This window comes from Melanostigma gelatinosum, assembly GCF_949748355.1.
Source record: "Melanostigma gelatinosum genome assembly, chromosome: 3".
Lineage (NCBI taxonomy): Eukaryota > Metazoa > Chordata > Actinopteri > Perciformes > Zoarcidae > Melanostigma > Melanostigma gelatinosum.
Window position 1 is genome coordinate 19,936,205 of NC_136636.1, and position 61,835 is coordinate 19,998,039.

A 61,835-nucleotide genomic window follows, 5' to 3' on the forward strand; every position below is an offset into this window, starting at 1 on the left:
TTTACAACAAACAACTAAATTGCTGGAGGTTAAGCACAGCTACAATACCCAAGAGAACTTAGAATCCAGCTTTATAAGTAATCTAAATATAGATTAATATAGATTCAGGGCACCCCATTGCTCAAGTTGGCAGTTATTGGTAATTGTACCAGAAAATACAGCAGTTCAGAAAAAAACGATGAGCAAAGTATTCAACGAGTCAGCTCCTTCAGCATAGGATAAGAGTAATTGTAATGCTATCTTTCTCAACCTGTAACCAGCTATCGGGTTTGCCACACTCAAAAAACACAGAACATCATGACATAATTGTCACGCTTGGCCACAGACCAAGTCATATATCCAGGAAAGAAATCTCTATTATTGCTGTCTATGAGGAGAGTCCATGAGGAGGCCATGCACTAAAAGCAGAGTGCACAGTGACCAACCAAGTCCTGTTACTCACTCCCCCTCCACCCCTCTCCCTCCCATTTGGATGATACCATTAGGAATTAGCATACAGTACCTATGGCAACCGGCAACCTTTGTCAGATTCTTTCATAATATTTGAACAACCGTCTGCTGCTGGCTTTATTTAGCTCAGGCTTGATGGCGCTATGTGATAACTTCTTGCTCTTTCCATCTCACACAGGTGAAAGAACCAACTAAAAACACCCGGAGACATTTTAAAAAAGCGACATATGAGTAACTGTTTTGAGTAATGAGCGCCGGTCCTTTAGGTGTCAGCTGCTTTAAGTAACTGTAATAAGGTCGCATACACTTCCATACTTAGGAATCAGTGTCTCTGTGATCCCGTTGATATGTCTTTGCTTCTAAATTAGCCGTAGTATCAGTTTGATTGGACTTCCACTGATGTGCAATACTGAATTTGCTTCTGTGTTTTCTGGTGACTTGCTGCTTCATTAGTTAGGACAGAGCACTCAGCTCTAATGGAAATCCAGTCAATGCTCTGAGGATAAGGAGTGGCAGATGAAAGTGCGCCGGATTCAAAATAAAATCAAGAAATACAGTGAATTATTTATATTTTTGCTGAAAATGAATGTAATGCGACGCATTTCTTCCACAAGAATAAGGTGAATTGGTATGTAACGTACTGTCACAACTTCAGAAAACAAAGTGTCACAAATCAATCAGTTTAAAAATGGGAATTTAAAAATAGATTCATGTACATCTGATAGAGCGTGAGTGACCCTTTTCTGTTTCTACTCTGACGAGGCCGACGGTGCCTTCCCCCGGTGAACTCTCTGCGTGTCTCCTTCTTGTTTATATTAAACATGGTGTGGCTCAGATTAAAGGGTGACAATTTTGCCTGGAGGCTGTTGCTATGGAAATGCGTCTGCTACAGCTATGATAGGCCATTCATGTTTGATTAATTGGTTTTTCAATGCTTCTTGGTTTGTGAGGACCCTTAAAGAGCAAGTCCATGGCAAATGGAAAATTAATGGATTTCTATTTCCTCCGCTTTCCCCTTTCTTCCTCTTTTCTCCCCCAGCCTGTCTCGCTACTTATTTTGCTGAAGCTGTTTCCTCATGTTTTAAGAAGTGTAGTGATGGTGTTTAGAATTATGATTGGAAGTTGGAGATTGCCATGGATGGGGGGAGGTTGGAGCTCGGTTATTTGAAATGCAAAAAGGAATGTCTTTGTTCATGGCTGGCTTTTGTGTGCAGCTGCTGAGGCAAACACAGAATCTAATGTCGTGTGAATATTATGAGTTTTCAAAGCAGGCCAGAGTCTCGTACAACATTACTTTGTTGTGCATTTGTATTCTCGCAATCTACTGGGACCAATTATGATTCGAGAGCCGAGCCTTCATCTTTGAACCTCTACTCGTGTTTATCAGGACCTCATATGCACGGGCCTTTTCAATTTGATCTTTTTAGCACTTCACTAATGTGTAATGTATTATTTAACTCGTAAATATTTAAAAGAGCTACCAAATGCTCGTTCATCACTTTCTGATCTGTAAATTGCCAAACATTCCCATTCATGCCGACATTAAAAGCATCCTTTGGTTGCGTGCTCATGTTCTGTCCTGATGAATCTTGAAGAAAAGCTTTTCATGTCGTTATTATTGAAGATCTTTTAAGATGGCTAAGAGCAGAACTTTGTGAGTGTCTGATTCTGTGATCGCTCTGAAGGGTGTTCTCCACATGGGGGTCATTCTACAGCAGCGAGCACCGTTTTTGTTTCTATTCGTGGGCCCCAAGTGTTGAGAAAGGTGTTGTTAAACATGGCAGTAAATCATATTTTTCTCTTTCATAACACACAGTGAGCATAATACATCTGCAGGGGGTTGATAGGGTTGTTATCAATGCCATTGACGCAATGATTGCTGAGCAAGGTAATGAGGTTTCTGGCTTCTTAATACTTCATTTTCAGAAGCAGGAACTGAAGTCTTCCACCAAACACCGACCAGGTCACTGTGTCTTAAGGACCCCGGTGGGCCTGCACTTATTGGACTTCCTAGTGATTGCCTAGATGTAAAAATAAGTCAATATGAAATTACTGATTGTACCTTTGATTGTTCGTGAGAGGTCCTATATCATTTTGAGTGTTGAATGCAACATTTGGCTTGAGGTACCGTTCCATCTCTTGTAGGCGTGGAAAACACTGACTTCAATTGAATGGTGGAAAAAAACGTCTCTATTAGATTGTTACGTCGTGATTTCCATCGATAAACCTGCAATAACTGATTTGTTTTGGCTACTTATACAGCAGAACACAACACTGACATACTATCACCTTCAATAATGAGCTTGTTAGCAAACAGTTGCTCATCTTTCACATATTAGCAATATTAGCATTCATTTTTAGAAGCTTATCTCTGACCGTCTGATGAATTTAAATCTCATATTCACTCTCATTTTAGCTCCTTTTTTTGGTCTCCGCCAACTCCTGGGAAAAGTATCTGGGTCTTTAGCTGATAAATGCTCCACTATGTTCACCAGCTAGTTGCTAACTGGCTACTATTTGGTGTTAAGCAGGTAGTGTACAGTAAACCTTTGCCTTCTGTGGACTGTGAGAGTCTCACACTATGAAAGCACGAAGAATTAACCAAAATAGTAAAATTCTTAGTCAGAGAAAAACAAATAGAGTTTAAAGGACTTTAAAACACTTGTACAGCTGAGGGGAGTCTCTGTAGCTTCAACTCTACAAGCTGTCATGTGATCTACATACAAATACTGCTTATAGTAGCTGCTCTCAATAGTTGTCTCTTCTTCTAGTTTGTGTTTTGACAATGATTTTTAAATAATTTTTACTTCAAAAATGGCATCTCTAAAAGGGTATGTTTGGGTCACATTGATTGACAGCTGTCTTCACCCATCACAGCGAGCCCGATTGACTGCTGCTCTCATCAGATTCCATCCAGCTCCAACTCACTGGAAATTTAGATTTTCTGGCTCCCTACTTTTAATAGGTATACGTACCAACAGTGAACGAGAAGAGTCTGAGAGATTTCATGTTCTTAGTTTTTTAGGGGGATATTTAGCTTATTAACCGCCTTGCTCCCAATATTCTAATGTGCCCCCCTGTATAAAGGTCAGTTGTGCCAAAAAGCAATCAATAAAATTGGCCACAGACCTGCAAGTGGGAAAATAGTGCCTGTTACTGTTGCAAATGAAAAGAGAAGCTTTCTGACCACCAGCCTCAGTTTAACAATGAGACCTTTTTTGTCTGTCTAGCTTTTTTCTTTTGCGTCCCTCATTACAACACATCTAAAAAGTAGTTTTTGGTCTTACTTTAGATTTTCTCCAACAATTATTTTTCTCAAATTTGAAAATGTCATCTCCACTCCTCCAAGTCTTTGCATATTTGGCTAATTGGCAAACTTTTATTACTTTGAGTAGAGGAGGAGATGGTAAAGCTGGTGTTCTTCTCTCACCCCAGATGCAGGAGATGGCTTTGCACCACCACCAACAGCAACACCATCACCAGCACCCAGATGGCTCTCATTATGACCCCGCCCGTAACCACCCCCTGATAAACCGCTCACCTCCGATACTCCCCAACCCCATGAGTGCACTGACCCAGCTAAACCCTCAGGTCAGCAGGAGTGCACTGCCTCATGGTTCCCCTTCACCTCCGGGAAGTAAATCGGCCACACCCTCCCCCTCAAGCTCCAATCAGGAGGAGGAGACTGATCCTCATTCGAAGGTACTGATGTAGTGACGCTTGACTGGCTTGTAGTAGTGCAGTAGGAGGCGAGGGGCTTGGCAGTGCTTCTCAGAGATGGTTTGCATGCAGAGTGTTGAGCCTAAACGGGAATTCAGGGGTGCTTTTGCTTTTTATTGGGTTGGGTAGAAATCTGGCATGGTTGCAAAATGTTGCCGCTGAGAGGAACTGAAGCCATTTTTTCTGTATGTCGGTAATGGTGTGGTGGAGTGTGGTGTCACATTTGAAAAGAAAATTGACTTGAAATATTGACTTCTTGATTGAATGTTGTCAGTCATATCTTATTTGGTCAATGGAGTTACATACAATCTGGTTTGAAAACTACTACTCTTTCATTTCAATCACTCATTCGTTGAAATAAGAAGAGAAGGACACTTGTTTCGATTTGTTTGATTTATGTAAATCGGCTTTCATAAATTGCCCACCGACCAATGCCTCTGTGGAATTGCTTCGTTTCTATCAGGGGAATGTGAATGAGTGTATAATTGAATGGGCCATATCCACAGTGTTTCAGATTCATCGGTGTATTTAAATGCTAGCTTTTTCGTTCGAAAAAAATAAAAACATATCCCTGCATATACATCTGTGCTGTGCCTCTCACTGTTTGTGTGAATAAAAAGGATGACTATCACTCCTATCAATAAGGAATTCCATTTGCTCTCTCCAGTTCACTCTGAGACCACTTCAAAGCCGGAGCATTTACAGCAGGCAGTTTAAAATTCCTTTCACCCCCATAGCATGAAAAGTCAGAATTTATGACTTGCTCAACAACTGAAAAATAACGAACAGATGTTATTTTTGACGAAGTAAGGCAGAAAATAACCGTCAATCAGTGTCGGTGTCAAAGTGTTACTGTCAGCGTTGCTGCAATGTTCAAACGCTGACTAACTGTCTAACAGAGAGCTTGAGTTATGCATTTAACGAGGTTTACATGCTTCACTTGGACCCAATGTTACAAGCATTCATCAGAGATGCAATTATTCACTCCAGTTGAATTGGTAGCCCTCGTTTCTGCAGTGTCAATAAGTCGTTTTGTTTTTTGTGTGCTTCTGATGGTCTTCCAGATCACGGGCGAGAAGCGGCCGTCTTCAGAGATGATGAAGCCCAAGCCCAAACCCCAAAAAAAGAAGAAGAAGAAGGATCCCAATGAGCCCACAAAGCCCGTGTCAGCTTATGCCTTGTTCTTCAGAGACACCCAGGCAGCCATTAAAGGACAGAATCCCAACGCCACCTTTGGAGACGTATCCAAGATAGTGGCCTCCATGTGGGACGGATTGGGAGAGGAGCAGAAACAGGTAGATTGATATTGTGTACATGTACACTCAGATTACGGGAAGTTGACTGTTGATTGATCTTTGTACTTCAAGCAGGACTGTTTAACGTATGAAAGAAGGGTTTGGCAACGTGTGCTCAGCTTAACAAAACGCTGTGAATACAACACTGATATTACATTACATTTCATGACCTAATTATCATCTTTTAAGTTGAAATAGGGAACTTGGCAGCAAATGTATCCAGAAAATTACTGAGCAAGATTAACGTTCATTTGGAGTTGTGTATTTGGCCACCTGGCCAATACAAGCCCAACATTCATTGTCCTCTTATCTCTGTTTTTGGACTCTACCAACTCCTCAAGGGAAATATTTAGCTGCTCCGCTACATTCACCAGCTAGTTGCTAACTTTGTCTGAAGATAGAAAACAGTGGGTTTTTAGAACAACTGCCTGCTGCAGCTGAAAACAACGCTGTGAGTCCAGCCTCGTTGTGGGGCCCATTCACATGGAAGGAGGAAATAACTCTGGATTTGGCTAATAGTGTATTTTGCTAATAGTGCATTTTGCTAACAGTGCATTTTACAACTTTGAGGTCCGACCGAATTAAATAAGGGCTTCAGGACTTTATATGGGGAAGTTGATTCACCTCAAAAATGATCTGTTGATTTAGAGACGTTTCTTCCCAATGCAAGTCTTTGGGGAAAAGGCTTTTTTGGCCCCATGGCATCACGTGACGAACCCGGAAGTTGTAATTCCACCGTTTGGCCACTATTTCAAATTTGCTTTAAAGCCTAGCACTCTTTCAGGGAGCTTGCTGTAAGAGGAAAAAGAGTGAACCAAAACAGGAACACCACAACGTGGAGCCCTGACACGCTGTAAAGCGTCGTAGAGCTTCATAGAGGAGGGGAACTGCGAAGTACTCTGTGACTGCATCCCTAAGACTTACCCATTGTATCATGTGATCTGTAGTTAATGACACGTTTTGCCAGTCAAATGTAAGTTACTAGCATGAAATTAGTGTAAACCCGCTCCACTACCAAATGTTTAGGTTGTGGTCATGCAACTTCACAGGTCAGGTTCACCACGAGCACTGTGAACTCCGCAGAGAATCCACAGTTTGTTGAGTCTCGCTGTAGTAACACACAGGGCAAACTGATCTATGTATCTGTCATGCGGCAACAAACATTTAACGACATGGCTTGCAGCTCTGGTATTGCTTGTCACAATATTATGTCCTTCTGACTAGTTAATATGGCTACCTGGCAGGTAGCCAGTTAGAAAGTTGTAACAGAAAGTGCAGTCCTGTTAAATGGTTTGTACAAGCATTGGAGCGTCCTTCATATAACATGATCTAGCGCATACATTTTACCCAGAAAACATGGGTATGATCACGCTATCGATGTCAAAAGTGTATTACCAGGCTTATTTGTTCATTGTATGCTAAAACGGGATAATAATATGTATTTAAGAAGAAAAAGAACGATGATGCAGTACCTGAAAATTAAGATTTTCTTTTAAAATGAGATAGTTGTCCTGAACTCTCTATAATGACAACAAGAAGTTGGTTATTATGCAGCGATAATCATATATTGAAAGAAGTGAACAGTGTGTTGCCATCAGCAGTGTAGACATATTTCCCTGAACATTTTTCAAGAGTCTATTTTATTTTATGACCTGACGTGTGCAAATGGAACTGCATTAACGTTTACTGCACTTTAGAGCATTTCCACCCGGCGCATTTTCTATTTCATTTTAGCATTTCTAAACCAACAGACAGACTCAAAGAAATAGACCAGATGTGTTTTTTTGGTAACAAATGATGGTTGTGAAATGAATGGAAAACGAGACAGTCTGATGACCATGCGCAGGCTCATATTTTTAGAATATCCAGTCAGGGCGCAGCCTATTGGGTGTCAAATAAAAGCACCTGTCTCCATGACAAAGTGCAGCCCATTCTCCCCAGCCCCAGCCACCGTCGACGAGACCCCCATCTAGCATGCATGTGTGTTTTTCTCCCACCAAACCTACCTCATATGCTGGACTTTGGAGGCCGTCTGTCCCTTTTATTTGCAGTTAATTTTTGCCGCCTTCACCGGGGCTCTTCACCATGAATCTTCATTTCGCCGCTGACACCCTTGAATGTGAATTCCTCATTTCCTGTCCTTTTATTTATATCTGTTGCCTGGTGATTTGATCATGCTGCGAATACAAGATTAGCAATTGCCTTGTCCTTGGTTTTGCCTCAAGGACATCTGCTCCTGAAATGTTATTGTTTGTGCGTCTTAACCCTTTGTGTCCTGGCTTCCTTTCCACCTTAGAGTTTGCACTGTAGATGCAATGCTCTCTCTCTCTGCGTCAGAGTCTCTCTCTCTCTCTCTCTCTCTCTCTCTCTCTCTCTCTCTCTCTCTCTCTCTCTCTGCGTCAGAGTCTCTCTCTCTCTCTCTCTCTCTCTCTCTCTCTCTCTCTCTCTCTCTGCGTCAGAGTCTCTCTCTCTCTCTCTCTCTCTCTCTCTCTCTCTCTCTCTCTCTCTCTCTCTCTCTCTCTCTCTCCTAAATGCATTTGTCCTTCTCAGTATTACCTGGGAACAGAGATGAAACTAACAAAAGGGCAGTTCCACCATTTAAAAACATCCATTTAGTGTGCCATTCCGCCGCTCATTTTTTTTCATTTGTTTGTGCATTTATGTGTTTAATCAAACGTGTCACCTCGCAAGACACATAATTAACGCGAGGTAATGATGTCATTATGGAATGAAATGTAGGACCCTGTCTGGGCAATAACACTGTGATTGCTCTAATTATTCTCTGTGACTAACACTGTCACTTATTCCTGCACAACAAATGCATCAACTTGATGAACTTGATAACCGTGTACTTTACAGAGTGTAACCATGTTAATAGTCATTAAAGATATTAAAATGTCTGTCTTCGGTCTGACCAACACATTAAAGCATGCAGTAGCCACACCTGCTGACCAGTAATGTTCAGGTGAAACACATCGAGGAGGAAAAGTCTTCGTGCCAGGGTCTCATACCTAAAACATTTTCTATTTCTGCCTGCTCTGGGCCTGTTGATGTATGTGCTGTTGTGTCTTTTCTCTTCGTTCTTTTTCCAACATCGGCTGTCACGTCATCTCTATAGGACCGATGAGGTGTGTTCTATAATGTCACAGTCAGACCCTCTGGAGCCATGCAAGAGCACAAGAATGTAAACACAAGCCTTCCCCTACACACAGCTTTGTTTTAACTGGAACGTGGCCCCTGTTTCCAATTACCTATAGTACTTCTCAGACGCACCATGCGGCAGAATTCACATGAATGGATTGGAGGCGGCATGTTTTATTGCTGTATTGTATTGACCAAACGATCAGAAGTGTCATTGTTTTGATTTGTGTTCCTTTTGCGATTCTTGTTTGTTTGTTTTAGCTTCAGTGTGCATTTCCCCCACTTTGATGGCGTTGTTGTGTATTCTCCAGTGTCACCCTTGAGTTTGGGAGAACAAAGTTTTTTTTTGTTTTTTTATTCATGTTTATGTTTATAGTTTCCTTTTTATTAATATGTTTTCGGATGCCTGCATGCTTTACAGCGTTTTTTAATTCCCGGAGGCCTTTGTTTTATAGCGCAAGATCAATGCGTTGGTGTGGCTGCGTTATTCCTCAAGGTGACTACATGTTAAAGCTGCCCCAGAAACACAAAAGGACATTTTTCTTGTTTTTGTTGTTAAAGATTAAGATCAATGTTTCCGGCGTTTTTTTTTTTGTTGTTTTTTTTTACAGCAGTGTGGAGTAACTGTGATAATGGAGTTGGGTAGGAGGGAGGAGATGCCTTAGTTAGTAGAAATAGGAGGAAAAGAACAGTCGCTTTGTTTAAACTGCATACTTTGCTATCAAACTCCTATTGGCTGAGTTTTAGCATCTATCAATAATTTGTATCGATTTTTTATTCAGTTTTCTGCCGCTTCGACATACACTTATATGCTTTTTTGTGTCTTTTTTCAATGTTTAACTTTCCTTTCCTCACCTCTCCTCTTCTCTCCTCTCCCCACTTCCTCCTCCTCCTCCTCTCACCGGTCGCTCGGCTTTTCGGTCGTCGTGGTAATCACTCCCTTCAGTGTCAGCAGGGTGCGGAGTTATTGTCTTCTGTAATTAACTGGTTATCAAACAAGAACATTTCATTAAGGTACAATTAGGGGCTAATTCAGGCGGGACACCTCTGTGTCAGGATTACGATGGAGGCATATGCTCTCCCCTTGCAGCTTTGTTATTTTTAATTCATACTGACCTGCAGCCTCTGACGGCTTCAATTGCTAATGAATCCACTCACTTTGGAATAATTAGACATCCTTAGGCATGGTAATTTATTTAAAAGTATCCGTCGTTGCGCGAATCATTAGCTGTGTTAAATTGATTTGAAATTAAAGCTGCTGGGAGAAGTTTGGGGTTCATTAAAGAGGCAGCCATGGCTCTATCAATATTTAAAGGGGTGAGGGGTAAGGTTGTCAGGGGTTTTTTGTTTGTTTTTTTACAAGAACTGTATTTTATTTCTTAATGGGGATTATCTGTTTGTATTATGAAAGTCTTCGGTGTATTCCTGTATTTTGTACTCCCTAAGTCAATGCAGTCTTGTTCCAAAATACTTGAATGTATATGATGGAAGGGAAATAACAACAACATTGTAAAAAGGAACGAGTGAGAGGATAAACATCATCTCTTTAAAAGCAAGAGATTGTATCCGTCTTCATCCCAGTGTGTTTGCTGTTCTGTCTGTTTGTTTATTGACTGTATGTGTTAGCAGCTGCCAGCCTTTGTGCATTTGGCAACCCATGAATGCTTAATGGTTATTCTACCCCACCTCTGTGAAAGAAATGACCCCGTCCATGGAGCCACAGACTGTCTCACACTGAGGATCAGTAATTACCCGCCGCATTCAAACACACATTCTCCTTCATATTAAAATGCTCCACAGAGGAGCTGAGATCTGAGTCTTCCTCATCGATTGCAGGGTGGACTTTTTGCGACTTGTTTTTCCCCGCATCAAAAAGGCGGTGGCAGCTATAAAAAAAACCCGTGAGTGACATGTGATGACATTAACTTGAATTCCCTGTCTTAACGCATCATTTGAGGTTCATTCAGAAGGCTTGAGATTGCCTCTTTACTAACGCTGTTTTGAATTATTTTACCCCCCCCCCCCCCCTCCTCGCCTGAATGATTTGCTGGGACATCAGCTCTGATTAAGAGATGAGCAACAGCCTTAATAGTGGAAGAGGCTGGAAAGCAACGCACAAAATGACAAACAGCTTCTCGTTGCTCCTTCAGTGTCGTAATATTTCAAACTCCATTTTCACATTGTTTGTGCGCACGCTCTCTCTCTCTGCATTTCATTCTGGACATTTTGAAGGAATAAATGATTCAAATGCAGCAACACCATGCAGATGGCCAAATCTCCTTCACTTGATAAATGTGCGGAATGAGTTTTCCGTCACAGAGCTCACTGCTGGGTCACACTATCACACCATGACTCCCAAAATCTCATCCACATCAGTCACTGTGGGCCACTGGGTCACTTTAGCCTTTGGCATCACCTCGTAATCAATCGTTGTTGTTGTTGTGTTTGCTCCTGCAGAACTACAAGAGGAAAACAGAGGCTGCTAAGAAGGAGTACCTGAAAGCCCTGGCCGCCTACAGAGCCAGTCTGGTTTCCAAGGTAACCACGGGGGTCACATCTTTGATATACATGGGTCAGCGGCGATATAAGGGATGATAAATGAGACAGAGGATTCCTCTCACTCTTATTCCAAGGAAAGGGTCCACTTGCAGCACAGAAGGGTCAGTATGTTTGTGCGCGTGTGTCTGTGTGTGTGAGAGAGAGGAAGAGAGAGAGAGAGTGTGTGTGTGTTTGTGTGTGTGCTCAGAGGAGAACAGTGAAAATTAGGTCTCAAACACACCCAATTTGCAACCTGGGGAGAAATGAAATCAGTCACCGTACACGTCTGTGTGTGTGCGCGCTCATCATTGGGCACATGTAAGAACAGAAGTGGGCATTACGTATCATTTGCTGTCCTCCTGGTGTTTCTGTCCTCCCTGATGGGCCACTAATGTGCTAGCTGAGGTTCGCTCACACCTACTGCTCACTCTTTGCTGCAGTTTACTCCTGTTTAGACCAGAACGTAAACACCTTTCGAGCCGCGTTTGTCCAAAAAAAACCGTGCCTGAAAGTTCAATATTTATAAAAAAAGATGATGTCATATGTTCCCCATACTCTGCGTACATCTGCAAGGCTTACACAATAGTTATCTCGAGCGCACAGGGGTGTTTCAATCTGTTGGTGCACTGCGTTTCATTTCAGTGTTTCGGCATTGTTTTCGTAACACAACTCTAAATTGCATTAGCATATACCAAGCTCCTCCTCTTCCCCCTCGCTCTTCCCAGTCCTCCTTCCTCCCCTCCGCGCAGCGCCGCACTTCCTCTCATGCTCATGGGCCGAAAACAAGCACCTTGATTAAGGCATGAATGGTTAATTCATCAGCCTCTTCACTGTGGCATACTTTCAACTAAAAAGACTATTCTCATCTCTTGTCTTTGCTGCAATTAGACATTCATGGCAGGGCTCCATACAGAGGCCTGATTGATATTATATGTCGCTAGATTGCCAGTCAAAAAAGTGACAGCCAATCTGAATGCAGGGCTGAATCTCATGATTCAACGCGACTTTCTTTTTTTAATTACCAATGAAGGAGTCTTTACAAAGTGAATTGGGACGGGTGGAATTGGAGGTAATTGGAGTGTCATTTGGAGGATTCACATCTTCAGAGTGCACCTGTTGCCTTTTTGTTTTGTGACGCATGTCGGTTTGTTTGGGAGGAGAGGAAAAAACAAAAGTGTGATTGCTTCCCACTGTACGTCATGGCACTTCTCTTGTGTGCATTTGAATCCAAGAGCCCCCATGTGCAGAAAAGTCTAAATGAAATTTTTTTTTAAGATTACACAAATGTTTTAATCCTCGCAAACTTTAATTTAAACACATACACTCTTTATATGTTTCCTCGGATGGATATAAAATCATGCAATACGTCACCCTACCCTAAGATGATCCCTTAGAATAAAATATGATGAAACAAATCACACATGCTCTCGTGCTTTTCCTTCTCCCTTCACACCATTTCTTCAGTTTTTCATTTTCCACTTGACCCTGCAAATATATCTGACCCTCTCTTTTATCCATCCCTCCGTCCCGTTCCATTGATTATTTCATGGGTTCACAGGAATGGATGTGAGCCACTAGTAAATAGCAGACCACCACACATCACTCCAGACCGTTTGACAGCTAATGAGAAACTCTGGATGTATTCCATACATACACCACCTCATAAAAGAAAGGGAGACAAAAAGACCTGCAGAATAAATGGCTACACATACTTTCATTTCTTTAGATCACGAATAGTATAGATTAGTGCACTCTGTTACAAAACTACCATTTAAAACCACATGTTCACGACAAATGTAAGTTTCTTGGAAGAGGAGCCATGACACTTTTCAATTTATTTCATGAAGTTTGGACAATTGCCTTTGAATTTGCCGATGCCAGCTGCTCTTTTGCTTCATTGACATTGTTTTGAAGATTTGAGGAATTATGGGACATTTAGTCACTATCAGCTATTGTATGCGTGTTCATATCGATCTCAAAATATATTTGCATACTAATTTCTATGTATCGTTTTCACACTATTCGTACATAGTATAAGCAAATTAGAGACTGCATAACAATGCTGCTTGCAGTGCAAAACTACAAAACACCAAAACAGGAAATGAGACAAATTTTAGATCTGCATTTAAACATGTTGAGTATTCAATTCATATGTAGTGGTTAAGATAACATTGTACTCATCGAAGAAGTTGCTGAGATCTGGGAACATGGCAATATCAATATCAAGTCACACAGGATAACAAATATAAACTCTCCACATTCAGGTTGTAAACACTTCAGCCAGTTTATCGAAATCATTTTATTTGGAGGTAAGCACGCAAAATGTCATTGCACAATGATAACGATGCAAAACAAGAACAATATCCACGTTGCAATGAACTGTTATGTATTGTAACAGTGAGTGTAACCATTTTCCTTCTCCTCCGTCCACTCCAGACGTATAATGATCCCGTGGAGACGAAAACAAGCCAGGCTTCTCCACACATGATGCCAGCGAACCCGCCCCTGTATAGCGTGCCACCTCCCCCCCAGTCGTCGTCGCCCTACCTGGGGCACGGGGCCTTCCCTCTCACCGACCTGCAGAGCTACGCAGGACACGCCCCTCGCCACGCCCTGTCGCAGACGCTCAGCCAATCGCAGATGCTGCCAAGCATTAGTGCCTCTCCCCCTTCCTCCTTCCAGATCAGCCCACCCCTGCACCCCCACCAGCAGCTCTCCCTGCACCAGAGCTCGCTCCTCAACCAGCCTATCCGCATGCAGCAGGTCCAGTCCCAGCCAATCATCTCTCACCAGATGGGGCTGCAGGCCTCTCTTCACTCCCCACCTCCTGGGCAGCAGGTACAGCAACAAACAGAAGACACGCTGCATTCTAAGGAATAGTTTATACTTGAAGATGTTGACTGAGCTTTCTTTCTTTCTCCAGGGGTTTTCCCACCTCCAGTCAGAATATCAGAAGAGTATTGGGGGTTCCCAGTCTCCAGGAGCCTCTGGCCCTGGCCCAGGTCCTGGAGGGGCTCAGAGCCATGACTGGGACAGTGAATACTGCAATCGGGAGTGTGGCAACCACTGCAGGTCAGTTGAGACAGAGGAGACCGTTTTTATTTGCTTCCCTGGGTCTGTTTTCCGCAATAACCTATGTCACTGCATCACATCTAATCTCGTAGTCTTGAAGGACATTTTGAATGGAGACAAATTCACTGAATTCAACCAAATGGACATTTTCCTTTGCTGTTTGATGCGTTTACTCAAACTAAATAAATATATATATATAAATATATATATACGAAGTAAATGCCAAGAGTTTTCCAGGTTTGTCAGATAGATATCGTCCAATTCAAGTCTTGGACCAGAGCTGAGAAACAAGCATATATCTTGTCAGACGTCTTTCCCACTGCTTTCACAATATAAGTGTTGAAAATTGTCAGCTCGGTTCCAGTGAGACAGGCGAGACAGCTGGAGAGGTAATGGTGAGATAATAGAGCTTGTCATGTGTTTGTCAGACAGCAGTAAAAAAACAGATGTTCCTTACACAAGTTTTCACTGTTATTGTGCTAAACGGTTTGGCAGGCGGCGGAGTCCTGCAGCACGGGAAGATATTCAGAGGTCGTGCCAAAGTACGAGGACATGTTTCGTTTAATTTGCAGGCTTTAGTTCGAGGCAGGTAGAAGTAACAGGAATGGGCTTAAATTGTGGGCATTAAAAGTATCTGCAATTTGAGAAAAATATACCTCCTTTTGTGCTTGAAGCCTTCTTCTCTTCACCGTTGTGTCTTTTGTTCGTCATCTAACCTGGGCTTCTGGTTTTTTTTTGTTTTTTGTTTCTCTCCAGCGGCAGCATGATTGGCAGGGACAAGCCACTCTACCTCACCTGAAACTGAAGATCATGCTCCGTCGACAAATACGACACAGAGAAGTCTCCTCTCACCCCACATCCCCCTCTCGCCCCTCAACCCTCTTCTGACGCACGCACACTTACACACAGTCTCAACATACAATAAGATGCATTCATATACAAACACTCTCACACACACACACACACACACACGCACACGCCGCCTCCCAAACCAACACCACCACCAACACCTTTTTTTTGTCAATGTAATGATTATTTCTTTCAGTTTCTAGAAGAATTTGTGACCAGAGTTGTTTGACTAGATGACTGCTGTCTGTACCACTTAATGTATTAGCAGTCCTCCTGCTGTTTAAAATTTGCCAAGCACTTATCAGGCCCCCCCCCCCCCCCTCCCTCCGGCTCCCACCCTCCTCTCTGAGTTGTGTGTCTATGGCAGCTCGGATACAGCCCGGGCTGTAGAGCACTCCTCTTCTGTGTCACCATCAAAGTCCCCTCAGGGACCCCATCCAGCTTTAATTAGAATAAGAAGAAGCAGAAATATGTACTCTCCGACTTCTTTAATCATTTTTATTTCCTTTTGTGTTTTATTTTTATTTTCCTTTTTGTCGTTATTGTTGTTTTATTTATTTCTGGCTTACAAAACTGTTTTTGTTTTTTTGCCAATAAGCGTCGGGCCCTGTACTGTAGAAAAATGTTAACTTCTAGTAGGTTCAGCGCAGGCTTTGATGTTAGCTTTGCTTAAGGGCCCGCAAATTGATACAAAAAGCTTGGGTGGGGAAAAGAAACAAAACAAAAATAATCTTTTTTTTAATATTAAAGACCTGTTGAGGTCTACTGAGCGGTCACAGTGTGATTGTAAATATCACTTTTATGGGATCAAATTGGGAATTGGAAGTCCAGATAGATTTGTTTCTTCTTTAATATTACATGTAAGTCATTGTGTGTGTGTGTGTGTGTGTGTGTGTGTGTGTGTGTGTGTGTGTCTGGACGTTAGAATGTACCCCATTCATGACGTGTGAAGTTGAGTGTGTTTGTGCACGGACACGCACTCCTGCGCAAGAGTGTGTCAGCGTTCGAGTCTTTCTCGTGCATTTTAACAGCCGTGTGCAGCTGGATTTCAGAGGAGTATTTCACACTCTCGTTCTTGCATTAAATCTGTGCTCACTGGTGTGTTTTTTTTTCCAATAAAGTTCAATCTAAAACTGAATACACAATATGTGTCCTGCAGATCATTAAATGGAAAGAGCCAGGTGAGCGACAGAGAGAGGGAAGAGATAGAAAGAGAGAAAGAAACGCCATGAGATAGAATGAGATATAATGTTGCGGTTGGAGGAAAAATAAAAGATATTGCTTTAAAATGCCCCCCCACCTCCCTTTTCTTATTTTCTCTGACCATAATGTCAATTGTGTCTCCTCGACATGCACAAGTGAAGTAATGAAATATGTGAATGGAGCCATCACATCCACATTACAGTGATTTTTATAAGTTTCTACTTGGTGTTTGGTTGTGTTTATCTCATCTTTTTTAACTTTTTGTGTGATTAACAGAAATGCATTTTGCTGACAGACATCTGTATTTATCTCTTTACTGTTGCATAATTTCAGTTTTAGTTGTTACAGAACTATAACATTTTAAGTTGTGTAAAAAAAAATAAAAAAAACTGCCAATTGTAGTTATTTTATTTGTAAAGCCAGTAATGATAAATATTTTAAATGGTTATCAATATATTGTTTTTCCGCTAGTTATCCATCAGCCATTTATTTGACAGGTTTTCTTATTTATGAAAGAAATTAGATCACTTTTGCTTCTTACAATGGAGGTGTATTTTTATTCTTATTTTATTGTTCCATTTCTTTTGGTTTGATAAAAAATTATGATGATCACAACAACGATTTCTTTTTTTACATTTTGGGTGCTGCTCCCCCCCCCCCTTGCCAGCAGCACCTGTTTGTGTCACAATGCTTCTTTAATTTCAAACCTGCATAATAAAAAAAAGTTTAAAAGTGATCATTCCTTGACTCCTTTTTGTCTCTTTTTTTCTAATGAGATGATCACACATTTGTTTTTCAAGACACGACAATCGTTTCAAAGATCCACGAACACCCCCAACGTACCGAACCGTACAGTGTGTTTGCACTTAAGAGGGTCACATTTGTATCCTAGATTTATTTTTAGCTCAGGACTCCAATGGCATTAGCTAATTAGCCGTGGATACAGAGTACGCCAGCCAGCGTGGATATTGCCAGTAAACTATCTTAACAAACAAGAGAGCAGATGCGAGAAGACGTTTGCTTTGCTTGTGAAAGTGGTGCATCGTAGGCGTCTCGTGTGAGATAAAGAGAACAGAGAAATGCAATGTGCACACAAACTCAGGCAAGCGTCCAAGTACTGATTTTACCCCAAATGCACACAAGTCTTCTTCGAGACTTTCTGAGAGAGAGAGACGGAGAGATTGAAATGGAACTGTCACGATCCCTCTATGCAATGTTTTATTCATTTTACGTCTGCCCGCCGTCTCTTCCTCAATAGTATTGAATTGGCAAATAGATCATTATTGGACAATTGGAGAACCTGCCACTTTGTGATATGACACACATTATATGAAAACCACAGTCGTACATTCTTAATACAATGCAATATAAAAGAGGCTTTGGGTGCTGCCACACAGCACTGGCTGTGCCTTTTGTGTGCGCAGTCATGTGTTTGTATGAATAGCTGTGTGTTTTTCTGTGTTTGGGTGTTGTCTCCCCTCTCTAGCTGCATGTTGTGGTGGAGCAATGCAAGATCGCAGTTCGAGTGAGCGTGAATATAAATATGGTTGATCTGAGAACATGAGACAACTCGGGAGCTGGAGCTTCTCTGCCCTTTGGAAGTGGTGCAGGCCATGAAGGTCAGTGCTGTGGGTGAACTAAAGGCAGAGAGCACCAAACACAGACCAGCTAATGTAGCATACGGGCAAAACGTTTCAGTTGCAACCTCTGCGCTGCGGTGGAGCATCAAGCAGCAGGAAATGTGGGCGGTTTTAACAAGAAATGGGTTTCGCTTTGTTCAGAATCAGTTGGGGTTTCTTTGCTTTTTTGTGCTGACTCTACTGCACATCATGAACTAGTACATTAACAAAAACACAACACAGCTGATCTTTGCATTAAATATTACAATCGTTAATTCCGCATTACTTTGAATTGAACAATTTAGCAAATGTTTATATTTGTTGAAGATCTCTTTGTGGAACAAAGTGGGTTATCATTATTTTTTACCTTCGAGCTGCAGCTTGCACACTTATAACTGCAAACAAACCAGAAGGAAACAAGAGGTGACAAAATATAACACATAGGACATAAAACGTGAGGCACAAAGCACGCTTGTGGTTTCACACCTGTCGATGTTTACGTAATCCAGCGTTGTTATGCTATATATGTCAGTTGTGACAGCCACCAGGTAGGCCTACTGCCTGCTAAAGTCAAATTGTGTCCATTTCCTGTTTTTCTGATAATACAAATAATAAAAATGTTTGGTTAAAAGTAGTTGCATTGTCTTTTAAAGAACAAGGGCTGCACTTCTTCTTTTTTTACACAGAAAGTTCCCCTGGGACTCATTGTGAAACATCAGGTGATGAAGACTTTTTCTTTATGACTGGATTAAACCAAATTTGAATGTCTAAATAATCAATTTGGTTTCTTCACACACTGCAGGAGTCATAAAAAAAGTGACGCAAATACCAACACGTTCTCACTCCCAACTCATCACAGACAGCAGACGCTTGGTCGGCACCCCGTGCCATCACTTTGTAACACACCGGGGAACCCTTCAGCATCACTTTTCAACGTGCAGGGTAGTCTGGTCGACTTCAACACGTGGTGAACGTTGTATGTGACGTAGGTTATTTACGTTACTCAACTTAACATTGGTTTGTCTTCGCAATCAAAACTTGGTTAGGTTAAGGGAAAGATCATGGTTTAAGTTAAGATAAGTGTGACGTAACTTGAAGGGAAACTTTGTCGATTTACAAGCAGCTTCATGTCGTTGCAATACAGGTGAGCGGGGAGCTGTGGGTGCCGGTAACACGGAGGGATGCCCAACGTTCATTTGCACATATCCACCCACATTGCAACAATGCCAAATCGTCAGTTTCCCTTCAAGATGATGACTCCCAAAATGATATAAATGCTAGAGAGTAGGCCTACCATTGCCGAACATTGAAGGCAAATATGAGTAGTAATGAACTGCTTGACAACCAGCAAAAACATGAACATGTGGCCTTACAAATTCCATACCCAACTGCAGATAATACTATTGCTTTACATGCTTTAAATACATAACAACAGCAAACACAGAAATGTTAAATGATAAGCAAAAACGACATATTTCCTTTTCTTTCTAAGCTCTCTTTCAGCAGATTTTCTTTTGCCTTACTTGGAATAGAAAGTGATGTGAACAGGCTGATATTGCACTTTTGATCTTTATGGACACGTGGAAATTGGGGTTGAGAGAGAACATTAAGCAAATGGTGGCTGGAAGAGAGACTTGTTTGATAAGAAGTCTCCCTCTCCCGCTCTTAATGGCCTGGATCACCTCAAGACTGGAGCCACAAAAACGGGACCAGCCGTGTTCAGTCATTTCAGATGTTTGTCAAACGCCACAGCTGCTCTATTTGAGCAATATCGCCCACACATGCTGCACCTTAGATCCTCCAATAATTGCACGTCGGAGAGAGTGTTAGAGAGAAATGATTGTGTTAGTGTAACAAGGTTCTGGTCCAGATGTTTGGGATTAAAGGCTTGTTATGAAAATACAAAATAGTTACACAGGCGGTAAGGTATTCGGCTCTGTCATGCACATGGCATGTCACACTATTTAAACAGGCTTGAAGATGAGATTGGGAAAGGATTCAGTTGAATACAGTGCAACATGCTGGCATGTTGTATAATAGACAGTGCTAGCATTTGGTTGGTGAAAAAGGTCCATGTTCTTAAAACCGGCACCATAGCAACCAAGCTGTGACACATGCTTTGCCAACATACAGTAAATGTAACTTCACAATGCATTTTTACACTCGCACTCATTGCTCAGACACCCTGTGAAACAGCATTGCTCCATTTAGTCATTTAATTATCAGACACGATATTTAGGAAACATTTATGGAAAATAAAAGCATTTAATGGTTATTTGAAAGTGTTCTTGCCTGTTTACCCCCAGATTGAATTATGAGATGTTCCTCTTTTGTGTATTCACTCATAGCAGCAAAGTGCAACGAATTACTTCCAGTGCAGGAAAAGATGTTCCAGCTATTTCATTTGTGCAGAGAAACCAATCAATTTCTCCAATGCAGTGGCAAATATGGTTATAAAAATGATACATATTGCTTGAGAGGAAATCTTTCTATTGACAGCATACAAACAAAAGACCATTCAAAAATGGTTCAGACGCGCCAACACCAAAAATGAAACAGAATGTTTGCCAAGGAAACAGGAAGACCCGAGGGCTCGGTACAGGCTGTTAGCAAGCTAACATTAGCGCTCATAATACGAAATATTTCCCAGAATCTCTCGAGTCGTCTGCCTCAATAGAGCAGAAACTGCTGCACTGAGTTAGAACAAAGGAAGCACGCGGCACAGCTTTTTGACATGGGCTTAAAGGAGATATCTCTTCATGAGGGTTGGCTTATGCTACTCCGCTTGTAAAAATACTCCTCTTGAAGAAAAAAACTGAAAAATGAGAAAGCTGGCAGTGGCTAGTTGATACAACGGCCTGACCCTGAACACGTTTAGCCATTGCATGTTCTACTTTGACTATAAGTGAAGAGTTTATCCAGGAGGAACTTCAAATTAATTTGATGCAAAATGCAATGCACCATTTTTCACGCCAAATAAATTGTAAATTGTGCTAACTGTATTGTCATATGCACATGGGGTCAGTTCAAATAGCTCTACAATTGTGTAAAGCTGAGCTGTCTGAGATGCTAGCTGCTGCTAAACGCTATAAAAGCGTTCTAGCTTTTTTGGCTTTTCACTGTAAAGCTCCTGTTTCACTTGTTTCCCAAGATAAACTTTATATCCCTTTGAATTTACTCGGCAAAAATGAATCAATAAGTTATTTCCACCTAAGTACTATAAAAATGCAAACGTTTGTTCGGCAGCTGTGCAGTAGAATCCGTTTCCTGAGGTTTTTACACAACCTGCGCCACACGTAAGTGGAATGAGCTCCATATGACGTCGCAAACTTGCTGAGACTAATGGCTGATTTCTTTTCTGTTTAAACAATATTGTCACATTCTTGGCATATTTAATATAAGAGTTCATTTGAGTGCTCACTCAAAGTAGAGTGGAAACATTCTTTTCTTTCGTCACTGTGAGCTCCATTGTGTTTGACACACGGTGTATCAAGTATTTCTCCTTTTACGAATCATTGTGCTTATTTACCTGCAGATCCTGAATGCTTTGTGCTCGTCTGCAATTTCCACATTTCAAATCCGACATGTCATTCCATCTTTAAGCCCTATCACTCTTCATGTATGTCCGTGAGATCAACTTTCTTTCTACCCAAGGGATATTTCTTTTTGTCAGGTGCTTTCTGCATTCATTAACAAATACACCAGAATCTCGACCTGGCATTTCTTGAGCGTTCTCTCTTTTTGTCTCTCATCCAAGTCATGATACTTTCTGTCACTCCAAAGGGTTTTCAATCAGTCTCCCTGGTTTTAAAGAGACTGAAAAGGTTTGGAGGAGTTGAAAATGTGAGTTGAATTCTAACTCGGGACTCGATTCAAAGGATCATCCCGGGCTAAATCATCATCGGCAGAGTTCCCGGTGCTGACACGCGAACCCGCATGGTAACAACGTGTGGCTTTTTACGAATAAATAGTACTGCTCAGTTAAAAGCCTTTCACTATTTTCTCAATGTTACGCATATATTCTTTAAATATTGTCAGCAGAAAACATCTTTGGCATCACCAAAGTTAGTAGGATCCATCCTCTGGACCTCCACCGACAAGACCGAGATCATAAGAGACACGATACTAACATCACTAAAAAGACGATGTTCTTCAGTTTCATGAAACCCTCATTTGGACAACCTTGAATCAATCCCGAAGATGAAGACGCGGAGACGCGGTGATGCATAAACCTCAGCTTCACTCACAGCCTCCAAAACCCTATTGATTGTTCTCTTCTCTCTCATATCAACGGTAATATGCTAACATATGAACAGACCAATACTCCTTTACTGTGAACCATAAATTCATATTACACACACTGCAATTGTATCATTCATTCGTAACTTTAATTGCATTTGTTAACCGTGAGCCAGCAATGACTGGAATCCTGTTTTCTTCTCACACCCACAGACATACAGCTCGCGGCCTCTTCTTTCTCCGCTTGTCAACCACAGATAATAAACACGAGAGAACATTCTGGAAAAAAAACACACTTTAATATGTTTCCCTTTTTTTTTTTTCTTCTTTAAATGGATCATCAAATTAATGGAAACTGCTCAATAACTGCTTCGGCGAGGAATGCTTCCCACCTAATTGAATTAGGGTTTTCATTTCTGTGATTTCTGTGTTTGTTTTTGGCAGCTGCCATCTGTTTGCCTGGGACCAGCTCTATTAATAAGCTATTCAGATTGAGATGGGGCTTTATTCCAGCAACTGTTTCTCACCTTCTCTCTCTCCCTCTCTCTCTCCCCTTTTCTCGCTTCCTCGCTCACTCAAATGATTGTCATGGAAATCATCGGAGGTGCCAAACCACAAACAAAAGAAAGAGCTTCAACATACACCTGAGCCAAAAAGAACAGAACTGCAGTCTAATTACGATGGGAACAATTAAGACTGTGCATATTTATTGACAGGGGACTTCACACAGGAGCATATGCTCATGAATACCCCAAAATGAAGGCAGGATGGGGTGGGGGTGGTGGTGGTGGATCTGAATGTCTATATGATGGTGTTGCTGTGAAAAAAAAGAAACATTTCAACCCTAGAAGGCTGCTCGGCAATGCAAATGTACTATTTTATCACGGACTCAGTTTGTGCAATGTTTTGATGTAACACCTTTCTCAAAGCAATCTGGCCAATTTCCACTGCCTCAAACAAACGAAGATAAAAATGTTAAGTGTGCTCATCATCACCAGCTGCCAATATTAACCCCCATTGTCTCTCCCCCCCACCCCCCCACATTTTTTTTAACCCCTTCTGTTGACAGCTACGGTCTCCTTTCAATGTTTCTAGAACAAGGAATTCCAATCTGGGCTTTGCTCAGTATTCTGATCACACGCCTCTCTCCTCCAGTAATAGCAAGTCTACTTTAAAATTCATAACTACATTTGGAAAGAATAAAAGGGTACCCTGATGGAATATTTCCAAGGAGCTTACTTGAGCGAAAATACAATTTGCTTTGGCATATTTAATAACCCTAACCTGGTCTTTAAGACATACAGTAGTAATAACAATATTACAAAAATACCGGTGACTGAAAAAAAAAAAAAGAAATCCAAGCTATATGCCTTAGCATGAAATGAGTAGCAATAATTCCTGCCTCTAGGAAGAGGATGAGAGAACGACAGAGAGAATGAAAGAAAAAGGGGGAAATGAATGAGACGAGAGATGGAGAGAAGCCTCGTCAGAGTTAGAAAGAGTCAGCTCAGCTCAACTCTCATTTTCTGCCTTTTTCTTCCTCTCTTCTTCTGCCTGGGAGGCAGTTTGAATTGAATCAAACAACCGAGATTGATTAAGCTTGGATGAATGACTTTCCAATGACACAGGACTCGCTTTCGCCCTCGCCCCATCCCTCTGTACATATTTGACATGGTTATTGAGGAGTTGATGTGAAAGTGATTGCACAGTTGATTCTTTTTGGATTCTGAGCAAGGTTGACACGTTCTACCTCGACCGGCTGTTGTCGCCATTGTTCGTTTTCCTTGAAAGTCCCCGTTTGATTCCTGTTGAATCCTGCTTTGATTCCAATGCCTCTCAGGGAAGAGAAGCACAATGAATAAGTGTGAGAAAATAGATAACATGCTCCTCCAATTGGAATATGAATTGCTCAGCTCGAGCTTTAGTATTAATCTCTTGCCCTCTTTCCTCTCTCTAGTCCTTTTGTGTAAAGTGGGAGAAGAAAAAAAGATAGAGAGAGAGAGAGAGAAAAAAAAACTAGAAATACAGTCTTGAATATTGTGGGATGTCCTGTTCTGAATTAGGTCAGGACCAATCAAAGCTTAAATGTCCTCTCTCTCTCTCTCTCTCTCTCTCTCTCTCTCTCTCTCTCTCTCTCTCTCTCTCTCGCTCTCTCTCTCTCTCTCTCTCTCTCTCTCTCTCTCTCCCCCCCCTCACTGAACACTCTCTTTGTGATTCCTCTGCATGGAGGGACAGAGACCCCTACTGTTTCTGAACATACATTAAAACCAGTCAGACCTCTCCTCCTTCAATAATCTACTGCCATCTGTCTGCGACGGTACACACTGCAGTGTATGACGTAACCAGGGTCCACAGCGTGCTGCTACGTGTACTCTACAGCCGTGTCACAGACATGTGTGGGACAATGACACGGTCACTCTTGGGCAGGAGTGGAAGAAGTATTTAGACCCTTAGTTGTTTGGCAATTTGCCAAGACAGCAGCCAAGATAACTGTTGGGTTCGTTTATATGTTGAACAGTGTGCTTCCTTTGTATTTATTTTTGTACACACTCTTTTAGTTTTAGAACTATTGATCGCTCTGATAAATGCTCTCACAGAATGATGAAAGACAGACAGTGACTGTCAAGTTTAAATGAACTGCAACGCATCGAGAGGGTTGGACTGGATGTTGTTTTATCTGTTTGTCAGTTGTATGAAATCCTGCTTGTGCTGTGTCAAACAACATTGAAAAAGTTGGCAACAAAAAGCTTACTTGAAAAAGTAAAAATACAGTACTGTATAAACCTTCCAGCATATAATATATTTACCTTTGTATTATCAGAAAATGTACTTTAAAGAACATCCGCTGTCACAATATTGCATGTTATACTATTGGATTGCTACTTTAAAAGGCATTACTGTGTAAGCAGCATTTTATAGTATAACTGGTCAAAGTGGAGCTATTTTTTACTTTAATCATAAAGATTCATATTTTATAAGGTCACTGAATGTTTTAAAACCTGATAAACCCTGCTAAATAAATATAATGGAGTAAGAAGTTTTAAAAAAATGACATTGCAGCACTGATCTCAGATGCACAGACCCAGGAGTTTAGCCACATTTTTTAAAATTATTTATTTTATTATGCACTGCCTTGTAAAGAAAGCCTGCTGATCTGCACTCAGTGTGATGATTCAGTCATTCCCGCAGGACAATATGCACAGCTTTCATAATGACGATGATTATCGTGAATATATTGAAGAGTGTGACTGGACAAAAGATGGAGACAGTAACAGAAAAAGCAAGTAGCTGGACTGGTGATTTTGATCAACACCTGAACTAGTTACAAAAGTGATGCTTCACTTGATGAACTCTAACGGAGTAATAAAGTGTAAAAATGATGAGAAAGAGAAGCCACAGAGAGAGAAGCCACAGTTATGAAAACATTTGATTGACTACATGCAGCAACTGGAGTGCAATAATAACCAGCTTTATTTGGTTGCACTGCAGCAAATAAGAAGACTCTACCACTTATTCAATGGCGTTTTGTTCATTTACTCCTGATATTACAGTTGGATCATATCAGTGTGTTGGTGCACTTTAGCCTATTTATATTCACAACCCCTTCTTGCCAACCACTTGCCAAATAAAGTATGTTTTCGACATTTGTTAAATACTTTCATTAATCTGAACAACAGGTCATTTCATTAGGTATTGGCTTATCTGAAATGTTTTGCATTATCATGCATTTGACCAAATAATATACAATCTGGGCAAAAACATCACCAGTACAGTCCTTTATAAAGGAGTGTGCATAACCTTGATCAGTCCATTCCAGTTCATTCTTGTCTGCATTCACACAATGGTTATTGTTGGGAACAAAGACAATAATGCCTGATTGGCAAAAAGTGTTAACATTGCCGATTCAATCTTATTCAGAGTCAATATTCCCTCTCTTTGTGTGTGATAGTGTTTGCTCTGCTTCAACACAACAAAAGGGATTGCAGAGTGCATACATTTTCTCCCCGACCCCTTTCCTCACAAACATCATATTTTCCCCACAATGTTCTCCCCCTTCCTCTCCGTCCTGAGTGCCCTTCCATTTTTTGTTAATCAAAATATATTCACGCAATCTCCTCCTCCTCTCCAGCAGATCTGAGAGGCTGATTGGCAATTTCAGCGGCGAAAGCCGTGGTCCAGGGGAAGAGATGGACGCGGCCAATCCGAGAGCTCCCTGCCGTTACCATGGTAACACCTCAACAAGAGGAGCGGGGGGCTCAAAGGGGAGAGAGGAGAGAGAAGATATGATCAAATGTGAACACTCTATTCTGATTTGATGGGCTGATGTACAAGTCACAGTTTGTTATTACTCGACTCTCCCCCTCTTCCATTTGTTGTTCAGGTACACACACGCACATGCAAATGCTCACGTGTGTTTGAACAGCATATATACGCACGCACACGGACTCACACTTTACACGGCAACAAACGACGTCTGCGCCTCGCTGATAACGCTGCCTCGTGGCAGTAAAAGCATATAAGAGGGGAACTGTTTGCTCGCTCCTTTAACAATGGCTAGCAGCAGGCCTAACTGTCTCCATCACACACCCCGCTGACTTAAGCATCTCATCATCATCATCATCATCATCTCTGCTCTTCCCATTCTACAGATCTGTCTGGACTTAATAAAACTGTCAGACCACCAACTGGGACTGTTAAATGAAAACCTCGCCGAAGACTAGATCTGCTGTCTGATTATGAGCAGTGGAACAGATCGTTAAAGACCATGAGATGCGACATCAAAACGTGCCGCTGGATATGAAAAGTGGATTAGGACCGATTTAAAAAAGGACTCTACAAGGCTGTTTGAGAGTGCTGTTGCAGCAGATAGATGGATGGATAGATGGGGATAGATACACTTGTATTCAATCCTTTTTTCACAAGGAGGGTCAGCAATAGTTGATTTCACTCCTTGTGAGGCATTTCTTCTTTTCATTTTTGAGAATCATCAGGCAATTAAAGAGCTAACAAACAATTAGGAATATGATGTGCGAGTGTGTACTTGGGAGACAGGTGTCACCTCCACCATGACTTCCACCTCTTTGACCGAATTTGGATTTTCTTTGATGATGGCGAGCAGTAAATCCAAATTAATCTCCAAACAAATCCTTTCCGAATACAGTAACATAGGCAACCAACACAATAACAACGTTGCTGTGCAATGCATTTTTCACCCCAAGGCCTCTAAAGCTGCTTTAATTGATTGTTTTTTTGGCCACAAGTGGCGGTGCAGAATAAACTGAGAACTCAACATTGACTGTATACGGTTGTTGTGGCTAACATGTTAGTAACCAGATACCTATTTATTTACACATACAGCAGACACAGAAAGTTAGCATTCAATTGGAGTCGTGTTTCTGGCCACCTGATGAGTTTGAGTCCTTTATTCACTGTGCTTTTGGCACTTTTGGCTCCGTTTTTGGTCACCACCGGCTCTTGAGGAAACTTGCCAAAATGCTGCACTAACTTCACCAGCTAGTCGCTTGCTTTGTCTGTTTTCCGGCGGAGAGGTAGTGTTTGTGTGCTAAAACAGATGGAAGAGAGACTCGTGAGGTTCAAGAGCGATGGGAATGAACCAAAAAATTGCTGCCTGGAAAAAACAAAACAAAAAGCTGAAAGATGCTAGAATGCCCCATGGAGAGGAATTGCAGAGTCAAGTTTTGTCACTTCAAGCAACACTCTCCACGTTACCCATTTCATCTGTAACACTGTGTAAGATGTTCATTAGCGCAGCTTTACAAAGTGACCGTATGTAGAATTTAGGGGGATTTATTGGAGGAAAAGTTTCTGGTGGTTGCAATCTGCAAACTCACAGCTAGATGTCGCCAAAAACCTATACGCAAGACCTTTAACCGGTAAACTGTAACACTGTAATAAATCGGATTTTTTTGTTTGATATTCAAACTACATTGCAAAAAATAACTAAGTGTAGAAGTGTTCTGTTTTCAGTTGAGCCTTCGTCTTTAGAGAAGCAAATGAAAGGAATAAAATAATCAAAAGTGACATTAATACGTAATCAATAAAGCAAAGTAAAGAATAAAAGTTAACAAAGTTTATTACATGTTTATATACAAACAACCCTGCAAGGCACACTTTTGTTTAAATAAGAATATACAATACATTTTATTCTTGAAAGCAAACAGGTTTTAGTTTTGAAATATATATTAATACAATCTGTTTCGTGTTGGACACAGAAAGAAGGCCCCGAGTTGTGGATGTTCAGTCGACACAAATAAGAAATACAAAAAACACTCTTTGATGTAAACAACTCAACATACTCCACATGGACAATTTGTGTCGAAAACGGACCATCAGTGCTTTCTGATGAAGACCGTTTGTCCTCTCTGATGATTAAATCAAAAATGGATAAAAAACCCTGTCCTATAAAACTCTGTACTTTGTATTGTACTTGAGTTGAACCATACAGGATCAGAGGTTTGGCAGAACCGGCACTCTTTCAATACATGATTATGAAACAACCTTCGTCGGTAGAACTCTAAACTCTTATTTTGTACTTCACATGGGCTGATGTGAGAGGAAAGGCCATCCAGATTCTTGTTAGGATAATTACAGGTTTTTATCTCATTTATTGGTTCGGCTAAAACACCATTTAAAAAATCCTTTTAATAAGATACTCTGTTAGTCATTTCTGTTTGTGAGGCCATGGATGAGCACACTTAAAACGGGGAAGAAGCGAGACAGAGAGGAGAATAAAATAAGAAGTTGAGCTGCAATGAAAATTAGATTTTATTTGACATTTGGAAGTTGTCCTCAATAAAAAGTATGTCTTCTTTTCATGAAAATTCAGGGTAAAGGCAACTTAAGCATTCACATAAAAAGCACGTGGTTATAGTTATTATCGCATTGTGCACATTGTTCAGTTCAGATTATCGATCATGTGGTGATCAGTCACGTCAATCTGTCACTCCACTGAAGCTGCCTTTGTAAAAAAGAAAAAAAGAAAAGGAAAAAAGTTTGTCCAACATCAATCAGGACATTTGTGAAATAGCATATTGTTATGACTGCTCACAGCGCATGAAGCAACGATTGAAAGATGAAAGGACGCTCGGCACAAAGGCCTGCCGTGACTAATGAAACAAAACAAAACTCAACAATGGCACAAAAAACATGAAATGGTTGGGACTTCAAGCTTAGAAACGTTAAGATGCAAGCTGTCATTTCACACAGTTTGCCATCATAAAGTGTTGATGGCCCACCGTAAAAGGATTTGACAGATGTCAGATCCTCTAAGTGGCTGCTGACTTGCGCCATAATGTGAAAACTCTCGTTACCTTACAACTACAAGTTCAACAAAGGTCCATCAACAGTTGCAGTCTTCTATTCATTCCCTTAGAAAGACCAACGGGTGTCTGACCAGAGATGAGCCGTTTAGAGGCCTAGGAGGGCTGAAAGAAAGTGGCATGTCAGCACCTTTTCCTGGGCTGCATCCTCTGGTGTGTCGGAGTCTTCTGGCGGTGTGTTTTATTGAATAATCCTATTGTTGATGTTCCGGATGGTTGACCATTATCATGCCAGGAGGCCCAGTCGCTTGACCTTGGCAGACAGGAAAGAGTGGATGATGAAGACCATGGTCTTGGGGCAAGAATGGAGGTCCAGTTGCTGAAGAAAAAAAAAGAGGAGTTCGGAGGAAATACGAAAGAGAATAAAAGAAAAGTGAGAATTTAGACCGACAACAAAAGTGCAAATGTGAAGATATGGTTAGCTTAAATTTAATCTTAAGTATTTAAATACTGTTAAAAAATATTTCCAACATCAGTTGTTTGTCAGTAATTGTGATTTAAGCAACTTGACCTTCCTGGAGCTTTCAACCACATGTCATGGTCTCAGAGTTTGCCATCTCCATGACACCTGAGCAATCTCCATCCACCAATGAGGACCATGAAATGCGACTGAAAGCTCTGCAGAAGGCGACTGAGTGGATAGTGTGTTAAGATTATTTTGTTAAAACCACTTTGTTTGTATGATCATTTAAACAATCCAGCGGCATCGTGACAGGGCTCTAAAGTGAAGACGTTTTTCTATATTTAAAGTGCCGCATACTGAGCGAGTTCAATGGAAAACAGCAACTTACAATCTCGGCCTCTGGGCCTCCAAAGTCGAGGAACATCATGCGAACCCCGTCGTCTGAGGACATTCTTAGGCGCTCGAAGGGCTGCTGAAGCAGAATGCTTTTCCTGACACCCATCTCGTCTGTGAATAGTGTGAAACCCTCATCAATGTGGACTCCCAGGGTGCACTCCTTCCCATTCCAACTACAGGCTGCCAGGGTAGAAAAGAAAAAACGTGGCTTTACACAGGAGCGGACAAAAGGCAGTGTCGTGATTTTACAGCACGCAGCTGTAGCTCTTGTCAAATAAATCTGGATTTATATTGCATACTTCTTGCTTTCTCAGTGGAACAGTGTTGATACAGAGCCCAGAATTCTTGGCTGCATCCTACAAATGAACAGTATGATTGAAATAACAGTTATTGTTTAGAAAAACATAATAGGCCTCAGTTAAATGGAACACTCGTCCTAATTCTGATTCTAAAATTAGATCATTTGAGGTTTTAGGCTGAAGGTTTTAGCACCACCTCAAGCTACCAGCAGAGGGCGATGTAACAGCATTACTGCACCGACCTGGTGGTGGACTCACTTAAGTTTCCAGAAGAAACTCTGATGAATGCAGAATCTGAACCATGGAAGTGAAAAGAGCTGCAGTCAGTGCAGACGTGGTTTATAAGACACCATGTACATACACATGCTCTACTTACTCTTCATGAATCTGATGATCAAAAGCTTCCCTTTCTAAAAAGCCAGTTCAAGTCTTTTACAAACACGCAGCCAGAAGAAATCTGCCTGAAGTCTACAGTCCCTAAATCATTGTGCAACAAACAATTAATCGTAACTCCTAATCCTGCTTTGTGAGAACGGCCTCTTTTACGTGGGGAGATGTTTGTGTGTCTGTTGAACAGAAACCACGTCTTGTGCCCAAGCAGCAATTGTAAAGATTAAATAGATTTCAGCTTTTTGAGCATTTTTCTGACTGCCGGCAGATCAGAATTGGAAAATATCGGCATGTTTTACTGCACGACAAACACATCTTAAACCACTTGCCTTGCATTCGTCAGTGTGAAAGACTTGTCAATCACTTTTAGAGTGACAGCAGTGGTGTGTTTGTGTTGTGGTGGACGGACTCCCACCGTATTCATAGTTAGATCGATTGTGCCTTAAAGGAGAGAACTTTTTGATGCATGCTAAACAAACAGTCTCTTTGGGGGGGATTTCATAGGGAAACAATGGTCTGGCTATGCAGTACTGATCAAATGTACTGTTGGTACAAGTGTTATTTAAATACATTTAATGCTGACTCAATGATTTACTTTTGTTTCTGATACTCATCGTAAACTATCCGGCCCATACTTTGAACTACTAATAGAGGCAGCAACTGCAACCTGAATTAGAATAGCTGACACCTCAACAATTCTTTCTCATGCACTAACTCTCTCACAAGTTATCAAAAGAAACTTGTGAGAAGAGGGTGACCCAAGTGGGAGTCAACCCTTGATCCTCGGTTGCGTCATTCAGGACAAAATTTGAAATTTTCCAGACTCGTAGGCCGAGGAACTGTGCAGCGAGAATGAAGCCAGAACTGGGAGTCAAGCAAATCTCTGCATCCGTACCCGCGGTGACCTCCTTGATGAGCTCGGCAGCATTATGGCAACCCTCCACCAGCAGATGAGTCCAGGTGGACAGCTCCTTGGCGGAGTCCACCCTGAACACATGGGTCTCCACGCCTTGCTTAGTGCCCGAACGCAGGCCAAATGAGAGGTCAGAGTCCAGGAGAGGAGAGCTTTTCCCTGGGCCGGAGTGGACCAGTCTGAAGGGGAGAGGAGAAGGCATGAGCGGAACGTGGGCGAGGAAGAAGGGAAATTAACATTCATAGAAAAGGATGAACCGTAAAGGGCAAATGAAGGGGTATGCATGTCGAATTGTGGGATGTGGAGTGCACAGGAGAGAAGGAAGGGAAGGAAAAACACATGAGTCACAGGCTCTGGTTCCACTCATGTTTTCCAAATGAATGTGACGCAAAATGTCCAATAGTCCAGTTATGGAAAGAGTGAGCTCGTGCTCTCCTGACTGGGCCAAAACAAGCCAGAAAAGGCCTGTTTAGTCATTTGTGGGCTGAAGGACAGACGTTTATTAAATGCCAAACATGTCACGTGTGCGAAGTGTGTGATAGTGAATGCCGAGTGCTGTATGCGGATGCAGGCATTTGTGTGTTTGAACCTGGTAGCAATGAGCGGGTGACTCTTTGTGGGGCTGCTGAGGCTCTCTTTGCTCTCAGGCAAGGAGGGATACAGGAGCAGGTCTCTGTCGGTCAGCATGGCCAGTACGGGTTTCTCTGGACCCTGGGTCACCTGCACATTTGCAGCAGAGTTGAAGAAAGCATTTAAACTCACTCGTATGGTGCATTACGATGATCATACACGGCACATTGCTGATAGTAACGCCCAGGGACGCCAGTCGGCTGCTGATATGAATGAAGGATCTGGGTGTTGCTGCATGCGCTTTAACATAGGATTGAACCTTAATGCGTTAGAAAGTGTCTTTAACCCAGAACGATATGAAGAAGGCAGAAAAGCACAAGAAAAGCATTAAACACATAGAACAAACAGGGCAGGTCTTGCAGTTTGTACATCTGCATTCTTGCATACCTGCTCTGTAATCCAGCCCAGATGTTTGACCTCCATGCCAGGTTGCATGCTCTTCATGTCCTCCTTCACTCGTGGTAAAAGGCTGGCAGCGCCGGCCTGGATGGCGTTGTACCAGGACTGAGCCATGGCTGGGTCTTTCGCCCGCAGGAACACAAAGTTCCTTCTGCTGGACGAAATCACCTCGAAATACCTGGCAGATGAGATGTGAGGGAGAGAGAGGGACACAAGGAGGGAGGCAGAGAAAATGGAGAGAAAGGAGCAGTTAGAGAAATAGAAGACAAAAAGGCAAAGAGAAAAGCTTCAGGGTGAAGAGGAGGTTTTAGATGTTAACAAAGAGAATGTGTGAAGAAGATGGGGTAAGATGTCCCTTTTACATTGTTCTCTCTCAACCAATTTGTTATTTTCTGGTTGTGATCTATCCAAATTGGGGGTTTTTTCTGACATAATGTATGCATGGATCAAATATTGCGTCAGACTTCCAGCATGCTGTACCTGTTCTCTGTGTCCGGGGGGCACTGTTTTCTTGACACCTGGCACATCTTCAGCGGGACGCTGCAGGGCTCCTTCACCTCAGCAGGGGAGAGATCAGTGCCCCTCTGAGGTGTGGAGGGGGGAGAGTCCCAGGGGAGGCCGGCCCCGGGGGACCCCGAGTTCTTAAAGAAAGCCGACATCTCCTTGATGTACTTCACTGAAACAGAGTGAGAGTACGAGAGAGAGAGAGAGAGAGAGAGAGAGAGAGAGAGAGAGAGAGAGAGAGAGAATTAGATTAAGCGGAGGCAGAAGAAGTACATGAGGACAGAGAAGAGAGATAATTTGGGATGTGAATATAGAGCCTCCAGGTTCGGAGATGAGTTGAGAGCTGCAGCAGCACTTTACGGCCTTAAAAAGAAAATTCAACTGGAGAAAATTCTCTGCCACTTCAGATTTCTCAGCTTTTAGTTCTTATCATGGTTTTTCATGAAGAAGGAAAAAAAACACTCCTAACATGGCAAATCTATGCTTCTGTCCTAAAACTACAATTACCTCTCCGTTGCACTTTACATCCACGTCTGTCCAAAACATTACTTCATCACTTCATCATATTAAACATGTGTGTAAACTGTAATGCCCCAAGACACAGCTATCGTCGGCGTGGAGGCATAGAACTGGAAACACCTAAAGAGTAAGATTTGCTTTAAAAAAATCAAACTGGCTGTAGTTCCAGTAGTTCTTGAATGTATTCTTGTTTGGGGGCATTCTGGCATTGGGTGGGCCTGTCTTGAGCACCAGCTGTTGGCAGAGAGGGTGTGGTCTCCTCCGGCTTTGTACTCACACTGTGTGCTATGACATTTATAATCTAACGCAAACATTTTTTACTTGTTTACGCTGCAAACCAATTGCCCTTTGGGGACAAATAAAGTGATTCATTGAAATGAGTTCATCGTCGCCAATAATGACCAAGGGTCAACAGTGGTACTTGTCAATACGGTCGATGCAACCATTGACTGTTCTCTACTCTGTATGAGTGACGGAGTAACTACAGCGAACGGGAGCTTTAAGAGCACATGACCACGCTGTGGGATGGAAATCAGACGGCACACCATTTTTCCAATGTAAAATATAGATATTTTTTAGGACATTACATTTTTTTATTGTATAAAAAGTGTAAATATGTCTGCTCTGCTTGGTTTGTTTCCACATAATTGGTCCTATATTACTTCATAAGTAGTGCGCAATTTGACTAATTGTTACCAAAGCATTTACAAGAACTTCATATTATACTTGTTCCACCTTAAATGACCATATTCAATATCTAAGTCCATAATTACTTTGAGAGTTATTCAAAGTACAGCCTTTTGTGTGTCGTTATCCAATAACTGTAATATTGAGACCCATAATAATTAGAATAACATGGCCTTTTGTTGTGGAACATTGCCCAGCTCTTTCTGCTCACATCTGTTTTTATATTCACAGTTCTACCACTCGCACACCTACATACACTTACACCCCCCCACACAGAGAAACACACATGGCCTCAGCTCCAGTCCAGTATGCTGCGGTATGGGTTTGGCAGAAGTAGCCACTGCTGGAGTATAAATAGCCCAGAGGACATGGCATGAGGCTGACGGCTGCAGGCAGAGCTCTGGTTTCACTGGGGAAGTGTGAAGTGCTCTTCTCGCACAGTAGAAGAGGCATGTAGCCAGAGGGCAAGCAGAAGAGTCGCAGCACAGGACAACGGTGTCGTGAGAGAGGGGGCTTCCACCGCTCCCAGAATAAGAGCCGGCCAGTCAGTCGGGCAGGCGGCCATACAATGATTTTGCTGAAACATCAAGCCTTGCATCATATCTAGGACTGTGTGTCGTGGCTCCTTCTCTTTTGTGGTTTTATTTCACTACAAACATTGCACTCAAGATTTTCAGGATTCTCTCCTATCAGGAGGTGGCAGAGTAACTCGCTGATCAAAGAGAGGGTCAAAAGTTACTTTTTGTGCTTTTAAGGTGGCTGCGTGTACACACACGTGAGCAGAAATGTTACGTGGTCCTGAGTAGGAAAACTGCCAAAACAGCGTCCATGAAAAGAAGAAAAAAATATTTCAAACCTGATGCCAACATTTCAATTTATGTCTGAAGGGGACTTAACTTGCTGCAGAAAAGAGAATGACGTACATTTTGAAAGCAATAAACATACTGTCGCTCCTCTGAGTCAGCAGAATGTTGTCTCCCTGTCTCTTCTTCTTTGAAAACTATCCGTTCTCAGTTATATTGTCCTGGATCTCTAATGTGTCCCTAATCTTTCCCTCTCTTCAGAGATGAGCTCGGTTCCATTTTCAGTTTGGTTTGGGGATTGTTTCCATATCTGTAAGATAAAAATCTCTCGCCGTTGAAGTTTTTTCTCTCAAATCTATAAAGAATCATGCAGAAGAATGACTTTTCCCCCCACTTTGGATTCAGACCACTGAAAAAGCTTCACATACTCTCTCTCCCCCCTCGTCTCTTCCTGTCTCTCTTTCCTCACTCACTCTCTCTGGTCGACCAAGATGGTTTCCTGAAACAAATATTTAAGACACACAGTTTGGGTTGAACGCAAACACTTGCTCACACACGCATACATATCCAAAAACACATTTACGGTGAGGAATCCCCGCGGCTCAGTATCGAGCCCCAATGCTCAGATTCATGCTCTCTTTTTGATTTGTTCTCTGACAGCTTGTTTTGCCAATTAAAAGCTGTATTTGTAATGAAGACACATTTCTATTATTGCGGCTTGTGTTTAAATAACATTTAAGAATCCTGAAATTTTGGTAGAATCAAGAAATGGGTTTGTATTCTTCAAAGTAACAGGGGGAAAAAAATCGTTTTGGTATTGCAAACATTACCCAGCCTTAGAGGTATCCCTGTAGGGTAAGAAAGACTCTTCTTTACCACAGCTTTTGGTTCTATGCCTCTGTAACATTACGTTATGTGTATGAGACCCACTTCACATGATCCTAATGCATTTGAAGGCTCTATAAAAGTGTATTTCTCCCATTTCCACTTGTCTACTTGCCTAACTTACACTATGCAGAATCAGCTCAACGTACCATGAAAAAGCAGAAGCAGACACATTGGGGATGTGTCGAGTGGGAACACGGAAGCAGTGAGCAACCAATATGTACCAGCTACCGCTTTGAAGTAGCTGTCAACTTGCATACGTAATGTTTCATGGAAATGAGCTTCTGTCCATTTGTTCCCCTGCCAGCCCATTGATGTTTGTACCACGGGGTCGCCAACTGCTTCCTTGTTGCTGGACCGAGGCCATTCAAAATTGATGCGGTCAATCTCAATATGGCAGGCGAGGCCACAAGGCTGGCAATGGAAATGGGATTTCCTGCATTATTGTTTCAAGTGGAAGCCATGTTAGCAGATCTCCTGAACCGTGTGGCTATCCCGAATAAGAAAGAGCTGCAGGATTTCTCAATTCAGTCCTGTTGTGGGTAAAGGTCCAGGTACAGACCACAGACTGTTTATAAGAGGTGGACATAGTCGTTGTGATGTCACCCATTGGTGTGTGGACTGTTCTATTCAAGTCTGGAGCTCGGCCTTAGGCCATCACCATCTTGGATTTTGGTCGTCGCCAGCTTTACTTTTTTTGCAGCCAGTGAACAGAAGTTACTATATTTGGACTGAGGAGGAGTGACTGGTGGACAAGAGGCAGTATATGGTTCTGGTAGCGACCTGTCAATCACAAGGTAGCCACGCCTTTAAGCATACCCTGCTGTAAGGTTAACTTACCAAATGAACATCATGCTGCATTGAAGACTTGAAACTAGCGATTGAGACACATGTTCACAGTGTTAACTGAGGTAATAATCAAGTGAGAAGTAGAGTCATTTTCTGATAGACTTCTACACAATCAAGACTTCTTTTTGCAACCAGAGGAGTCGCCCCCTGCTGGCCAGCAAAGAGAATGCAAGTTTAAGACACTTCCGCATTGGTTTCACATTTCAAAACTGGAGGTTGTACCTGTTTAAGACTGACACTTCAGACGGCTATCTGTTCACGATTACAATGTCTCAGTCATGCAACTAGCTTTGAAAAAAAGTGTTCAAGGAACAACGAGTGTTCGAGGTGTTACTTTTTGGCACGTTTGGTTTTTGTCAGTGGTCATTATTCACTGTTATGTAAGAGTTCATGTTTGGTGCTGCACAAACTGCAGAACGTAATAGGCTGGGGGAAAAACACCAATCATAGCAAGTGTAAAGAGAAATTTACTTTTGTAAAAGAGGCTTTTACGTTTTTTCCGGAAACGCGATGTGGAGATTAGAAATGTCAGTTGTGGCCCCACATAACAAATGGGACGAGATGGCTTTCAAACAGAGGGGTGAATGAAAAGGAGAGGAGAGAGGGATGGAAGAGGAATGAACAACACGGGAAAGCGAGAGACGGGAAGAACAAGATTGAGAGAATAAGAAAGAGTGAGACAGGCAACACAGAGAGACCGAACGTACGGTTAAGCTCAGCCAGAAATGTCGCCATGAATACCAGTGGCGGCACATTCAATACAGAGATAAAATTAGCTGAGATGGCACTGTTATTACTTTAGCTTGTCTGGCTGCCAGCGAAACTACTTTTGTGCTGTGTGTGTGTGATCTTTGCTTCTTCTGCAGAATCTGCCACTAACCTTTCCTTCTCAAGTCTTCACATTGAACCTCACAAATCCTGACGGACGGCCGGACGGACGGACAGATTAATACACACACACACGGTTTAATAATGGCTCCTACAGGTGTCTACTCAGAAAACCAGTAAGTTGATGTAGTTGGCAGTCGTTGTGCCGCTGGCAAAACAATGCGCTTCAGCTGAATAACCCCCTGCCACTGGTTACCGTGGGAGCAGCAGGAATGTCATTGGCCAGTCAGCGACCTCAGAAGCACGCTGTTGGCTCTGTAAACCGTGTCAGACGAAGAATGTCCCGATGTTACACCACCAACAAGGAAATATGTCCAAAACAACATCATAAACAACAGGAACACTCGCTGTCTTCATCGAGTACATCGGGGTCAGGCGAGGTAAAAGAGAAACAAAGTCCAGTGAGCCCACTTAAAAGGTCAGCCAATCATAAATTAGATGGTGTAGAAAATTTGGGATTTTTATGTTTTGAGACAGTCAAGATGGAGATTGTTGAAAAGAAGACGCAACTAAATATTAGAAATGAGATTATTATTAAATGTTGTGTATTATACATTTTGTAAACAAATTCATGCACGAAAAAAGGAGAGTGTAGATCCCGACAGATACAACAGCATGGACAATTATCAGCAATTGTTGGCCGATAAGAAACTTTGCAGTACCGACTACAACATACTGATCGAAGCAGCTTTAAGCGATTCTTATGTTTGTTTGTGTTACAAACCAAATCAGGTTTGTTAATATCCACATCGGTCTCACATATGTATTGTCAGTCAGGCTCTATCGCGCAGAGAGATGCTTTCTACTCTGACTTACCGAACCCTCCGGTGGTGTTTATGTCTGTTTTGAGGCATGTGTGTACATGTACAGATTTTTTAAAAAGTGTACGTCTGTGCCTCCATTCAGTGATCTCATGTACAGCTAATACATGCTGGGTTCATGTGTTCGCTGATTAATGCGTGTCTCTTTGTGGCGGCGCCATTCAGCCGAACATTTCTGCTGTTCTGAATGATTTAGAGAAGTTCATTGTTCCTTTAGCCCATCTCATTAAAGTCATGGATAAATGCCCACCATGGTGGGGAGTAAGGTATGGTACCAGAGAGGCAGAGAGGGCAGAGCACACCGAATCAGACTTTTAGACTAATTCACATACTGCCAGAGCACATATTTGATGACTTTGCATCGTGTGTCAGGAGAGTTAATTATCCTAATTCAACAAAGTAAAAGTGAAGGAAGCTTGAGCAGCATCTGGCAGAGGACAAGAACAGAGTGAAAGGGTGGTTGAGCAGCAGACATTTCCACTTACAACTTCAGTTTTTTTTGTGTGTGTGTGCGTCTCTGGAGACCCGTTTCCTGCGTAAACACAAAGAAACTACATTTTCCATTCATAGGTTATATTTGCTCGGCGTGATTCAAAGCGGTAACTTGCTGTGCGACTCATGAACCTCATTTCCAGTTTGTTTCCTTCATGATGAGAGAAATGAAAGCCGTTAACGTGAGATTCCCAATTTCAAAATAGCGGCGGCCTTTGGAAGGAAACTGAAATAGTTCATGAATGTCACTGCAAAAGTTACATGATGTACAGAAGAGTGATGAGTAAGCTAGTGGGCTATTATGTGCAAGTGTATCTGAAATCCTGTGAAGAAGTGTTGAAAATTAAGTGGTAAAAGTCAAATATATTTTGAAATTGGCTGTTTTTTAAATTGTGGAGAAGTCCTTCACACATCTTTTTGTGGTAATTTCTTTGTGTATATATGTATTTTTCTAAATAACGGCTGCATACACACCCTCCCATGCCTCTTACCCCCCACCATCCCCTACATGCACATGCTGCACAATACTGTGAGATGGTTCAGTGGAGACTGAGCCTGGAATGAAGTGAGAGAGTGGCACAAAGACCTGGGCCACCAATTTATCAGGGGCCCCGAACCAGGGCAGCGGGGTTCAGAGGGGGTACTGTTAAGCAAACTTGACGCCACAGAGGGAGAGAAGGCCTTACAGAGAGTTGTGATTTAATAAAGCTTTGTTATTGCGACGTAATCCATTCCCTCGCTGAGTCTAAGCACAATGTCCTCACGGGCCAGCAGCTCCAAAGGAAAAAGGAACCACGCTTTGTGTGCAGAGGGTTTGAGGTTTCACTGCACAGAGACATTCAGGACGGAATCACAGAAAATACAGTGCAACCCAGACTGCAGGGGAATTAATCTATGATTACGTATCATGACGATTCATTTAAATTAAGACACTGAAAATGTACTTTTTTTGCTCCTTCTCAGCTGTTTCTATCCAAAGTTTTTAAGAGAGTAATACACAGTGGCAACCAGTTTGTAACATTGCAAACAAAGTATTTATATTCATTTGCTTTTCATGACAACAAAGCACATGATGCCGAGTGTGCTGACTTCACTTTTTCCACACACAAACACTCCACAAGAAAGAAGCTAGAGGACAGAAAAAGGAGACTGGCACAATACAACAATATTCTATATAAGTGCCACGACTGTGGATTCTTCTCCAAATAACTTGCAGCAAGAAAAAAAATTTAAAAGTTTTGACTTCCCTGATCGATGGCTACATTTGTGATTGTTTACCTGAAAGAATTGGAGCACCAGCTGGGTGGGATTCATTCCTCTGAAAAGTGCCAAATAGGTTCAGTGTCAGCACAACATCTGCTTGAAGACCCAGATGTGGCGGATATGTAGGAATCCTAAATCGAAGGTTTTTCAACCAGGAAAAGAAGGGCCACGACATCAACGTATCTAGGTCAGTGTAAAGAAAACACAAGGCGCCACATGTCCTGCTGGCGCTCCACCGCTGGAGATGCACACCACACACTTGTGTGTTGGCGCCAAATGTTCAGTGGTGAAATGGAATCAGGAAAATAACTGGACAGCTACTGCACACTGGAACATGTAAAAACTACATTATTATCTTTTCACAAACTACTCTCCCATCACTCAGTTTCACAGACAACTTCACAGATCTCACACAAACAGAAAACAGCAAAACGACGTGTGCGCTCTAAACGAGACTATTCTGGATCAGTGAAGGTGAACTGAAAGACCAAATTGAATAGAATTTAAATTTAGTCGACAATTAAAATCCGACTGCATGGACTTGCTCTACAAAACAATTCTACATCTAGATAATAATACATCTGTAATTAAAAAGAAGGCCTTGATCCCTTTACGGTTAAATAATTCACTGTTATCCATCAGAGCTGAAGAGAAGCCCGGAGAACAAAGATCCAATAGGTAGTAGGAAACTGGAGGAATTCAGTCAGGCTACAAGGGAAAGGTTTATTTTCAAAGTAATAATTATACTGTCGCAGGAGCGCGAGTCAGAAAGTTTTAATTAGGGGATAAGTACATGCATGTCACCGGCATATCTGTACGGCTCCAGCGTCACCACTGGCAGGGTTCATACATTTATATTTCCACTGACATCCTTTCGTTCGTCAAGTGTGAATTTTAAGCGAACGGAATCTAGTTGAGAATCTGATCGCAGTCAAGTCGACCACGTGTTGATTAATAGTGCGCAGGCTAATCAGAAAAACATCCGTGTTTGATTTCACAGGGTCCACGCTGGACTATTGCCACATGCAGATGTACTTCTCAACTAGCAATTACATTTGACGGGCAGGTCAAATTGAGAAAAAGTCCAAAAAAAATGTCCAATCCATAACTCTAAATTGGTCTTCTAGTTATGAGAGAAGTTTTATCGGCAACAGATACTGCTGCAACGTTGTCTAATGGACACTATCGTGCACCTGCTTTTTTTAAAGACATATTTCATTCAAACGACAGCAAAGCCAAGAATGTGAAATAGACAGAGCCACCATGGCAAAGGACACGCCATTGACTGTCCCAATCCGGCATGACAAGCTATCCGAGCAATGTCAGAGCACAGTGAGAGAAACATATTCATTCTGCAGGTCAGACTGAGAAGAGAAAAGGACAGGACTCCAACACAACGAGCCAACGATCATGTAGAGCCAAGAACAACAATAGATCTTGTAATGCTTAAGGTCACCTATAGAGTGAGCGACAACAATGATGGCGTGAGTTTATAGATCTAATAGAATCTTGGTCGCAAGCCATGTCAAAGGGATATTAAATTGAGGAATGTCCAATTAAGGGATGACTGAGCGCTGAACTACAAATATGTAAAGAAAAAAAGCCCTACATTTCTGACAGCCAGCAAAGCTCACATTTAGCCGTCTGTGGACATCTCCCACGGGTTCTGGATTGCCGGCCAAAACTCCTCGCACAGTGTAAAGCGGCCTTTACATATTAGAGCACCCCTATTGTTTTGGTGGATATTTCTCAGAAGAGGCTATGAACTCCTGGAGAAATGAGGCTACTGGTAAGAGCAACCAAACATACAGGGAGATGCTTGCTGCCACACACCAGATGAATAGATTAGCTGCTGCACGGAAACACCAACTCCCACGTCGCTGACTGGGTTTGAGGCGGCAGCTTGGCCCAAAGATACCACTTGAGAATTTGCAGTTGGAAACTGTGAATTAGGAAAGTCTCACTTGCCTCCCTGGCTACCTGTCTGGCATGGTCCAATAAGTAGACACAGGGCCACTCTCCCGAGTCAGCGGTACTGGTAGAAGTAGTGTGTCTGTGTACAAATTCAAATTGCATACATGACCCGGTCTATTCACATATTACATCATGTGTGAACAAGACTGAGGCTTACCTTGCTTCAGTATCAGAACTTGTAATTGCCTTGCTATATGGTATGTCTCTTTTTTTGACGATTCACGCATGTCCTTGGAAAGCTTGATTTGTAGATATGATGTTTCAGCCCTCAAAGCAAACTAACTCAAACTGCTGGTCTGCACTCTTCCAAAGGGCTGCCCTTGTATTAATAAGCCAGACTGTATTCATGTAAAATTATGAACATGATCTTCAGCGACTACCTACATAACCAAAACTACCACGTGGTCGATATCTACAGTCGAACAGCAAAGTGCTGCAGATCACACAACTCGTCTGTATTGCATGCGATACAAATGCAGTACGTGTTTGATGCAGAGAGGAGCATGAGGGGTGTGTGTGTGTGTCACAAAGAGAGCGATCAGGTTTGGGGTTAGCTCTTGGTGAGAGTGCTGACAAAGCATCTTTCAGCTAATGCACATCTCAGACACAAATGAACCTCTCCAAATCTAATCTCTCCTCAGGCTGAAACACACTCCTACTTGTGTATATTGAATTTTTCACATTCTGTTTTAAAGAAGTATTGACGCACTTCCAGAGGAGTGATGCAGTCAATGTAACACAGTCACATTGATTAAATACAAAAGTGCAACTGCTGCGACTTCAAATTAAAAGCTGCGATGAAACTTGAAAATACAGCTTCATGGCTTCAAGGCTTAACATTTTTGAGTGACATATATAGTGTGTAGAGCAGGTGTTTCAAATCACTGAGCAATCAACATGAACAAAGAAACAGATCACATAGAGCAGGAGTGTGTTGCCAAAAGGCCTTCAATGTCCATATGTTCACAATATCGGAATCAGTAAAGTAGAAAGTCATAGATTAAAAAGGAAAAGTAGAAAAACAAACATTTCAACATTTAAAAAACATTCCCAATGAACAAATATGTTCTGGAGACAAGTTCTATGTACTCTATGTCTACGTTCATGGTGATTGCCTTGTGAGCTTCTTGATTTGAATCACCTGTTCTATGCCAGGCAGGATGACTGGTGTTTCTATAGAATTAAATTGCATGTGGGTGATTAACACTTATCTATCTTTCAAACACAGCTTGAAAAAAAGAGGTTAAATTATAACTGCATCAAGCTAAAAGTTCTGCACATATTAGACAATGATATTTAATTCGTCAGCAGATTAAATGCTTTTGCTTCATTGTGGTGCTAACTGCAATGAGCCAAATCGTTGAGGAATTGTACATTTACTGATATTCACATATCTTTACGAAAGTGCTAGATACATATTTTTTTGCTTTAATGTGACATACCTTTCCCCAAACACATTGGACTTTGTACAAAGTTGCTCAACAGTTCATGCTTGCATAATGCACATTGGCCAACAGCCCAATGGGGATAACAAAAATCAGGAGATTTGATACAGTTAACAAGACATGTCCTGATGAAGGTTCTCGACAATGGAAAGACTGCGACCGTAGAGCTTCCATATCTAAGCTTACTTAATCCGTGTGTGTGCACTGAGCCTCGCGCACAGACACATAGAAAATGATGTCCCTCCGGATATCCAAGTAAATTCTCCTGAAATTCAGGTTGACATTATGCTACTACCCTCTCAAAGTATAGAAATGGACCTGACCACATGAAACAGTCAGACCAAGGCCAAAACCATTTAATGGTACAAAAAGAAATACGATTCTTCGACCATTTCAGTCATTTATGATTGACAGTATTTTTTCATTTTGGTCATCAAGTATGGGACCATTATTTTACACAGCCACTGAACATATTTGTTAAACAGTTTAAACGAGACATTTGTTTGGTTAAGTCACTGGTGAGCCTTTAATGACCAAACTTCTGCCCCTTTCAGAAGCCTTAAGGGGTCAGTGTGCTTACAATGTGCTTGTGGGATCATAAAAGAGTGTCTGAAACATTCCTGATGTCAGAATTGGAATCTTTGAACTGACTTTTCCATGAAACCTCAATCACGTTGTTTTTTTCCTCCCGAAAACAACACACAACTTTGGGTTGTAGAAATATCTGTTTCCAGGGCACCCTTGTGATTTCCTGAATAACGTATTCGGATACATCCTTCGTGCAAACACCATGAGTGCATTCGAGGAGATACTGTCCAGGACTGTGCGATGTTATCCCCATGTGAATCCCCGTCCCACCCCTCTCTATGATGGCAGGTTTTGAGTGTGGGAGATTGGAATTGCTCAACACTTTGTGCATTCAGATGTGGTCTGACGACATGTTGGACAATCTAGTTTGTTTCGAACAAACCACGACCTTTAACCACTGAACTAGAGGGTCAAGTATGCTGCCAGTAACCCAAACTGGGACATGAATGAGGTAGTTGTACAACAGCTCTGAATCGTCCAGACTATTGGTCTCCCAACAGGCCTCACCAGCTCAACCGTTAGAACGTTACATTCTGCTCCTGCGCTACGAAACGTAATGTACCAGCACATTGACTCCTATATACACGAACAGCACTCGCACGCACGCACACACACACACACACACACACACGCCAGCTCCCTGTGAACAAACCCACATGCACACACACTCTACCTGCCCCCCCACATTCACACTTACCTCGGTGCCCTGACCTGTCTTTTGTGGCCCATTTATCCTTCTCTGCTTTACACCATGCATGTGTATGTGCATGTGTTTTTATGTGTATGTGGTTGTGTAGCCGACTGACTTGGTGCGTGTCTCTGGTACATGCCTTGCCTCGGCTGGCAGGTTGGGGGCAATGATGGATGTATTTTCAGTGAGAGTAGAATCCAAATTAAAATAGAGACAGAGTGGGGCAGTCCAGAGACCAGCGCTACATTCTGTAGCTCATCCAATCCCCTGAACAGCTGCTTCATCGGTCTTCAGTCTCTTTTATTTCTGTCCCACTTTCATTCTCAATTTGAATTCCTTATTTTTTTTCTTTTCTTTGCTCCGTGGAGCATTGTTTAATTGTTCTCACGCTTAACCTTTCGCAAAATTGATATAGAAATCTCCCAATCTCTTGTGACAGCAACCCGCGCCTCCACAATAACGGCACATTCAGGTGTGATAATAAAGTGTGTGGGCCTGCCCGGGAAAATGTCGAGGTGACCTATAATCCTCTCCTCATCATCCACTTCCTTTCTCTCCTCACATGTACACACACACACACACACACACACACACACACACACACACACACACACACACACACACACACACACACTTGCAGCAGACTAAAAAACACACACATACGCCCAAGCTCAAACACACACAGTCGGGCTGTAAATGCCACAGGGCGGAAATGAAGGCACCTGTGGTTCTGTGGTTTCATCAGGTCCGTTGTATTTATCTGACCCTCTCAGGTGTTCACTGTTCCTCTCTCGCAGGCACACATTGATTATTCCATCAGCATTCAGATGAGACAGAGGGAGGCTAGCAGAGGGCATCCTATTGGAAACATTTAGAAAGGCTATTTTCGTTCTTTCAAACAGACGGATTGACTATGCGCACATACGATTTAAGAAATATCTATGAAGTGCTAAAACTCTTACAAGCTGTGTCACATCTGTGCAGCTAACAGCTCTGTACCCTTCTCAAAACCAGTCCATTTCTGGTTTTCTAATGTTTTCATCTCATGCACATTCGACAACTTTGAAGTCAACCTTTCAGCCAGCACACAACTCACTGAGAGAAATACACAGCGTCCTGGGAAACATCCTTCCCCTCGATTGTACCGCTAAAGTTACGAGGCAGAGCTCGGCATTGACGCCTCGCATGTGCTGCTGCAACAGCTGCACTGATCTCAGTGGGCAGGAATCTGTTTAATACAGGCTGTCCAAAATATTTCTTCTTCTTCTCCGCTTCCAAAAGAGTCACAAGCTCAGAATGCGCGATCGGGCTTCTACTGTAACTCCCTTGAACGTTGTGAAAGTGGTTATCCGACATATTACTGGATTCCAGATGTTTGAATGTGATGGAGGCAGTTTCTCCTTGAAGGCCGTGTGTGAGCGATGAAACCTGCCTTGAGCACAGCAGCCTGGTGGTGGCTTGTTTTGCTGCTGTGCACATGTAAGGAAGACTGTTACCCGACCTTTAACACTGAAGAGGTGCCAAGAAGGAGCTTGTTTCTGAATATCTTGATAAAACGCCAAAACCAAAATAAACTTTGTACTCACACTTCATGTCAAATGAACTCAGAAGTATTTGTGTGATGCACAAATGGTCTTGACAGAAAAATCTAAATCTGAAAAAAAAAAAACTGCAGCTGGAAAAGCTCATAGCCCTCAAGCGTTGACCAAAAAGTTTAAATTCTTTACTTCCTTTATACCCTTAAAATACCCCAAAGCTTCTCACTACAGATATATGCGTCCTGCAGTCGCCGGGTCAGAGACGCGCAGACATCTAAGGATATCAAAATATACACACACACTCTCAACCTTCTCCCCTCAGTGAGCCTTCAAGCCTCTTTCGTTTCCTCCCTATCAGGTCCTCAGGGGGAAGGGAAACCCATGAAATGATTCCTGACACGACGGATCACAGAGCAGCGCTGGTTGAGCCGTCTGATATCAACACTTTTCTGCCTGACTGTGGACAAGCAAGGCAGGGGGATTTGCAATGATTTCCCCCGGCTGTAGCTCTCGCTGTGTCTGCTCCGCCGACTGAAGTTACTGATGCCAGCCCACTGTGCCAGCTAACCCACAGAAAACGCTGTCACATGGAAAACCGGCAACGCCGGTCTTAGTGTTCCTTTCTTTAAATCCATTCTCTCAAACGGAAAGTTTACGCCATGTTTCACGACTTATTCTCACTGAAGTTTACTGAACCTGTTTTTTAAAGTACATGAGTGTTAGGGTTTGTTTCTCTCAGCTGTTAAAGAGACTTTTCGGACATACAAGGTTTTCAACTGGAAGAACGTTGAGAGCACATCGGGTCTGAAGCGTCAGCTCGGCTCACATCGCTGAACATGGCTGTCAGCCTCTGTTTGGACTCTGTGGGTGAGCGCTCTCTTAAAAGATGAGGAGAACGTAGCGATCAATGGAACGAATAATAAAAGCAAAGCTCCAAAGTGTCAACTTTTATGCTTCTTGATGGAAGCATATTCTTTTTGAACAGCAGCATCGTGTATAAAACATCACACTTCGCCTTTAGACGCCGTGCATTTGGAACGAGCGAATTTGCGATTCAACCCAGTGACTTGAAGTGAGCTTGGGGGGGAGAGGCAGAATTCCTGTGACGCAATCACTTGGCAAGACCAAAGATTGTATTTAATCCCCTTTTCTTCTGTCTCTAGCTGTGTTGTTTCACACCTGATGGTGGACTAATGCCTTTAGACAATTGTGCATACACAAACATGTCCAGCAAACGATGAAACCGTAAGAGCGAGACAGGGGAGGACAGAGAGATACAGTGCATTAGCATGAGGGAAGAAAATCACCCGTAAATACCTGCTGAATGCACTGCGAACCTTCCTATGCACAGCAGCAGAACTCAGATCTGACATGAACAGCAACAACGTGCTTTCTGTCAGTGTCAATAGTGTTTGATGGTTTGGGAAGGCTGCTCATTAGCATGCCGAGATGCTCAGAGGTGAGAGCCACAACAATATTGGCAAATTTGGAGTCTCTGGTTTCCTCTTGCCGTTTCAGTTCAACTCATTATTTTGATATTTCCGAGGAAGTCTGATCAAAGTTCCGATTCAACAGATCGTCTCTCTCTCTCTCTCTCTCTCTCTCTCTGCTCATCATGTATGGCCCTCAAGGAGAAATCAACCCCAAGTGCTGAAGAAATGCAGCGAAAACATAACAAGGTATCAAAAGTTTCCTCCCATGGATCTATTTGGAGCAGTGGAGCGTCAACGGGGAAGTGCTACTTCTTCATGAAAGACGAGGATTTAGTTCTTTCGCACTCTGAGGAGTGTATTGTTTCAGGAATATGAAGGACTTCTTTGTTATGCAACAAGATATGGTTGTGACATATTTTCCAAGTGTATCTTAAAAGTGAAATCCTAGATTCCTGTTACATTTTACCGTTTAACGTTTTTACGGCAAAGCTGGGACAAAATAGAAAGGACAGCAGAAATGCTCCATCAGCCAAAGACGGAACAGATTCTGGGTTTAATGTTACCTTCAAGGACGACTTCTTTGCCAGTTTTCTTCAGCGCCTGCACAGCCTCGTCGTGAGTGGCCTCCCGTAAGTCATAACCGTTGACGGACAATATGGCGTCACCGACATAAAGCGCCTCGGTCTGGTCAGCGGCCAGGCCTTTGAAAATCTTGGAGATGAGGATTGGCATCTTGTTCTCCTTCCCACCTGCATGACAAGAGGGGGGGGGGGGGAAATCATCTTTAGCTGCACATTATACATACATTCATGTTTGCAAGAGTGTAACCCTAAACCTCAGCTATTGACCCCTGATCAGCTTTACCAGAGCAGCTGGGAATTAAGTTATTTTCTACTTCCACAATCCATGCAAAGTGCAAGTGCTTATGCTAAGAGCTCCGGTTCACAAAAAATCAAATATGGCATGATGTTTAAGTCTGTGGAACATGGCTCTGGGATGAAATGCCAACTTCAGACGAGACGGTGCAGATTTTCAAACTCGCAGCGAAGAAGACGCTACCTGAAATAATGACTGACAGTGAAGCCCACGACAAAGATACCAGCTGAATGTAATGTAAAGATACGGTGCATGTTGTCCAGTAACTGCACGTCGTAGATAGATACACAACGTTGCTCTGCAGCGAGAACACTGCACACTTGTTTTGATTCCAACCAGTGCAATCCTCTCGTTACATGAAGGTCAGCTGGTGATCTGCCTTTTGCTGTGGGCTTCAACTCCATAAGAAATATCGCCATTAATGTCAGCCGGCAGTTGGACTCCGGCCTTCAGGCTACTGAGAAATGATCTGAAAGAGGATTACGTTCAATTCATTTGAAATACATCTTCCACAGGTTGCTTCCTCAAGGTGATTACTTTGGATTTGACTCATGTATCTTCTTTCGGAGGCCACTGCCTGGTGCTCTTCATAAATTTCTTTTTTTTTCACTCGTATTATGCTTGGCAGTCACTATGCTGATCAGGTTAGAGACAGAGGGATTTACCAGCTACTCCACCGCTCTGTGACATCAGATGTTGTTTTTAAAGTGGAGATGAGGTGAAACGGACTTTCGGCAATATTGGTGGTCACCAATATGTCGTCAAAAGTTGAATCAGAATAACTACTAAAATCATGAACTTGAATAACAGTTCTGAATCATTAAATACAGTAGATGTACTGGAACGTGGCACAGGGATTTGCAGAATGTCCCACGATGAATACGACCATATGAAGTTCTGCACAGTGCAAAAGTAAAAGAACATGTCTTGCAATGGACAGTAGTCCGTAGATTGCATACTTCACTGCAATCTGTCAAGCACCAATGTTCGGACTCTGTTCAAATAACGTAGCACACAGTTAGCTGGAACTGTCGGACGGGAACTGAATTACTAAAAAAAGAGGAATTTTTGGAAACTGCTCAGCACCCGAGAGGGACCTGAACCTCCAAACTGAATACTGCTAATCAGTGAGGGAGAGAGGTCTGGCCATGCCGAACTGAACCCCTCTAGAGGGACCTCGTTGTGATTCTGACTGCTCGGCATGGATGAACCTGCAGAAGGACCAAAAAGGAATGAGCACAGCGTTTTTGACACAGCTGGGGCGGTCCTCTACCAAAGACATTCTGAGTCGACCGATTAGTTGGTTTAATCGAAAGACATGTAAAACTGACTTTTTCCACAAAGAATCACACAAAAGCACCAAAAGGTAAGTCAGCACAGCAAAAAAAGTTTAAAAGACTAATCGACAGAAGACACAATACCAAGACAACCGATTAGTTGACGAATCGACTAAGATGAAGCAGCTTTAGCCAGAACACCGCTAACCAATCCTATCAACTACATTTCCCTTTATATTCTGCGGCATAGCGGTTTGTGAGGAGGCTTCCATTTGGATAGAGCAATTCACGATAGATATATAGATATATATATAATATATTTTAGTTGTGGCTATTTTCAGATCTGCAAAAGTTGGTGATTGTTAGCCGATAAATACCTGTGACTAGTGCAGAGTCCCTTTTCTCTGGAATAAAAGCTGATTGTAACCTTTCCCAGTGAAGGCAAAAGCCAGATGTTAGTGGTTGTTATTAAGTTATTTGTTTGTCTGTTGTTGTTGTCGTCACTATATCTTAGGTAAAGCACTTTGAACTATACCATAATATAATCAAATATAAAATATCTAAAGCACATATGTGCTTTAGAAATAAAGTTGCCTTGTAGAATTGTTTGTAACAAAGGGGGATTGTTTTGTTCGCTTCGTAAGCACAGCTTAACTATTTGGCTCTGTAGGAATGAATGAATGAATGAATTTTATTTCTATCGCGCTTTTCACAGACAGTAGTATCACAAAGTGCTTAACAGAGCAGATATTTAAAAGCATAAAAAACACAATGTGACCCAAGGGTCAAAAAATTATCTACACAGAGAAAATTTAAAAATAAAATAATAAATAAAAAAAAAAAAAATACAAATGTAAAACATATTTTAAGAGCAGGTCTAGGACATGGGTTTACTTTTACACAAACGCCAGCCTAAACAGGTGGGTTTTGAGCTGGCTTTTAAAAGTATCCACAGTATCTGCGAGGCGCAGAGTTGCAGGCAGAACATTCCAGAGCCTCGGGGCCACTGCCTCAAAGGCTCGGCCACCACGGGTCTTAAATCGTGTGCGTGGGACTGACAGAAGACCTAGAGCGTTTGACCTGAGAGTGCGGGCGGGTGAATAGGGGCGAAGTAGATCAGCTACATAAGCCGGAGCCTGACCGTGAAGTGCTCTGTAAGTGATGGTGAGAATTTTAAAGTGTATCCTAGATGCTACAGGAAGCCAGTGGAGAGATCGGAGTACTGGGTGATGTGAGAAAGAAGCGGTAGACTGTGTATTTATTTACAACGCCCTCGGGGAGTAATTGCAACTCTATTACTGTGGACTTCCTGAGGAATTGTTTTGCTGAGGAACTGTTGGTCTGATCAGCGCTCTCTAAATCCTGAAGCAGCAATTGATCCTGTGAAACAAGCAAAGTCCAAATGTTTTTATGTGTGATAAATCACACATTCCACAGGCGTAAGCAGCTGTGAGGAAAACTCAAGTTTGCTGATTTGGCCACATACTGTCAACACGAAGCACCCTGAGGAACAAGTTACATTACCGAGGATAAAGTAGACGTATGCAGTGACGCCATGCAGGCTTTTTGGAGAAGATCATCTCCCAGTAGGTCAGCAACAGAGACTTTCAAACTCAAGCAGTAAACAGACACTGTAGTGAACTACACAGAGTATCTGTAGTAAAAACTACAGAACACACTGCAGTACATTACTGCTGAGCTGTTAATCCAACTATACAAATGTAAGTGAGGCTCACAAATGCAGGGTAGATGTGGGGTTTGCCGACTTGAACGGCCAAGTGCCAGTGAAGGAACATGTCCATTAAAACACGACATGCTAATATCTCATGTAGCAAACCCATGAAAGGTGGAAGTTAATGTGAAGGATCTATTTAAAAGAGAATGGTCGGACAAAGCGGGCCAAAGAGCGGTCTCATCATTTGAAAGGACGATAGTGACATTGGTGTCAAAGTGATGAGAGGACGATATTGGCACCAACATGACACATAGATAGGAGATATATAAATCAATGAGGAGACTAAATGACTTGATTTTTTTTCCACCTCCTGCTTTGCCAAAGAGGGCCAACACCAGTAACAAGTACTGCACACAGTACCCCTCTTCCACCGATATGTCCTTTCTAGTTGTCTTCCTCTCTTGGCATGACTTCAGGTTTACTTGAAACACCGTGTACTGACAAGGCAGCTGGATAAACATTGTTGACATACTGTAGGAAAAAACACGGTCAACTCGTCTGCCACTCCTACACAGCCCTGAATCCACCCATGTTCCCTGCCTTTTTCTTTTTTCGTGTCAAACACAGTTCAGCACCCTCCAGCTGGGCAGCCCGTCACTCCGCTGACAGGAGCTGGTGGCGGGCGGGGGAGGGGTGGAGCCACCGGAGCTCCCCGTGACAGGTAAATGACCGGTACACTGACATGTACCTAATTATGTAACTCTGTGTGCTAACGATGGGGTTGTTGTGACAACGCTCCTTTCAAAGAATTCAGCACGATCAGCACTTTACTTCAACAGACTTCACCAGCTGATATGCGTGCAGGGCTAATGAGCAAAAAAGACCGACCACAAACCTTCACAATACGGTGGTTAGGTACTCCTAATGAGTGCGCAGAGCCACTTAGAGAGAAAAGTTTTTTTTAATAATAGATTTGTGACACAACAATGCACCAAATGTTGTCTATTTGCACATCTGAGGTGTTCTGTGACAAGAGAGGTTATCAAAATATGTTTGCCCTAAAAATCCTAGCATTGATTTGAACTTGAAGTCATTACGTCACACCTATCTGAAATTTAGAAAACAAAAAACACACTGGGATTATTTAAACAATGTGAGGGAAGCTATTTAATCCAAATCCTGCTTTGGGGGTACTGTCGCTGCGGTAAAAACCCACCAAACTCACACCAAAGTGTTCCACCCAGCTCTGCTTCACTCTCACCGGTAGGCCTGTCGACAGAGATCTGGAGCCTCACTTCCTGGCCTCTCCTCTTAAATTTAGACATGTGAGAGGAGGGGTCGACTGCCTCCATGCTTTTTTCTGCACGTCGGGGTGGGCTCCCTAAAATTAACACGAGTGGAGTGGTCCATTCCCAGCCACATAGCTTTCATCTTTGGCCAATGACAACTGCTTGCTGCTTGCGGGTAGCTCCTCTCAGCTGTTCACAATGTGGTGTCAGCTAGCCCACAACAACTTTGCCCTGTTCTTTCATTTGCTTCACCCAGCTTCTCTTTGACACTCTACTATTTATTACTCCGTTCATTATTTATTGTTTTCTTCCTTTCTACTCATTTGACCTCTTGCTGGCTTACTTCAGGCTCATTTTTCTTCAGATATGGCTTGCTTTGTTGGTGCCTTTCTGTTTTTATTTCCCTCTGCTAGACCCTCTCTCTTCTTCACTGCCTTTGAACAACGGGCATCACAACAATGTCAAGCAGGCAGGGTGCCAGCAATGATTTTTGTTTTAATAACATGCTGTCTGATTTTCAAAAGCCACCCGTTTCCACAAAGATGGATGTTACATTTAAGTCATTAGGGGCTGGCTTTGTTGTTGTTGTTGTTGTTGGCGGCAGCAGTGGGAGTGGGGGATAAAAATGAACATGTCACCATCTTCGCAACATGACAACGGTGCTAGTTCAAGCCTGTCCATCCCGTCAATACACAATACTCAAAAATAATGTTCGACTATATTGCTCAGACTGCATTATCACTGTGCTGTCCATTTTATCTGTTGTATCTATTTGCATGGCTCCCTGTGCTCAGCCCTCCTAGTCTTCCTCACACGTAGATTTTCACTGAGATAGCAGCCTGCTGCAAGTCGAAGGAAAAGGCTTTAATCTGCTGCTGAACAGTACACAGCGCAGGTATGTAAGCCTGGCTTGTAAGATATGGAGAGGTCGCCACCTTTTCCTATTGAGAGGTAATAGAAGCAATGCTGGTGTGACTGTGACCCAGCGGCAGAGTGGGGCAGATGCATCTGTGCTCATTGACAGGCTAAGTTAATAAGCAACCGAAATAGTTTATATTCTGTAAAAACACTGATGTATTTTCTATTTTTTTCCGTGACTACACTTTCATATAGTGCTTAATAAGTAAGCACCCTTAGGAAATGTGGCTGAAAATGTAAACTATAAGTGTTATAACACAAAGCAGTTGATGTGTGTTTGTCTCTGGACACTGTTGGAGTTAGCGTAGGTCTTTTCTCAACTTCAACATTACTCTCTGTTAGTTTGTGTGCGTGTGTGTGGGGAGCCACGCTGTCAAAGACCAAACACGACGTTACACCACAGCAGCTGAAATGCCATCTCCGGCGGTGACTCTTGAAATGGTTCCCCGTTCAGGTGAGTCACAGCGTGAGATAATCACAGCTGTCAACTTTTCTCAGCGCAAACAACAGCCCTGAATTATCTTACGGCTGAGCTAACATACCAATAAGATATTTGTCTTGACTAAATATCACAGACACGTGAAATGTATCGCACGTATGCGAGGGTTTAGCTCCACGGTCAGTCTGAAGTTAGCTAACGGTAACAGGCGACGGTTGTGTTTTCGCCGTCGTTGTCAAACTGCACTCAAACTCCTAACTAGCGGTAACTTGTGCTAACTGGCGCTGCCTCGCCGTCCATGGAGTTAGCCGCTTGGATCGGTTTTATTTGAAAGTGTCTTACCTTTGATACTGATTCCGAGTCCCCCAACATCTTGCTTGGTAACTCGCACGGTGCGCTTCACGTTGGTGATGGTTTCTGGGATCGGGGACGAGCTTAGGTTCGGGGGGTCTCCGTTGATCGCGCCGGCGGGACTCGGGCTGGGCTTTGCGGGCTCCTCGACGCCCTCCCCGGGGTTAACCGTGAGCGTGTCCTCGGTAAGAGTGGCCAACACCCGGATCCAGCGGTCCACGGTCACTCGGAGTTCCAGCAGTCCCGTTTTCTGCGCCTTCATCGCGGCAGCCATGTTCAACGCATTCCTGGAATAACTCGAGACGGGCTGGCAGTCCTGTGAAGAGATAGGGGGGGTGGAGGGATGGAGTAGGGGGAACACACACTCGCGCGCGCGCACAAATTCTCTCTTCCCCGACTTTGTCCCACTGCAAAGAGGTTTATCCAGCACCAGCAGTAAGAAGTAAAGTTAATTGAGGGTGATACGATTAGCAACGGTGTTGACACACACACTCAAAGTTCAAAGAGCTTCTTGCTCCTTCTCCTTGCATTAATGAACTGTGTGCGGTTGAGTCGCACAAAATTAAGTCTTGATACTTTTTATTATTTATTTATTTAAAGTGCATTGAACCACCCGGGCTCAGATCACAGATCTAATTTGCAATGTGCCCAACACAGAATTGCTAATATAGGCCAATACAGACGGTCTGTCATGAGGAAAAATAACATGAATTGTGCTTCCAAAGCCAGATATACTGCTCCAGTAGACAGAGCTCACATCAGGCATGAGATCCACACATTCATCTTCAGTTCGAACTGTGCAGACAGGAAACATGCTGAACCTAATTATACCACATTGCTCCACGAATCTCTCATCTTGAAAGACAGGAGGCCATGCTTTATTTGTTCTTGTTCAGCATGTAAAGAAAGTCTAACAACTCATATGTACAGACCATGACAATTGTGGGCTGTGGCATAGACTTCTCCTGAGTTAAACTGCTTGTGGAAAGTAAACCCTCCAATCAACACACAGCAAAATCTTAATATAAGGTAGCCAAAGGTCAAGCATGGTGTTCTTTAAAGGGTGGTTAGCCCCAAAGCTTTCCTCCATATAGGGACCAAATGAGTTGGCAGTGCAGTGTATGAGCCCTGAATCAATACTGGCCACAGTCACAAACCAAAAGGACCTGGCATGTCGGACGGAGTTGCATAAGAGTAAGGAGAAAGACTTCAAGAGACAAAACAAAACATATACTTTGTAGTTATTGGCTAATAAGTTAGTTTGCTGTTGGTACTCTTTGAATTGGTGCCAGTTTGGTGCACATCACAGCTACTCATCTGAGAAACACATGCATGTAGGCCTAACTCAAGTCCTCCAAATCACATGGCATTATTTTGTGATTATTTGAAAAATACATATTAAATAACTTCCTCAAGCCAGTTCTCATTTATTTATTTCCTTTATTTTCTTCCACCTTGCATCAGTCGGATCTATCAAGCAATTCCATTTATTTTCAGTCCACTATTTCATTTGCAATATTTCTTTTTTATCCATGAATGAACTTTGAAAGAAAAACTGAAATGTTACAACTAGAGATTTGCACAATGATATATATATATATATATTTAAAATACAGCAAATGCTGTCTATTATATAAGTTTGAAACTAATTTCTAGTGAGCCAATGATTTCAGCAGTAATACGCGATGACAAATCCATTTAGTCTTGGTCCTGACTCCAACTCAACACGGATAAGCACTGCACTGCTTCGGTGACTCAGCAGAGGTGCACTTAATTGCGCAAAGTAGACATTAACAAACATGCGTGAGTCACCGAAGAAAGCTGATGAAGCAGTCCACATTCCCCATGCTCTAGTAGTGCATCTGCAAGTCATCTGCCTGCAGCCCATCAGCTGTGTGTGTGTGTGTGTGTGTGTGTGTGTGTGTGTGTGTGTGTGGCAGCCTGTGATGCATCTGCTTCGCAGCAGGTGAAAAAGCAAAGAAGTTCCAGCATCCAATTTTAGAAAACACAGGGGTTGTTGCTTCCTTAATGAAAACAAGTTGGTGAAAATAGCTCTCAGCCCACACAGATGGTTTGAAGATGCTCATCAATTAACTAAACCTCCTTATAAAAGCAGCTGAGCAGACACACTACACTCCTATCAGAACTTCTGCATTCATTTTTAAGTGGCTGCTTTTAATATTGAGAGGTTGTTTTATTTCTCTGAGCTGAATTTCATGCATCCGTTGATAATGCACAGACAAACTGAATGTCCTGCTCAGCACAGGCTTTTGTTTCTAAATCCTTTGTCTCCCTCTAGTGGTCAAATGGCTGAATTACTTCAAGACTGCTACAGATTAAAATGGCTTGATGCGACACAAGGGCATCTTTTTGAATTTGGAATAGGATATTCAATATTTTCTGCCTTTTTTTTGTTTGAAAATCTCTTAAGAGCATTTGTTAGTTATTGTGTGATGCCTGTTTTATTGTAATAAAAAACAATAGAAATAAAAGCCAAATGGCAAAATAATTCTCTTTTCTCTAAAACCAGACTGAAGGATTGCCATTTATCTGACCTTGCAGACGCATTTTTCACTCATTGATTTTAATACACGTCATTTCTAGATTAATCTCTTAAGCCTAGCTTAAATACAATTACTCTGCAATCAACTAAAACTGCATCGCACCGCAGTAATCTGTTCCAGGATTAAATGCACCACAGTTATTACATTCATACATCAACCATAAGTCCAGGGAAAATGCATTCATTTTAAACAAACAGCTCTGCATAGAAGTCAAGTCATGTAGGTCTTAAAGAATTATTAATTTTGAAAACATAAATGAAAACATTTTGTACTCAATGAGTTACAGAGGCCTTGTTTTTAATGAACCTTTTTTTCATTCAGAAGACCTCTACTCAAGCCACAACAATGATGTTCTTCACCAAAAGCAGCAGAGTGTTTACACATGCATGTTCATAATGCTTCATTGACTATATGCATTTTGGCAAGACACACAAAGAACACTTTGGATGAAAATGTTGGGATGAATATTGTCTAGCAGCTTCAAAGAGAACACGGAATTTTTTTTCAGACTCAAATTAAGATATAAAGCGCAATACATGTATAATCTATTTGATCCTGCTGAGCTATTTTACCTCATCGTTTTAGTTATAATCCACAAATGTACTGAATGGTTTAGTCTCAGCGCTCTCATCAACCTTCTCCCCAGACACAGCAGGCGGCTGTTTTCAGCAACAACAACAAAAAGAAAACACCAACGGTAAATCCACTGTTTGCTACCGGCCCTGCAGAAAACGGCAGACAAAAGTTATGAACACAGTGAAGCATTCAACTCACTTCCAGCTGACATTTAGCTAACTAGCCAGATAGGGAGTTGGTAGAAAAATGATCAATGTGTAGGCAGGTAGGTTTTTCTAAAATAACAACACAACAGCTAGTTGGGGAGGTTTTGTGGCCCCCGGGCGCCATAAAAACACATGTAAGATTCAGGCAGACCGTCTCATTTAAATATGCAAGATGGGTCAAATAACGTTGAACATGATGGCAAATCAATATAAATGCATTTGTTATACGTCTTCCCATACACTTCCACCATTGTTGTGAAACTCTTTGTTCAGACAGAGCCACTTGCATGTAGTATTTAGCACATCAGTAGAACAAGACGAACAAACAGCTCAGCGATAATGAACCCGGGGGCTTCAGCGACGGAGCTTGCCTTAAGCAGTGCATCTACCTCATGATGTTTAGCATTACGACCAAGCGTTTGACCATCTGACCTCCTGTCTGTACATCTGTCGGGCTATTCCTTTGTGATGTGAATGGCAGGTGGCCAGCCTCATTTTCACAGTACCAGGCCGTCATATATATATATATATATATTTTTTTTTTCAAAGCTTCAGTGAATGGAACAACAGGATTTGTAAGGATCTCTCACAGACAAAAGAATGTCATCTCACAGTAACACATTTAGAGTTTGGGGTTGTTGTAATGCACTGAAAAGTTGCTTGTCATATTGAAACATGTGCACCGTAAGTGTGTGGACACAGTGATACATTTTTTTGGGCTTTACTCCATCACATTTAATGTACTGTAAACATGTTGCTAGATTTTACATTGAAAACCAGAATCTCATCAAATGAGGCACAGTTAGACATCAGCATATGACATATTTGAAATTACCTCCACCACAAATAACAACATTAAAATGCTACTTACACATTACTGCATCGATAATATGAATCCAATAATATAAAACATATAATATGATATTCTTATTGGGACAATTTTATACAAGTATTTTTCGTACATTTTGGTGCAAGTACTCCTATTTTTTTAAAGTAAGATTTTCATAGGACTTTTACGTGAAACTGAATATTCTGCAGTGAGGTACTGCATCTGAATACTTCTTCCACCAGTGCAGAAAGCTATGATTGAATTAAATGATGAAATGTAAATGAAATATAACAGAAAACAGATGACAAAGAATGCAAAGGATAATCAAAAGGTTTAGAAACAAATAATTTGATTCCCCCAAGAAAACATTATACATTACATGTATTTAATATATATCTATTTGCCTTTTACCATAAAAAAAGATCTTTATTTTTATTTGTGGAAATATATAGCGTGAACGGGATGTGCTCAGGTTATTGCAATAGGTGTTTAAAAGTAAAAGAAATCAGAATAATGTCTTTGTATTTCTATATTCTACTAAATTATATCAAGTGAAAATGATTTAAAAACCCCACTTATGTTAAGGTCCATAAACAGTAACTCACAGACACTCACACAACCGAACACACTCCAACCCCCACTTGCCGTCCTCACCCCAGGTTCAATCAGCCACATATATTCATGTCTCAACTCCCCAAAGACAGTGGACAGTTGGGGTGGCCTGCTGATTAATTTCACCCCCCCCCCCCCCCCCCCCCCCGCTTCCCTCTGCGTCCTCCTGCCATCACTGCACCCCTCCATCTATCCCTCCCCTACTCTGCAAAGGGCAACAGCTCCAGAGGTCTACCATATGGGCCAGTGTCTGAGCGGCTGACTGCCTGCAGCTTGCATGTGTGTGTGTGTGTGTGTGTGTGTGTGTGTGTGTGTGTGTGTGTGTGTGTGTGTCAAGCCTGTCCTGACTGTTAGTCTGCCCCACCTGTTCCTCTGTAACAACAGACCAGACCCTCTCCACTTCAGGCCGTCCAGGACAGGCTGCTGGATGGATAGATGAACAGACCGCGGACAAAAAAAGATAACTAGATTGAGAGGAAGCTGAGGAGAGATATGCAGATGTGACAGTAGGGTTTTGAAAAGATTTCAATCAAACGTGACAGTCACATTGAGCGACGAGCAGCTGCAAGTCATATCATTGATAAGCACCTGCCAAGCCATTAGAAGAGTCCCCGGAAATGGTGTCAAAATGAGGAGATAGGGGAGAAGGAGATCGGGGTCAGAAAGACATGAACACGGATGGAAAGACTTCACATCGAGAGACAAAGAGATGAGCGGACGATACCGGATGAAACATTTTTTGGAATAATTTATTCTCAAAATATGAATGACAGACTGTGCAGTGAACAGACTGCGGTAGACAGACACACCACGATGCTCCCCAAACACCCGAGGACACAGGATAATAATGAATGAGGACTCGGGGAGGGGGGGGGGGGGGTGATAATGAGAGGTCAAACAGAAGAATAAGTCCCGGGCTTGTACACCTGTGGCCCACCTTCTGCCATCGAAACCGCCCAGCGACCATTTTTGTTTTAACCCCCACCACGTTCAGTTACTCTCATTATAACCTACTGAATAATGTAAAGGTACACATGCATGAGGGATCCGAGCGAAGGGAGAGGACACAGGGGCTGAGGGATGGAAGGATCTACATAATAGGGCTATCTCTCCCTCCATCTGGTCATGTGTCTATAATCTCCCCTTCCTCCTCCTTAATACCAATCTATGTGTTTGTCTGACGGACCCAATGCCCCATCGTCAAAACGTCCCAAACGTGCCCTCGCTGTTATCTATCTACAGTCTGCACAGCCCGTCCCGTTTGGAAGACTGTGAATGTGAGAATCGGTGAGAATGCACGTGTGTTGGTCTCTCTCTGCGCATTGTCAGTGTCCGTTTGCGTGAGCTGACGTGAGCCCTCTGCAGCCTCCAGAGAATTAACCAGGCGTCTGCCGCGTGACCCCGTTGACTCCGACCATCCTGGGCTCAGCTGATACGCGTGCCGCGTGGCCCCGACATGAGGGGGACAAAAAAGCAGGAGGAGTAGGAGGAGGCCGAGGACAGAAGGACCAGCAGGCGATAAATGATTATGATGACTAGGGCCATCTTGCTGGCCTCAGCCACCCCCCCCTCTCTCATGCAGAAAGCCTTGGCCCTGGCTGTGGCTCCCACGTGGACTCGCGATCTGGCTCGGGTCAGCCTGGGCGAAGTGTCACCACCAGGCAGTGTCTGGTCTGTCAGCTGTTGGGGATGACAGGAGGAGAGGAGGGGAGAGATGTACGAGAAGACGTACGAGATAGGTGAGGAGGAGTAAATGATCAAAAAAAAACAATTGGCGAGGAGAGTGAAATCATGAAAAGCCAACAGAAGGAATAAGAAGGTAGGCACAGCGGACACACAAGATGAGCAGACTGAAACAATGGATGAAAGGGAACAGGTTTTGTGGAGGTGTCGTATCTGCCAGGCCTTATGCAACCTACGGAGCTCACACAGATGGCATGACTGCTG

General features: G+C 42.4%; 2 protein-coding genes across 2 annotated transcripts in view; one reads left to right on the forward strand and one right to left on the reverse strand.

Moving 5' to 3' along the window:
- The window catches only part of tox2 (TOX high mobility group box family member 2), an 85,131-nt gene extending 68,158 nt beyond the window's left edge, over nt 1–16,973 (forward strand). The window contains exons 5-10 of the mRNA XM_079296325.1: nt 3,886–4,152; nt 5,223–5,465; nt 11,064–11,144; nt 13,581–13,982; nt 14,068–14,216; nt 14,973–16,973. Coding sequence (XP_079152451.1) covers nt 3,886–4,152; nt 5,223–5,465; nt 11,064–11,144; nt 13,581–13,982; nt 14,068–14,216; nt 14,973–15,015 — 1,185 coding nt within the window. The 3' untranslated portion in view covers nt 15,016–16,973. The remainder of the gene's footprint in view (nt 1–3,885; nt 4,153–5,222; nt 5,466–11,063; nt 11,145–13,580; nt 13,983–14,067; nt 14,217–14,972) is intronic.
- Nucleotides 16,974–28,202: 11,229 nt separating this feature from the next.
- On the reverse strand, nt 28,203–55,402 carry snta1 (syntrophin, alpha 1). Its single transcript, XM_079266184.1, has 8 exons — nt 55,093–55,402; nt 48,840–49,025; nt 33,377–33,572; nt 32,885–33,074; nt 32,457–32,587; nt 31,850–32,046; nt 30,258–30,445; nt 28,203–29,785 (listed from the first exon to the last, which is right to left on the reverse strand). Exons 1-8 carry the CDS (start codon nt 55,373–55,375, stop codon nt 29,693–29,695), a joined length of 1,464 nt encoding a protein of 487 aa, XP_079122310.1. The 5' UTR covers nt 55,376–55,402; the 3' UTR covers nt 28,203–29,692.
- Nucleotides 55,403–61,835: the final 6,433 nt, after the last annotated feature.

Coding starts and splice junctions, on each gene's coding strand:
- snta1 (XM_079266184.1), bottom strand. CDS start 55,375: ATGGCTGCCGCGATGAAGGCGCAGAAAACGGGACTGCTGGAACTCCGA. Junction 33,075..33,376: donor CCCCCGGACACAGAGAACAG/GTACAGCATGCT, acceptor CTCATCTGCCAG/GTATTTCGAGGTGATTTCGT. Junction 29,786..30,257: donor GAGGCCCAGAGGCCGAGATT/GTAAGTTGCTGT, acceptor TTTTTTCTTCAG/CAACTGGACCTCCATTCTTG.